Source organism: Coregonus lavaretus (genome assembly GCF_964263955.1).
Source record: "Coregonus lavaretus genome assembly, contig: HAP1_SCAFFOLD_641, whole genome shotgun sequence".
NCBI classification, from domain to species: Eukaryota; Metazoa; Chordata; class Actinopteri; order Salmoniformes; family Salmonidae; genus Coregonus; species Coregonus lavaretus.
In genome coordinates this window covers 45,536-117,624 of record NW_028166765.1, presented here as the reverse complement: position 1 = coordinate 117,624, position 72,089 = coordinate 45,536, and the positions used below count along the sequence as shown (strand labels likewise).

At 45.0% G+C, this 72,089-nt stretch overlaps 3 protein-coding genes across 3 annotated transcripts in view; 2 read left to right on the top strand and 1 right to left on the bottom strand.

Moving 5' to 3' along the window:
• The window catches only part of LOC311114334 (5-aminolevulinate synthase, non-specific, mitochondrial-like), a 12,206-nt gene extending 11,394 nt beyond the window's left edge, over positions 1 to 812 (bottom strand). Inside the window, exon 1 of the mRNA XM_084189599.1 lies at positions 659 to 812. The gene's annotated coding sequence lies outside the window, so the exon portion shown is untranslated. The remainder of the gene's footprint in view (positions 1 to 658) is intronic.
• Positions 813 to 29,534: 28,722 nt separating this feature from the next.
• On the top strand, positions 29,535 to 59,909 carry LOC311114336 (protein shisa-5-like). The gene is made up of 5 exons (XM_084189601.1): positions 29,535 to 29,867; positions 32,735 to 32,882; positions 50,011 to 50,135; positions 58,219 to 58,428; positions 59,594 to 59,909. Exons 1-5 carry the CDS (start codon positions 29,810 to 29,812, stop codon positions 59,815 to 59,817), a joined length of 765 nt encoding a protein of 254 aa, XP_084045727.1. The 5' UTR covers positions 29,535 to 29,809; the 3' UTR covers positions 59,818 to 59,909.
• Positions 59,910 to 70,692: 10,783 nt separating this feature from the next.
• The window catches only part of LOC311114335 (inositol-pentakisphosphate 2-kinase-like), a 25,400-nt gene continuing 24,003 nt past the window's right edge, over positions 70,693 to 72,089 (top strand). Inside the window, exons 1-3 of the mRNA XM_084189600.1 lie at positions 70,693 to 70,908; positions 71,364 to 71,423; positions 71,886 to 71,981. Of these exons, the coding sequence (XP_084045726.1) occupies positions 70,756 to 70,908; positions 71,364 to 71,423; positions 71,886 to 71,981 (309 nt within the window). The 5' untranslated portion in view covers positions 70,693 to 70,755. The remainder of the gene's footprint in view (positions 70,909 to 71,363; positions 71,424 to 71,885; positions 71,982 to 72,089) is intronic.

Below are 72,089 nucleotides of genomic sequence, written 5' to 3'. Positions count from 1 at the left end.
ATGTAAAAACTACCGAATGAGCCCCAAAACGTGCTGATTGATTTATTGACTTTAATGATAGTGAAATCGTGAAAATGAGTTTGTCCTGGCTACTTCCAGTCCATACGGGATTTTTAATCAAGGCAAAAAAAACATTTTACATTTAAAAGGTCTTTTACAAACTAGTTACATTACTGTTTAATCTGACAGGCCAAATTAAGTCACAAGAGCTGAAAATACCGTTAGTCATAAATCAATTCAAGACAACAACGTTCAATATATCGACGTTTTAGTAACTACGCTTACATGACCAATGTCATATCTTCCCTAATGACACATGTTAGCTAAGTTAACTAGCGAGTTAAGCATGGTCCGTGCTAATCGGGATCCTTGGGACCGCACCGAAGGATCCCAGATAGCACTGACCAGCTAGTCATTAGCCCCGGTTAGCCCTCGCCTGACGACTGAACTGAATTCTTCCGCTGCTCTATACAGTAGTTCACTAAATACTTCATTGCGGTTAAGAAACTAACATCCGTGGGCGTAGCATAACGTTAACATTTGGCCGGAGCAAAGCTTCTGGGTAGCCATACAATGTTAGTCCCAGTACTGGCATACTGGGCTCGCTAGATAACCAAACCTGATAAATTAAGGACGAATGGCGATCTCGTTTGCTTACCTCGCTCCGTGTGCTTCGGGTCACCCTCTCACGAATAGATAAGTTAAAAGATAGCTTGGCTTGGAAAGAGCTCAGCGCTGTTAGAGTGTAAATATAACGCTAATAGCGCTACTTTTGCAAGACGATGTTTCGTTATCCTGCACTGAGGACGAACGAAAGGACGAGGATATGCAACCGGCTTATAAAATCCAATGAGAATCTCAAGTCTCGCGAGAGGGTGAGTGTGTACGTCATAGCACCCAACCCAGACGGGTCCACCCCAGTCCTGGCTACCTACCTACTAGTTACCATAGCCACAAAGTCATAAACCCTGCCCATTTCATCAATTTCGCTTCTTAAAATGTGATTTTAAACCCAACCTCAACCACATTGCTAACCTTAAATTATGACCAAAAAGCTAATTTTAGTTTATGATTTTTTTTACGATATAGCCAATTTAGATTTTGTGGCTGTGGTGACTAGTGGAAACCGCAGTCCCCTCTTTGCCCCCAGAGAATGTTCCATTATTTCAAAGTCAACATGTATTACTCACTCATATCCTCTTATTTACATTTAAGTCATTTAGCAGACGCTCTTATACAGAGCGACTTACAGTTAACGAGTGCATACATTTTCATACTGGCCCCCCCGTGGGAATCAAACCCACAGCTCTGGCGTTGCAAGCGCCACGCTCTACCAACTGAGCTACAGGGGGCCCAATCCTTAGAGGGTAATTGTGCTTGCTAATTCTCCGCTATGAGAACGAGACTATAAACAATTAGCCTACGGTGTAGCTAAACATGTACAATAATTTATGAAGTCTGCATTTAGAGTTAGTGGTCGATTATATGTGTTTTTGTAATTGTTGTCTTGGGAAATATGTTGTATTGGTAATACAGTTCAAATTGAATTGACTACACACCATTTTGACCTTCCATTATGGGTCAAATTCAGAGACCGGTCAAATGTGTTACTGAAGATGTTGAAGTGCTGAAAGCTGACGCAAAGGCTGGACTATGATTTGTTGTCTGAGTGCTCCCTTTAGTGTCAGTGCTGCAATATAGCAACACTGCATCGTGTCCTTATTTTTATTTTACCAAATAAATTAGGTGAATGATATTCTGGATATGTGAGGCATCTTTCCATTCAACAATTTTCTGTAAATTATATCTGTAAATTGAAGCTTGCAGAGAATTTGTGTGTTGACCGTTAAGAATGTTTAAGTGCCCATTAAACAAGGGACAACACCGCAGTCAGCAGAACTGTCTTTGTTTTCAACCATTACATTTTTGTGAAATATTCAACAGCTATGCGCTCAGATCTACTACTTACAGATCGAATTAATGACAAGACCGCCGCTTACAGCTGCCACTTCTTCTCTGGATTTGTTTGATGGCGGCTGGCAACCAACTTTAAGGTGCATTACCGCCACCTACTGGACTGGAGTGTGAACCAGCGACAGGGAAGGTCTAAATCCTACCCAATATTCTCATCTACTTAAGGAAACTAAATAAATAATTAAATACTACATCCCCTGAAGATTTCCCCAGCAGTTCACTTAATCCTGGCACTTCAACCCCATCACTCCTCAAATCTAATAACAATCTCTCCCTTTCCCTCCCATATTTCTGGCACTGAAATAGAACATGTTCCACTGTCTCCATCTCCTCCTGACAATGATCACACCTCCCAGTCGGATGTTTCCCACCACTTTCAATCTACTATTGAGCCTTGTGTGTCCCAGTCTCAGCCATGACTACACTTTCCTCCCTTCTCTCTCGGCCTGATGACCTCCCCGTCTCCACCTTTTCCTTGGTTTTATCCAGGCGTCTTCCCTTTCCCTGCCTGTTCCACAACTCTTGCTATTTGTTTTTAACCACTGTTCTTATCAACCCCTTGGCTTCTGCTTTACTCATCGACAGTTCCATCTCAACATTAGGATTAGGGTTGAATGGCGGGAACCCATTTACTGAGATTTACCGGGATTTACCGCCCAAAACCACTCCCTTTTCCCGGGATAAATAACTGCAAGAAACCGTTAAATTTTAATAAATTATTTATAAGAACAGCATGGCGTGAAATGGAACTGTTAAATTATATGTGATGTCTAAATCTGCCTTCTCTACGGCCTCTGCATGATGAATGTCACGGTTTCGGCCGAGGCTGCTCCTCTTCCTTGTTCGGGCGGACTTCGGCGGTCGTCGTCTCCGGAGTACTAGCTGCCACCGTTCGATGTTTCTTGTTCTTTTGGTTTTGTCTGTTCATAACACCTGTCCCTTATTTGTGTCTTGATTGTTCCCCTTATTTAGTTTGTTTGTTTGGGTCAGGTGTTATGCGTGATTGTTTTTGTCAGCCTGCCTCTTCGAGTTTGTTCTCTCGTTGTGTTGTAATTACGAGAGCTCGCACTGTGTGCGCTTTTCCTTGTTTTTTCGCACTGTGTATTTCGTGCGTAATTGTTCGCGCCACCCGGTTGGGTTGGCGACTTATACTTGTGTTTGGACTTAGTAAAGTTCTGTTGACGTCCTCCTGGTTTCCTGCGCCTGATTCCTATCATCCACCTACACCAGTCTGACAGAATCACGCATCTCAATGGAATCAGCAGGAGCGACCGCGCCGACCGCCGATATGGACGAACGTCTTCGTGGTCAGGAGGACCGAATGAACCAGGTCTGTCACGCCCTGGAGAGGGTGATGAACACTCTACACCGATGGGAGACCAGCGGGGTGCCCACACCTCCAACCACCGACCCAGCTCCAGCGGTCAGCCCTCCGGTTTCATCTCCGGAACCCAGTGGGATTCGGCTCTCGCTCCCGAGGGCGTACGACGGCTCCACCGCCGGGTGTCAAGGGTTCCTGCTGCAGGTGGAGCTCTACCTCGCCACCGTACACCCGGCGCCCTCGGGACACGAGAGCGTCTCAGCCCTCATCTCCTGTCTCACCGGCAAGGCGTTGGAGTGGGCCAACGCCGAGTGGAGGAGAATGGACGCCGCAACCACGAACTATGCGGAGTTCTCCCGCCGCTTCCGTGCTGTATTCGACCATCCACCAGAAGGGAAGGCGGCGGGGGAACGTCTGTTCTACCTCCGACAGGGGATGAGGAGCGCACAGGACTTTGCCTTAGAGTTCCGGACCCTAGCGGCTGATGCAGGGTGGAATGAGCGGGCCCATATTGACCATTTCCGCTGCAGCCTCCGAGAGGACGTCCAGCGAGAGTTGGCGTGCAGGGACACGTCGTTAACTTTCGACCAACTGGTCGACATGGCCATCCGGCTGGATACCCTGCTCGCCACCCGTGGGCGTCCCGGAGGGGGGGGTTCGTCCATTCCACTCTCCAGCGCCTCCGAGCCGAGTCCTATGGAGCTCGGGGGTGCTGGCGCTAGGGAAAGGAGGAGGAGGAGCCCACGGGGACCCGGCCCTTGCACCAACTGTGGTCGTGGAGGGCACACTGCGGCTAGGTGCTGGGGCGGGTCCTCCAGGGGAGGAGATGGCAGGTCTAGCATTGGGGGGTCCCCCCAGGTGAGTAGGCGCCCTGCTTACCCAGAGCTTTCTGTCGTGCACCTAACCTTGCCTGTTTGTTTCCCACAGGTTGCACCTCGTTCCCAGCATAAGGCGCTGGTAGATTCAGGCGCAGCTGGGAATTTTATAGATCGCCAGTTCTGTTTAGAGTTAGGGATTCCCCTTCTTCCAGTGGATAAGCCTTTCCCCGTCCATGCCCTAGATAGCCGTCCGTTAGGGTCTGGGTTGATTAGGGAGGTCACAGCACCACTTCAGATGATGGCGCAGGAGGGTCATGAGGAGAGAATTCAGCTTTATCTGATTGACTCTCCTGCGTATCCGGTGGTGCTGGGTCTTCCCTGGTTGATGACTCATGACCCTATTATTGGGTGGCGAGAGAAAGCTCTTAAAGGGTGGTCTGCTCAATGTGAGGGGCGGTGTCTGGGTGTTTCCATAGGGGCGACCTCGGTGGAGAGTCCGAATCTAATGCCAGCACTGCAGATTCCTCCCGAGTATGAGGATTTGGCATTGGCGTTCAGTAAGACTAGGGCTGCGCAGCTGCCGCCTCATAGACGGGGGGATTGTGCGATAGATCTCCAGTCAGGCGCAGCTCTCCCGCGGAGCCATGTGTATCCCTTGTCTCAAGAGGAGAAGAAATCTATGGAGACATACATCTCTGAGTCTCTTAGACAGGGATACATACGGCCCTCCGTTTCACCCGTTTCCTCAAGTTTCTTTTTTGTGAAGAAGAAGGATGGAGGTCTGCGGCCGTGTATTGATTACCGCGGTCTCAATCAGATCACAGTGAAGTACAGCTATCCACTTCCTCTGATTGCGACTATGACGGAGTCACTGCACGGTGCGCAGTTCTTTACAAAATTGGATCTTAGGAGCGCATATAACTTGGTGCGCATCCGAAAGGGCGATGAATGGAAGACAGCGTTTAGCACGACTTCCGGGCACTACGAGTATCTAGTCATGCCATATGGGTTGATGAATGCTCCCTCAGTCTTCCAATCCTTCGTTGATGAGATTTTCCGGGACATGCAGGGACAGGGAGTGGTTGTGTACATCGACGACATTCTGGTGTATAGTCCTACCCGTGCTGAGCATGTAGCCCTGGTGCGCCGAGTATTGCGGAGGCTGTTGGAGCATGACCTATATGTCAAGGCAGAGAAATGTCTGTTTTTTCAGAAGTCGGTCTCCTTTCTGGGTTACCAGTTATCTGCGTCAGGGGTGAAGATGGAGGTAGACCGGGTGTCAGCTGTGCGTAATTGGCAGACCCCAACCACTGTGAAGGAGGTGCAACGGTTCTTGGGTTTTGCGAATTACTACCGGAGGTTTATCCGGGGTTTTGGACAGGTGGCAGCTCCCATAACGTCTCTGTTAAAGGGGGGTCCGGTGCGCTTGCGGTGGTCAGCTGAGGCGGACAGGGCATTTGGGAGACTGAAGGACCTGTTTACCTCGGCGCCGGTGTTGGCGCATCCGGATCCCTCTTTACCGTTCCAAGTAGAGGTGGACGCGTCAGAGGCCGGGATAGGGGCCGTTCTTTCCCAGCGTTCTGGTACTCCACCTAAACTCCGTCCCTGTGCGTTCTATTCTAAGAAGCTCAGTCCGGCGGAGCGGAATTATGACGTAGGAGACAGGGAGCTGTTAGCCGTGGTACAGGCCCTAAAGGTGTGGCGGCATTGGCTCGAGGGGGCTCAACACCCTTTCCTCATTCAAACTGACCATCGTAACCTGGAGTACATCCGGGCAGCTAGGAGACTGAATCCTCGCCAGGCTCGTTGGACTATGTTCCTGGCCCGGTTTGTGTTTAAGATCACATACATCCCGGGGTCCCAGAACGGGAAGGCAGATGCTCTGTCCCGGCGGTATGACGCAGAGGAGAGGTCAGTTGAGTCCACGCCCATACTACCGGAGTCTTGTCTGGTTGCTCCGGTGGTGTGGGAGGTTGATGGTGAGATCGAGCGGGCGTTACGCACCGACCCGAGTCCTCCTCAGTGTCCTGTGGGTCGGACGTACGTTCCGCTCGAGATACGCGATCGCCTCATTTGTTGGGCTCATACGTCCCCCTCCTCTGGCCATCCGGGTATCGGCCGGACAGTGCACTGCCTTAGCACGAAGTACTGGTGGCCAACGTTAGCTAGGGATGTGAGGATTTATGTCTCCTCCTGTTCGGTGTGTGCCCAGTGTAAGGCGCCCAGACATTTGCCCAGGGGTAAGTTACAACCCCTGCCTATTCCACAACGACCCTGGTCCCACCTCTCGGTGGATTTTGTTACCGACCTTCCCCCCTCACAGGGGAATACTACCATCCTGGTCGTTGTGGATAGGTTCTCGAAGGCCTGTCGTCTCCTTCCCATGCCGGGTCTACCCACTGCCCTACAGACCGCTGAGGCTCTGTTCACCCATGTCTTCCGGCATTACGGGGTACCCGAGGATATAGTGTCTGACCGAGGCCCCCAGTTCACCTCTAGAGTGTGGAGGGCATTTATGGAACGGTTGGGGGTGTCGGTAAGCCTTACCTCGGGTTACCACCCGGAGAGTAATGGGCAGGTTGAACGTGTCAACCAGGATGTGGGTAGGTTTCTGAGGTCATACTGTCAGGGCCGGCCGGAGGAGTGGGCGAGATATGTGCCCTGGGCCGAGATGGCACAGAACTCTCTTCGCCACTCCTCCACCCAACTAACCCCGTTTCAGTGTGTGTTGGGGTACCAGCCGGTGCTGGCACCATGGCATGAGAGCCAGATCGAGGCCCCCGCTGTGGATGAGTGGGTAAGGCGCTCGGAGGAGACGTGGGACGCTGCACACGTCCATCTGCAGCGTGCCATACGTCGACAGAAGACGAGCGCCGACCTACACCGCAGTGAGGGGCCAGTGTACGCACCTGGAGATCGAGTCTGGCTCTCAACCAGAAACCTGCCCCTCCGCCTGCCCTGCCGGAAGCTGGGTCGGCGGTTTGTGGGGCCGTTTAAAGTCCTGAGGAGATTGAACGAGGTGAGTTATAGGTTAGAACTACCTGTTGACTACAAAAATATTAACCCCTCGTTCCATGTGTCTCTCCTCAGGCCGGTGGTAGCTGGTCCACTCCAGGACTTTGAGATTGAGGAGACTCCTCCGCCCCCGTTGGACATCGAGGGGGCTCCGGCGTACACCGTGAGGTCCATCCTGGATTCTAGACGCCGGATGGGGGGTCTTCAATATCTCGTGGAGTGGGAGGGGTACGGTCCGGAGGAGCGGTGCTGGGTGCCAAGGAGGGACGTGTTAGACCAGTCCCTACTGACCGATTTCCATCGGGGTCATCCTGCGCGCCCTGCTCCGCGTCGTCCGGGTCGTCCTCGAGCTCCGGGTCGGCGCACGGCTGGAGCCGCGCGTCAAGGGGGGGGTACTGTCACGGTTTCGGCCGAGGCTGCTCCTCTTCCTTGTTCGGGCGGACTTCGGCGGTCGTCGTCTCCGGAGTACTAGCTGCCACCGTTCGATGTTTCTTGTTCTTTTGGTTTTGTCTGTTCATAACACCTGTCCCTTATTTGTGTCTTGATTGTTCCCCTTATTTAGTTTGTTTGTTTGGGTCAGGTGTTATGCGTGATTGTTTTTGTCAGCCTGCCTCTTCGAGTTTGTTCTCTCGTTGTGTTGTAATTACGAGAGCTCGCACTGTGTGCGCTTTTCCTTGTTTTTTCGCACTGTGTATTTCGTGCGTAATTGTTCGCGCCACCCGGTTGGGTTGGCGACTTATACTTGTGTTTGGACTTAGTAAAGTTCTGTTGACGTCCTCCTGGTTTCCTGCGCCTGATTCCTATCATCCACCTACACCAGTCTGACAATGAATCAACGTTCAGAGTGGGGACAGACCCATCTCAGTATGGAGTGCAGTTCACAATGCATGTAGACCTATCATCTCACCATGGTAACAATGCATGTAGACCTATCATCTCACCATGGTAACAATGCATGTAGACCTATCATCTCACCATGGTAACAATGCATGTAGACCTATCATCTCACCATGGTAACAATGCATGTAGACCTATCATCTCACCATGGTAACAATGCATGTAGACCTATCATCTCACCATGGTAACAATGCATGTAGACCTATCATCTCATCATGGTAACAATGCATGTAGACCTATCATCTCACCATGGTAACAATGCATGTAGACCTATCATCTCACCATGGTAACAATGCATGTAGACCTATCATCTCACCATGGTAACAATGCATGTAGACCTATCATCTCATCATGGTAACAATGCATGTAGACCTATCATCTCACCATGGTAACAATGCATGTAGACCTATCATCTCACCATGGTAACTTTGTTTCGTGTGACAGGTAGGTCTACATTGTCTGCAGCGTAGTCTATGCTGCAGTAATATAAAGACCGAATGAGTGTCTAATTTACCCCTCTCCATCTGGCTTTCCATCTAATTTACCCCTCTCCATCTGGCTTTCCATCTAATTTACCCCTCTCCATCTGGCTTTCCATCTAATTTACCCCTCTCCATCTGGCTTTCCATCTAATTTACCCCTCTCCATCTGGCTTTCCATCTAATTTACCCCTCTCCATCTGGCTTTCCATCTAATTTACCCCTCTCCATCTGGCTTTCCATCTAATTTACCCCTCTCCATCTGGCTTTCCATCTAATTTACCCCTCTCCATCTGGCTTTCCATCTAATTTACCCCTCTCCATCTGGCTTTCGGGGGTCACCTTGTTTTATAATTGTAAAGATTAGTTTTTTGTTTTATTGCAGCTGCAGAGTTTTAAAACAGCCTATCGCTTGAATATCGTTGCTTTAAATCAGTGCACGCGCGAGCACTCTCTCTCAGTCTTTCTCTGTCTCCATCAACTCCATTCAAATTGCATCCAAAATAGATAGTCCTGTTCTAGATTGATATATAGCCCTATATATATAGTTGTCCTAGCCCACCTCTTCCAGGTAATATATAGCCCTGTATATAGATCTCCTAGCCGTCCTCTTCCATACATTCAATGCAGTATTAGCCTTATATTGAGCTAATTCATGATGGGTTATGCACAGTGGCGACCCGTCATTCAGGGCAGGTGGGGCAGAGCCTGTTTTGAGCCCCAGCTGTTTAGCTAAAAAAATCTCTCTCTCTCTATATAGATATGATATAATGACAATGTGGCAGGACCTGAAGCGGGCGGTTCATGAGCCAGACACCCCCTCACTCAATTGGCCGAGTTCTGTAAGGAGGAGTGGTCTCTTTTCCAAGCTTAAAAGGATAAACATTAACACGCAACACACCATGGGCCAGAAAAGGTTGAATACATTGGCCATGCTGTCAATCCAGCATGACTTCTGCCGCGTTCAAAACAACTGGAAACTCGCAACTGGGAAATCTCAGACTTCAGTGAGTTCAAGGCAACTGGGAACACGGAAGAAAACGGTCATCCAACTCGGAATTCCAAGTCTGGAACTCAGGCCTGTTTCTAGAGCTCCAACCTGAAGATCACTGACGTCATGATTCAACCTTGTTTTTTTCTGAGTTCCCAGTTGTCTTGAAAGCACCATAAATCCAGAGAATGCCAGACTTTGATGACAAAGTTTGATGACAAACGTTTCCCACAAGAAGGACTGCTGCGCCACCTTCCTGTTCAAGTGAGAACAGCACAACAAGGTGAGTCCAAAAATGTATTGTATGCTGCGGCATAAATGATGTAATATGCCAGGGAGATATGTATCCTGAAGCTAAGAAAGTAAAACTAAGTGTATGTTGTGTAGTAAGCTGTTAGTAGCCCATGTGTCTCACCCTAATAATTTGGTCCTTTTCCCCCTCATAACGTTGCCAATTGTTCTGACTTGGTGGTGCACATGTAGCCTATAGCCTGTTTTAGAGAAATGCAATCATCGAATATTGTAAGAGATTTCATTGTCTGCTTATATGCCCCCTTTATTTATCCTACGGTTCTGACTTGGTGTACAGGGAGAACACTGTAAGAACGGCCCATGTTCTGAATTCTGTCGCTGTACATTTCAAAAGTTCTGAACAAATAGTTATATTGACTACGTCCGTCCCAGCTCGCTCATTAATGTCTTAATGGAAATTACGGATTGCCTCTTATCCGCTCGTCGTCCCCTTATGCCATAGTTTGTACATCTCAATTGTCAGTAGAAACCACATTTGTTTAAGCAAGTCAGCCATATCAGCTATGTTTTTTTTAAAGGCAGTAAATGAGGCTGAATGAACTGTTTCGCTGCCAGACAATGCTCCGCAGATAGCCAGGTGTAGCTGTGGTAAGGATTCACTCCATGGTGCTGAAAAGAAAGCTTCTGCTGTTGGGACAGCTTTATGGAGGCCCTAACAGTTTGTGGGCACCGTTTGTCACCGTTATAGAGCAATTCATGTATTGTTTAGTGTTGTGTTGTGTAGTGGCTTTGCTGACATGCATCTAAAAAAACTAAAAAATATGTGTTTGCCCCACCAAGATTTACATGCTAAAATCGCCACTGGTTATGCTTGCATATACAGTGGGGAGAACAAGTATTTGATACACTGCCGATCTTGCAGGTTTTCCTACTTACAAAGCATGTAGAGGTCTGTAATTTTTATCATAGGTACACTTCAACTGTGAGAGACGGAATCTAAAACAAAAATCCAAAAAATCACATTGTATGATTTTTAAGTAATTAATTTGCATTTTATTGCATGACATAAGTATTTGATCACCTACCAACCAGTAAGAATTCCGGCTCTCACAGACCTGTTAGTTTTTCTTTAAGAAGCCCTCCTGTTCTCCACTCATTACCTGTATTAACTGCACCTGTTTGAACTCGTTACCTGTATAAAAGACACCTGTCCACACACTCAATCAAACAGACTCCAACCTCTCCACAATGGCCAAGACCAGAGAGCCGTGTTAAGGACATCAGGGATAAAAGTGTAGACCTGCACAAGGCTGGGATGGGCTACAGGACAATAGGCAAGCAGCTTGGTGAGAAGGCAACAACTGTTGGCGCAATTATTAGAAAATGGAAGAAGTTCAAGATGACGGTCAATCAGCCTCGGTCTGGGGCTCCATGCAAGATCTCACCTCGTGGGGCATCAAATATCATGAGGAAGGTGAGGGATCAGCCCAGAACTACACGGCAGGACCTGGTCAATGACCTGAAGAGAGCTGGGACCACAGTCTCAAAGAAAACCATTAGTAACACACTACGCGGTCATGGATTAAAATCCTGCAGCGCACGCAAGGTCCCCCTGCTCAAGCCAGCGCATGTCCAGGCCCATCTGAAGTTTGCCAATGACCATCTGGATGATCCAGAGGAGGAATGGGAGAAGGTCATGTGGTCTGATGAGACAAAAATAGAGCTTTTTGGTCTAAACTCCACTCGCCGTGTTTGGAGGAAGAAGACGGATGAGTACAACCCCAAGAACACCATCCCAACCGTGAAGCATGGAGGTGGAAACATCATTCTTTGGGGATGCTTTTCTGCAAAGGGGACAGGACGACTGCACCGTATTGAGGGGAGGATGGATGGGGCCATGTATCACGAGATCTTGGCCAACAACCTCCTTCCCTCAGTAAGAGCATTGAAGATGGGTCGTGGCTGGGTCTTCCAGCATGACAACGACCCGAAACACACAGCCAGGGCAACTAAGGAGTGGCTCCGTAAGAAGCATCTCAAGGTCCTGGAGTGGCCTAGCCAGTCTCCAGACCTGAACCCAATAGAAAATCTTTGGAGGGAGCTGAAAGTCCGTATTGCCCAGCGACAGCCCCGAAACCTGAAGGATCTGGAGAAGGTCTGTATGGAGGAGTGGGCCAAAATCCCTGCTGCAGTGTGTGCAAACCTGGTCAAGACCTACAGGAAACGTATGATCTCTGTAATTGCAAACAAAGGTTTCTGTACCAAATATTGCAACAGACCAATGGACTATTGGAAGAGGGACGCAAGCTCTTTTTTGCTGAATGTTAAACACAGCAGCCAATAGAACTCAGGGGTAGTTTGAAAGAAGAGCGAACGCGCAATGGCAGTATGCTATAGCAGTTATTTATTCAGACCCATAACCAACCATTCAACCTTTGTGAATAGAAGTGAAAGCCTTCTGCATCTAATTCTAGTCCTGTATTATTCAAGGATGTCATTAGAATGATGAAGATCGGGACAACAAAACTTATTTCATTTAACTGTTGAAAGTGAGAATGAAGCAACAATAGAGAGATAAAGAAGAGATATTCAGACCCCTTGACTTTTTCCACTTTGTTACATTACAGCCTTATTCTAAAATGGATTAATAAAAAAAATGTCCTCATCAATTTACACAAATACCCCATAATGACCCAATACCCCATAATGACCCAATACCCCATAATGACCCAATACCCCATAATGACAAAGCGAAAACAGGATTTTAGATTTTTTTGCAAATGTATAAAACAACTAAATCTGAAACACCTTATTTACAGTATTCAGACCTTTTGCTATGAGACTCGACATTGAGCTCAGGTGCATCCTGTTTTCATTGATCATCCTTGAGATGTTTCTACAACTTGATTGGAGTCCACCTGTGGTAGATTCAATTGATTGGACATGATTTGGAAAGGCACACACCTGTCTATATAAGGTCCCACAGTTGACAGTGCATGTCAGAGCAAAAACCAAGCCATGAGGTTGAAGGAATTGTCCGTAGAGCTCTGAGACAGGATTTTGTCGAGGCACAGATCTGGGGAAGGGTACCAAAATATTTCTGCAGCATTGAAGGTCCTCAAGAACACAGTGGCCTCCATCATTCTTAAATGGAAGAAGTTTGGAACCACCAAGACTCTTCCTAGAGCTGGCAGCCCGGCCAAACTGAGCAATCGGGGGAGAAGGGCCTTGGTCAGGGAAGTGACCAAGAACCTGATGGTCACTCTGACAGAGCTCCTGAGTTCCTCTGTGGAGATGGGAGAACCTTCCAGAAGGACAACCACCTCTGCAGCACTCCACCAATCAAGCCTTTATGGTAGAGTGACCAGACGGAAGTCACTCCTCAGTAAAAGACACATGACAGCCCGCTTGGAGTTTGCCAAAAGGCACCTAAAGGACTCTCAGACCATAAGAAACAAGATTCTCTGGTCTGATGAAACCAAGATTGAACTCTTTGGCCTGAATGCCCAGCGTCACGTCTGGAGGAAACCTGGCACCATCCCCATGGTGAAGCATGGTGGTGGCAGCATCATGCTGTGAGGATGTTTTCAGTGGCAGGGACTGGGAGACTAGTCAGGATTGAGGGAAAGATGAACGGAGCAAAGTACAGCGAGATCCTTGATGAAAACCTGCTCCAGAGCGCTCAGGACCTCAGACCAGGGTGAAGGTTCGCCTTCCAACAGGACAACGACCCTAAGCACACAGCCAAGACAACGCAGGAGTGGCTGCAGGACAAGTTTCTGAATGTTCTTGGGTGGCCCAGCCAGAGCCCGGACTTGAACCTGATGGAACATCTCTGGAGAGACCTGAAAATAGCTGTGCAGCGACACTCCCCATCCAACCTGACAGAGCTTGAGAGGATCTGCGGAGAAGAATGGGAGAAACTCTCCAAAAACAGGTGTGCCAAGCTTGTAGCGTCATACCCAAGAAGAGGCTGTAATCGCTGCCAAAGGTGCTTCAACAAAGTACTGAGTAAAGGGTCTGAATACTTATGTAAATGTAATATTTCTGTTTTTTTATTTGTATAAACTTGGAATATTTTCTAAAAACATGTTTTTGCTTTGTCATTATGGGGTATTGTGTGTAGATTGATGAGGAGGGGGGGGGGGGGGGGGGGGGGGGCGGGAATAATTTAATAAATTTTAGAATAAGGCTGTAATGTAACAAAATGTGGAAAAGGTCTGAATACTTTCCGAATGCAGTAGTAGTGCAATACTACTAATTATACAAATAGGCCCTATGATTTTTCAAAATTAAAATCTAATTCGCTAGCCTATACTTGTAACTTTGTAGGCAACATGTGTTGCACCAGAATCCCATGTTCTCTCTGCTTTATCATGGTTTGAACGAGGTGCGTAATTCCAGTCCATATAATACAGTATAATACAATACAGTACAGTAATACAGTTCACACTCAAAAAGATTAGCCTACTGGAGCTAGTTTCATTTATTTACCCAAGAGAGCACATAGCTAGCTACATCTGTGGGTTTTTATATATCTAGCTACATCTATGGGCTTTATATAGCTAGCTACATCTATGGGCTTTATATAGCTAGCTACATCTATGGGCTTTTATATAGCTAGCTACATCTATGGGCTTTATATAGCTAGCTACATCTGTGGGTTTTTATATATCTAGCTACATCTATGGGCTTTATATAGCTAGCTACATCTATGGGCTTTATATAGCTAGCTACATCTATGGGCTTTTATATAGCTAGCTACATCTATGGGCTTTATATAGCTAGCTACATCTATGGGCTTTTATATAGCTAGCTACATCTATGGGCTTTATATAGCTAGCTACATCTATGGGCTTTATATAGCTAGCTACATCTATGGGCTTTATATAGCTAGCTACATCTATGGGCTTTATATAGCTAGCTACATCTATGGACTTTATATAGCTAGCTACATCTATGGGCTTTATATAGCTAGCTACATCTATGGGCTTTATATAGCTGACTACATCTATGGGCTTTATATAGCTAGCTACATCTGTGGGTTTTTATATAGCTAGCTACATCTATGGGCTTTATATAGCTAGCTACATCTATGGGCTTTATATAGCTAGCTACATCTATGGGCTTTATATAGCTTGCTACATCTATGGGCTTTATATAGATTGCTACATCTATGGGCTTTATATAGCTAGCTACATCTATGGGCTTTATATAGCTAGCTACATCTATGGGCTTTATATAGCTAGCTACATCTATGGGCTTTATATAGCTAGCTACATCTATGGACTTTATATAGCTAGCTACATCTATGGGCTTTATATAGCTAGCTACATCTATGGGCTTTTATATAGCTAGCTACATCTATGGGCTTTATATAGCTAGCTACATCTATGGGCTTTATATAGCTAGCTACATCTATGGACTTTTATTATTTTCTGTCGTGCATAATGTGCCTATATCATATAAACTCAGCAAACAAAGAAATGTCCCTTTTCAGGACCCTGTCTTTCAAAGATAATTTGTAAAAATCCAAATAACTTCACAGATTTTCATTGTAAAGGGTTTAAACACTGTTTCCAATGCTTCTTCAATGAACCATAAACAATTAATGAACATGCACCTGTGGAACGGTAGTTAAGACACAAACAGCTTACAGACGGTAGACAATTAATGTCACAGTTATGAAAACTTAGGACACTAAAGAGGCCTTTCTACTGACTCTGAAAAAAACCAAAAGAAAGATGCCCAGGGTCCCTGCTCTTCTGCGTGAACATGCCTTAGGCATGCTGCAAGGAGGCATGAGGATTGCAGATGTGGCCAGGGCAATAAATTGCAATGTCCGTACTGTGAGACGCCTAAGACAGCCCTACAGGGAGACAGGACGGACAGCTGATCGTCCTCGCAGTGGCAGACCATGTGTAACAACACCTGCACAGGATTGGTACATCCAAACATCACACCTGCGGGACAGGTACAGGATGGCAACAACAACTGCCTGAGTTACACCAGGAATGCACAATCCCTCCATCAGTGCTCAGACTGTCCGCAATAGGCTGAGAGAGGCTGGACTGAGGGCTTGTAGGCCTGTTGTAAGGCAGGTCCTCACCAGACATCACCGGCAACAACATCGCCTATGGGCACAAACCCACCGTCGCTGGACCAGACAGGACTGGCAAAAAGTGCTCTTCACTGACGAGTCGCGGTTTTGTCCCACCAGGGGTGATAGTCGGATTCGCGTTTATCGTCGAAGGAATGAGCGTTACACCGAGGCCTGTACTCTGGAGCGGGATCGATTTGGAGGTGGAGGGTCCGTCATGGTCTGGGGCGGTGTGTCACAGCATCATCGGACTGAGCTTGTTGTCATTGCAGGCAATCTCAACGCTGTGTGTTACAGGGAAGACATCCTCCTCCCTCATGTGGTACCCTTCCTGCAGGCTCATCCTGACATGACCCTCCAGCATGACAATGCCACCAGCCATACTGCTCGTTCTGTGCGTGATTTCCTGCAAGACAGGAATGTCAGTGTTCTGCCATGGCCAGCGAAGAGGCCGGATCTCAATCCCATTGAACACGTCTGGGACCTGTTGGATCGGAGGGTGAGGGCTAGGGCCATTCCCCCCAGAAATGTCCGGGAACTTGCAGGTGCCTTGGTGGAAGAGTGGGGTTACATTTCACAGCAAGAACTGGCAAATCTGGTGCAGTCCATGAGGAGGAGATGCACTGCAGTACTTAATGCAGCTGGTGGCCACACCAGATACTGACTGTTACTTTAGATTTTGACCCCCCCTTTGTTCAGGGACACATTATTCCATTTCTGTTAGTCACATGTCTGTGGAACTTGTTCAGTTTATATGTCTCAGTTGTTGAATCTTGTTATGTTCATACAAATATTTACACACGTTAAGTTTGCTGAAAATAAACACAGTTGACAGTGAGAGGACATTTCTTTTTTTGCTGAGTTTATGTATTGGATAATGGCAGAATCATTTGGGCTTTTTTGGGCTCATTAAATATCGTTAATTTAGGGCTCATAAAATACATTTAATATATGGCTCATCAGGCTCAGGTAGCATCAGGTTAGAATTTTCATGCTGATCAAAGCTCTAATCAAATCCAGACATTTATATGCTTTTTAATAACGCTTCCGATTTTGGCGGGAAATACCGGGTTACCCGGGAGAAAAGTGATTTATTCTCGGGATGGAACATTTGTAAAATACCGGGAAAATATTAAACCCTAATTAGGATGTTCCAGAGCTTGCTTGGCGATAACATCCACCTCCTCATTCCCCTCTACTCCAACATGAGCTGGCACCCAGAGGAACTTCACAAATACCGAGGAACTTCACCCAGCGCTTAATTAGAGCCGGGATCCTGCCGTAACAGGATCTGGCACCTCTCCGTTTGGACTGTTTCCTTCCGGAACATATTTGACCAGATCCGGTACCTATCATGGCATAAAAAATATATATAAACATTCCAATAAAATATGTTACAAACAAAGAGACAAAGTTCATTTGAGTTAATTATCGAGTTAATTATTGAGTTAATTATCGAGTTACCTCTTAATTACCCCCCCCCCCACCAAAAAAAAAACGTTATGTGTAAAAGTCGATTTTAAGCCCGGACCTGATATTCTAAGGGTTGATTCGTGTTGGGCCAACCCGGGTTTATGGTTTGTGCAATATTGTAAGCTATCTTTGAGACCAACGCGTGGCCGTCGCTGTGTGAGAAGCACGTCTGTATCTCTCACACAACTAGATTCACGTTCTATGATCTCTCTTCCCCCTCTCTGCTCTGATAGACATGAGCCTGCAACTCTCCTCTCTCTGCTCTGATAGACATGAGCCTGCAACTCTCCTCTCTCTGCTCTGACAGACATGAGCCTGCAGCTCTCCTCTCCAGCGTTGCGCTTCATCATCTATGTCCTTATAGAATCATAGCCGCGCGAAGGCTTCCGGAGAAGCTGCAGCACCCCTGGTAAATTAAAATACATTTGCCAAAGTTATACAATTACTGCTGTTTTTTCAGAAATAATTTAAATAATTAACAATAGCCTACTAGACCACGACAAGGCCTATAATTTAGCCACAGAGGATCAATAGCTTTTATTTTATTTGAATAGCCTAGCTGTGGATGTAGCTTAATAACCAGTCATAGTCTACCGTCGGTAACGCGCGGCAAATCTGTCAGAAAACAAACAGCATGCAGACAACAGGCCTTTCACAATATGTCTAATATAATAGGGGGAAAACACACGTTGGAAAGCAAATGGCTCCAGTTAAAAAGAGAAGACTCTAATCTGTCTGCTGTAGACTTCCAAAATATTGTTTTCAGTGGCGGCTGGTGAAAAATATTCTCGGTGGGGCTGTGCCATACTTTTTTTTTCCTGTAACCATCGCGATATATTTTAACACAAACTGCAGGACAGCAGTGCTCAGTGAAACATTCAGTAATTATTTAATGCCAATATTAAAAAGTTGAGGCATTCTTACACAAAAACATATTACACAAACCCAAGCCTTTCATTTGCATTTAAAGTGAACTTTTCACCATTGGTAGTAAACAGGCAACGCAACAGGCATGCTGTCAGAACAGAGTGGAAAGTGGACAATAACATGAAATTATTATAAAGTTTATAGGAAATCTTACACTGTATAAAAGGATGTATAATATAGAAATGGATATCAAGTGGATGAACTCAAACCTTTGACTGGAAGAATAGCATACAGTATTTTATGATCATACTAAATGTGACTAATTGTTAATGTGCTCCAGAACTGCAACAATTAATTGATACAAAACAACATATATACAGTAATATTAGCAAAGACACTATTAAGACTTTCTAGAGTACCATATATAACTGGATTTTTTATGCTAAGGTCAACTATATACAAAGAAACATGCGGCCAGAGCTGCTCTGTGTGTGTGTGTCTGTCATCTTATATGTACAGGAATTTTGCCCGTCTGTCCTTCTGAGTGGCAAACCTCTCAATGACCCTTTGATTAAAGTCAGGAATGTCCCTGACAAGTTTCTTCTCCATGGAGAGCATGGCCAGAGCGTTCAGGCGATCCTGTGTCATGCTGTTTCTCAGGAAGGTCTTGATCCTTTTCAGTGTAGAGAAGCACCTTTCTGACTCAGCAGTTGTCATGGGTGTGGTGATGAGGATCTTGAGGAGGCTGGCAGTCTCTGTGAAAGTGCTCTGAAGGTTGTTCTCCATGAAGAACTGGTACAGGGGCACTGCACCACTACAAGCCTTGAACTCACTGTTCTCATAGATGAGGGACAGTTCGGTTTTGAGCTTGGCCTTGTTCAACATGGGGTACGCCTCCACGGTTGTTTCAAGCGCTGTATCGGGGAACTTCACACTGTGTTGTGGGAACAACTCTCCGTGCAAAAGTGTTGCGCTGATGAGGTGCTGGGTGAAGGAGAACCTCTCTTTGGCATGACTCAGGATGGTATCACATACCTGTAAAAGATACATCATCAGCTTTAATTTGCAATTAAGCTATTTTGATGCAAGTGATCCTGACTGACACATGCCTATGTCCAACTCAAGTATATGATTACCAAGGTGCTGATTGTTCAGGGTTTTGGCTACATACTACCAGGCCTGAAAAAAGTTCTAGGGGGAAACACTGACAATTACATCACAACTTACCTCTATAGCCAACCTCTGTTGTTCTCCTGGTCCCAGCATCCTCCGTCGCTTGATGGGCTGTTGCTGCTCGTCAGATGCGCTGTCCCCACACAAAGAGGGAATTGAGGCCCTGGGTCCAAAAAATAAAGTTTAATTTGATAACTTGCAATCAGACTTCTTAACTCACTGTAATTCCCCCTCAACACACAACCAGTGACTTTTATATATATATATATATATATATATATATATATATATAGACAGACAGACAGATAGTGTGTATATACACACAAACTATGTCTAGTAACTGCTTTTAACCTGTGATGTACATAATTAACTGATGTTATTACGTTTTAAAGCTTTTTTCTATTACATTTGTGAGAGGGATGCAACATCATTTTGTTCTGCTGTGCACTTAGCAATAAAGTTAATCTTCAATAACAACTAGGCCTCTTCTAGAAATTGACCTGGTGGACACCTGAATAATTATTACAAACTGTGTAGTACTTTCCTGCATTATTATCAACGTCTGATTGTGTCTTCTCTTTCCTTTTAAAATACTAAAACAAATATAATTGTGACGGCTCTATGATAATCACTCACTTTGATGACCAGACACATTTAGGCTTTTAAACTGTTGTAAGTGAACTATTCATCTTTCTAACAACATCTTTATCAGCCAATAGTAAATATAGTTATTTACCTGATTGTTAGCATTCTGTCTGTGAACCTCTGGACAAGTGCTTTAATGAAGACAGGGTCGATGTTCCTCTTCTGCAGCTGGCTGAAAAGCATGTCCACATTTGGCATGATCTTGTGGAACAGTGCCAGGAAAAAACAGAAAGCCTCGTCTTCGAGCATCCTCACAAAGCCCCCCGCCTCTCTGACAGTCGGGGCATCAAAGTTCCCAGAGTCTCTGATGGTCTGGAAACACGTTAGGAGGTCATCCCTGTACTCGTACACAGTGTTTACAGCGCGACTGTGGAAGTTCCACCGTGTTGTAGAGGCTCTGGGGAGTCTATGCGCAACCACTTCGTCAAGCACGGTGGTTCGCTTGGGAGACCTGGAGAAGAAAGCAGAAAATCCTGCAAGGTCGGAAAAGAAAGTGCCGATCCTGGGGATGCGTGAAGTAGCCTGCTGCATGATGAGGTTCAGCTGATGTGCATAGCAGTGGACGTAGTGCGCATTTTCGTACACATCCACTATTTTACGCTGCACTCCGCCGGTGGCTCCCCTCATCACACTTGCTCCGTCGTAAGCCTGGGCAATAAGTTTGGCCTTTTGTCCATGTGAGAGTATGGTGCTGAGCCTCTCCAGCAGCGCTGTAGCGATGGTGTCGGCGGTTGCGTTCTCGATCAAAATGAACTCGAAAAAACGCTCTTGGACGTTACTTTTAGCATCGATGTAGCGTATCACAAGCACCAACTGGCAGTGGGTGGAAACGTCAGTCGTCTCGTCAGCTTGAATGGCGATAAAATCAGCACTCTTTACTTCCTCCAGGATGTAATCCTTAAGCACTGACAGCATACAGTCCAACAGCTCGTTCTGTATCGTCTTTGACGTGCCCTTAAAAACGGTAGCTGTCTTCAGGTGCTCCTCCAGCACACTGTCGAGGGAGGCAACAAAATCCACTAAGCCCCGGAAAATGCCGGGGTTGTCCGAGGAGTCAGTCTCCTCGTGCCCATGCAAGGCCAACTCAAAAGCCCCACAGAACTTCACACAATCGATAATTTTGGATAGAATGTGCATGTTTTTATCCACCTCCTCATTGTGTTTCCTCACCGCAATCCTGTGGCCGTCATCCAGCTGCGTAGCAATGTTCACCCTTCCTAATACAGCTAGCTTTACAGAGTTGTCCATGTGTGCCCTGGTGTTCTCATGTTTCTTTACCTTCTCTGACAGGTGCTTCATATCCCTCACTCCGGTACCTGTCCATGCTGAATCTGACCCCGTCGTTTTAAAAAGCAAGCACGGAAAGCAAAATAAAGCATTAGCATCAGTGCACCCAGCTAGCCAAGCCTTCCTGGTGTACCAGCTACGGGAGAAGCCGCGCATATACTGCTTCCCTTTCTCGCTAGCCTGCTGTCTGATTGAGAGGTCAGGTTGATCTGGGCCCAGCTCTTTCACCCGAACTTTCTCTGACAAAGTTCTCCTCTCAAACGGATCTTGGAGGAGAGATTTCACCGAGTTAGGGTTGGGTCTTGGAGGAGTAACGTTTGCGCTCGCCATTGTCGTCTAGTAAAAATGGCGCCACTGGAGCCCGGTCCTTATTTTATCAGGGGCGAGCTTGGGGCGATAAAATAATCGCCCTCCTTGGATTCGATTTAAGATCGCTGATTGGCTACATTTTATGTCATACATTCATATCTTAAATTAGCAATTGGCTTAACTGCTACGTAGACCCGCCTCCTCGGGGCACTTTCTGTATCGCCCAGAGCTGACGAGGCGTTTGACAGGCAGAGGAAAGGTTGCGAATATGATTTTCTATCATATCTTACACATATTACTGTGTGCATTCCATATTTCAAACACACAAATATTGACATACTGATATTTTTATTATTATTATTATTATTATTTTTATTTATTTTTTATTTTATTTTTTAAAATAATTTTATTTAAGGGGGCGGCGCCCTAGCGCCCTCTATCGGCCAGCCGCCACTGATTGTTTTACAAAGTAAAACAAGAGAGAGAGAGGGTTTTGGCACGAGCGCCACCTGCCATCACCAAGGAGTGAGTCAGTGAAACTGGAAAGCATTTTTAGGACTATAATTTCCGCCTCATATTGTGTCTCCACACACCTGGGCCTAGGCTACTGATGGATTCAAGACGAGGTCGTTTTTATTGATCTCAGTTTGTCTCAGTTTGTCAGTGTCCAAGTAGCCTGTCATTACGATCATTTGTGCCGTATTAAAAAAGATTCTGCCAAAGTCTCCAGTTGTGTAAAATGGCATGAAATGCGTTTATAAAAGGCCACATTTTTCCCGGACCCTAGACTACTAAAATATGTTACCCATGTGTGCAACTTCTGTAAGTGCCTCTACTCAACTGCTCTAGGCCGCTACGCAAATGTGATGATATGAATGCAATTATTATTTTTTCTCATTCGTTCCGGTACCTCAGACCTCCCCAGGCACCACATGATTTACAAATGAAGCACTGCAAATACCCCCATCTGTCTCACCCTATACAAGCACTGCAAAACCTCATACAATACATCCTGTCTGCTCTGAGACACCCATGAATGTAAACTCATCAGTGCTGCCCAGGAGTCAGAGCAGATGACCACCCTGTCTGGCCACACCTCCTCCACCCACTCTGCAGCCAATAGTACGGCCAAACAACTCCGTAAACAGATACATTATCCCTTGCTTATTTTGTCACTGACACCTTAAACTCAGGAACACTAAAAGCTGTACCTGTATATATCATGTTCAACGCCATTCTATCTGCCCCCCCACTCCATTCTTGACAGGCAACGCATCACATTCAGTATTTTCTTTCCTTTGACAACTACTCTGTTAATATGCTCCGCCCCCATGTCATTCGACTGTCAAACCCCCCCCTCCAGATTCCTTCCAAACCCTCCCACCCTCTCCAGATTCCTTCCAAACCCTCCCACCCTCTCCAGATACCTTCCAAACCCTCCCACCCTCTCCAGATTCCTTCCATACAACTTCAAGTATATTTCCTCCCCAACCTTCCTTCTAGAACAAAACACAGTCTGTGTTTTCTCAACTGAAAACTTGAAGCCCCACCTGAGGAAACACTGCTCAACTTCTCTGATTGGTTATTGAACTCTCCTGGCTGTATGGGTAATATTTATCCCTCTCTTCCTCCCAGTGCCCCATCATCTGCAAACAATGACCTCCCAATATCAGATCTCACCTTGGAGAATACATCGCCAATCATAATGGAGAACAACAAAGGACTAATGACACTTCCCTGGGGGGTACCATTATCTACCACATAGCTTTCTGACATAGAGCTCCCAACCTTCACTTGTATTGATCGACCCCAAAATTAAATCCTTTATTCAGTTAAAAACCCTTCCTCCAACCCCCATGATATCCAGCTTGATAAGTAGGCCTTCCTTCCATATAAAATCATAATCCTTCTCTACATCGAAGGAAACGGCTACCACCAGCTCCTTATATGCCTGTGCCTTCCGTAGGACTGACTCTAGGCACAGTACAGGATCCATCGTTCCCCTGCCTTTCCTGAACCCACTTTGATCTGGTACAGCTGCCACTGACAAGAGGGGACACTGAAATACTCTATTTAATTGCTGATTACCTAGCAGAGGTAAAGACATTCCCCCTCCAACACAAATTGCCCTGCCCCTAATCCTAGATTGGCAGTGCTATCTGGGATACTTGGGAGGTCCCTACCCCCCATTGAAGTTGAAATGTAAAATGGTTAGGTAAGGGTAGGGGTAAGGTTAGGGCTAGGGTTTAGGGTTAGGGCTAGGGTAAGGGTAAGGACGTCCCAAGGATCCCAGATAGCACGGACCAATCCTAGATGGCCCTGTTCTGCGTTCAAGACAAATCGGAACTCGGAAACTCAAACATTCTGGATGACCCACTTGGAAAGTATCAGAATCAACCAATAGAATCAACCAATAGTACGCAAAAAACGTACACACATTTTTACTCTGAGGTTCTGAGTTTCCGAGTTGTCTTGAAAGCGCCACTAGCTAGCAAAACACAGTACTTATTTTTATTTTATTTTTATTTCACCTTTATTTAACCAGGTAAACCAGTTGAGAACAAGTTCTCATTTACAACTGCGACCTGGCCAAGATAAAGCAAAGCAGTGCGATAAAAACAACAACACAGAGTTACATATGGGGTAAAACAAAACAAAGTCAAAAATACAACAGAAATACATATAATATACAGTGTGCAAATTTAGCAAGTTATGGAGGTAAGGCAATAAAATAGGCTATAGTGCAAAATAATTACAATTAGTATTAACACTGGAATGATAGATGTGCAAGAGATGATGTGCAAATAGAGATACTGGGGTACAAATGAGCAAAATAAATAACAATATAGGGATGAGGTAGTTGGGCGGGCTAATTTCAGATGGGCTGTGTACAGGTGCAGTGATCGGTAAGGTGCTCTGACAACTGATGCTTAAAGTTAGTGAGGGAGATAAGTGTCTCCAGCTTCAGAGATTTTTGCAATTTGTTCCAGTCATTGGCAGCAGAGAACTGGAAGGAATGGCGGCCAAAGGAGGTGTTGGCTTTGGGGATGACCAGTGAGATGCTGCATTCATAACCAAGTGGGAAGATGGTAATTACCCGTTGTGAAGTCGTAAATACCAGTTGGGTGCATTCACGAGTTGGGTGCATTCACGTTTTGAACTGGGAAATACCATTAAACATGGAGGTCATTAAAGGCTTGTGATTGTTTTGCACTTTTTTGCCCATAAAAAGTATATCAAGAGCTGCTTTCACTTTCTAAATCAAAAGGAAGATGACCAGAATCAATTTTGTATCAACAAAGTTTCGACTTGCTATCTCGTTGTAGAAAGACGATCCCGAGTTTCCCACTTGGAAAGTATTAGAATTAACCAATAGGATGCTACGCAAATAACTTGCGTTCATTTTAACTCTTGACGTTTAGAGTTTCCGATAGCACATAATAACAGCGTTGCTGTCATTTTTGCTGACAAATGACGTCAGAGAGGTGCAAGTGGGAAACAGTTGTGACTAGACGGAGTACAGCTACAGACAAGTGATTTTTCATAGCGGGTTAGGAGAGCATTTTAGCTAACCCTTTTCCTAACCTTAACCTAATTCTTCTAACTTGCTACGTTAATGCTCCTAACCTGCTGCAGAGTTCTCCTAACCTGCTACGAAAAAGTAACTTCCATTTGTAGCTGTATACCATTTTAGTCAAAACCTGAAACTCGGACCACAAGGATGACAGATGAAGGTCCCACTAGTAATTACCAGTTGGAGGGGCATTCAAGTGGATTTTTCCAGTCATATGCTGGTATTTTATGAAATTACGAGATGTTGTGAATGCAGCATTAGACAATGCCTGACAAATGGATACTTATCTAGAAGTCCTCTAGCTATATGTGAAGGACACATTTTTTATTTCAATATTATGATACACAGTGTGTTATCTATTTATAGCGTTTTCGGACCATAAAATATATATATATATATATATATATATTGATCTTCAATTGATTGATTAATTTGTTGACCTGTCACCTTTCCCTTTATGCAAATTCTTAACAGAACCATGTGGGCAGCGTGCAGCTGAGGAGACTCAGGCCCGTGATCATACCAATCTGTCAATCTGAGATAGACGAACGTGGAAATAATCTGTTGGGTTTAGTGATGGGAAACCGATGCTTTCTGAAGCATTTGGGGCTTTCACCAAATTGAGCTGAAAAACGGTTAATTACCTGGAGCTTTTAATACAATGCACATTGGTGACATCTGCTGGTCAGCATTGAAAAGCAGCAGTTGATGTTCATATATTAGTTTATTCCGCAACATATCAAACCTCCGTTGGGCAGTGGTTAGTCGCGAGTCTTAGCCTATTAATAGTTAGTTACAGGTTGGCACCTTCCATTATGCTTCTCTTTCTTGCTGTGAAACCTTTTTTTTTTTTTTTTTTGCTGTCAAAAACGGTGAATATTTGGCATAGAAGGATAGAAGCTTATACTGTACAAAAAAGACCCGAATTGTTTGAATAACAATGTGCAGAAAGTGTGGCGCCACAAATATTTTCTAAATAACATGCCTCCGCCTGGATTCAACCCCATTCCCTGCCGCCTGTGAGTGTTCTGGTCCCCGACTCTAGATGCTGAACTACCATTCAGGTGAGGCGACGCTACATGAAAACATACTTATCTACATTGTTAAGTACGGTGCCAAGTTAGGGAGAGGTCGGTGTTTGAAAGCAATTTGGAATCGAAGAAAGCACCGGAACCACGGCAAGATTAGCGGGATCTCCCACGTGATCAAAGGAAGCGTCTGACGTCGTTGATCACGTTGAAACCGAGAGGAAGAGGTGAAGAGAGATGCTCAACTCACGTAGCAACTCGGCGGAAAATCTGTCTCCCAGCAGGTGGCGTTTTTTTTTTTTTTTTCGCCCACCAAGCAAGGAGTTTTTGTAAGGCGGTCGAATTTGGTCAACAACAAAAAATGTATTGCTTATTGTGGTTTATTTAATTGAATATAAGTTACGTAATGCTTAGGTTGTTATGACTGTACTGATATAAATAGGACACGTGACATCACCGTTATATCGGAGTTGTCTCCAGATGGCAATTCGTGGTATGAGGCTTGAATACAGGTGGTTGATGTCAACAACCCTCATCGAATATTCCAAAAAAATATTAAAGAAAGGAAAAGGCGGGGTCTCAATCTCAAACTGAGATTGGCTGTAGGAAGAGTTTGAGATACTACTGGTCTGAAGAAGAAGTGAGCAGGGGGATGTGACAAAAGTCTGACATAAAGAGACAATAGTGTTGCTTTGCAGGAAAAGGGAAAAAGGGAGAAACTGGAATATATTGTAATGACCGGGCTGTGTCGTAAAGGAAAAAGAGACGGACACCAGGTGTGCAGGGCAGAACACAGGTTTATTCCTAAACTGGGCTATTGTTCAGGCCACAGCCCACGCCACTAAATTCTGAACGTACACAAATACACAGTGTAAAGTTAAGGGGCAGATCAGGGTCCCGAATAGAAGAGAGGAGACAGTAACCCCTATTTATGCATTTCAAAACCCCACGAGATTACCCATCATACCCCTGCAACCTTTCCATCTGTCCTGGCATATTTAACCCCTGCTAGCACCCATGAGAACGATAACACACCCACGAACACAGAACACAGTACCGGGTCGTTACAGTATGGAGTGGGGGATTGGACAAACCGTCTGGTGAAGGAGAAGATGGCGGACAAGGGAAACGGAAACATTAGAGGCTGCTGCTGCCTGTTGACATCACTGGAACACTAGTCACTCTAATAATGTTTACATATCTTGCACTACTCATCTCATATGTATATACTGCATTCTATTCTATAATATTCTACTGTATCTTAGTCCATGCCGCTCTGTCATTGCTTGTCCATATATGTATATTTTCTTAAATTCCATTCCTTACTAGTTTTGTGTGTATTGGGTATATGTTGTGAAATTGTTAGATATTACTTGTTAGATATTACTGCACTGTCGGAGCTAGAAGCACAAGCATTTCGCTACACCCGCTATAACATCTGCTAAACACATGTATGTGACAAATAACATTTTATTTGAAGAAAAGTTAAATATGCCCTGAGTGAATATGGAATGGAGGATTGCGCAGAACTTCTGGAAGAGCTAGAGAAGGAAATTGAACATGACAAGAGTGAGGGTGAATCAATTGCGGTGGCAGGTGTAGTGACGACAGCCGAGAATGAGTTGAGTGTAGAGGGAAGCGGGGTGGTGAGGAAGGTTGGCGACAAGTGTTAAAAAGAGGGATACGTGCTCTAGTAGCTCAGAGATGGAACCTGACGGGAGCGTGGATGAAGTACCCTCAGTGAGGACTGCAGGGAGCGTGGATGAAGTACCCTCAGTGAGGACTGCAGGGAGCGTGGATGAAGTACCCTCAGTGAGGACTGCAGGGAGCGTGGATGAAGTACCCTCAGTGAGGACTGCAGGGAGCGTGGATGAAGTACCCTCAGTGAGGACTGCAGGGAGCGTGGATGAAGTACCCTCAGTGAGGACTGCAGAGAGCGTGGATGAAGTACCCTCAGTGAGGACTGCAGAGTTCAGGCCTCGCTCTGAGGATGTAAAGGATGATTCTGGCCCAGTGGTGGAGATTGTGGATCCTTGCAGTTTGGCTGACGAGTGGACGACAGTGATAAAGGAAAAGGGTTAAAGTTGTTATAGTATAGGTTTCTGGTTGGAGTAAGGTTCACTAACAATTATGCTTTTATGGGGATCTGTTTGAAGTATCAAAGGATGGTAAGGGATGCATTGGGAAAGGTGGAGTCGGTCAGAGTGACCAATAGTGGTTTTGTTTTGATTTCTTGTGTGTGGAAAGAGCACAAGGAAAAGGCATTAAGGATCGACAAACTATTGACTTATGAAGTGGAGAGTTTAGATTTTTGCAGCAGAGCACAGTTAAAAGGTGTTGCGTTGGATGTGGAGGCCTCGTGGTTTACGGGGAGCGTACCAGGAGTAGTTTGAGCGCGCCGGCTGAACTGTTTGGGGGGGGGGGGATAAGAAAGCCTGTCAGTATTATTGATGTTTGACGAAGACTATCTCCCTTCACATGTGAAGATGGGATACGTTAGATATGCGGTGAGAGCTTTTATGTCCAAGCCGTTGTTTTGCCGGAATTGCAAAAGGTTTGGACAAGTGTTTCCCCACGGGGGGCCAGTATGAAAACATGTATGCACTCACTAACTGTAAGTCGCTCTGGATAAGAGCGTCTGCTAAATGACTAAAATGTAAAATGTAAGTGTGCGCAGAAGGAATGTTGTTGAAGGATCTGAGGGTGTACGATGTTGTAATTGTGATGGCAACCACGATCCCAATTCACCGGAGTTCCCGGTTAGGGTAAAGGAGTATGAAGTGGCAAGGGTCAGGGCTGTACAGCAGGTCTCCTACACGGAGGCACGTGAAATAGCTGAAGGAGCGAGGGGAGCTGAAGATATGGCTGTGAATGCTCTGCAGACTGTGGAGATTCAGTGTTGTTCAACAGTTGAGGGAAACTGATTGTGAAGAAGGTGATTTTTATGGTGGTTGTCGCGCGTATAATTAATTGTACTGCACAAACAAACAAAAAGTCAAAGAAACGTGACATTATAGTATCTGCGGCTGAAAGGTTTTTGGGTTTTACAGGAATTCACTGCCGAAACATTGCAAAGAATACTGTCCGAAGATGCTCTTCCTTCTCAGGCCCCACCAGAGCCTGTAGGGATGGGCGTTGGCAGTTGAATCGGAATAATGAGTACATTGAGTTTTGTTTTTGTTTATTTTTATTTAGTTCAATATTTGGACTGAAATACAGCCAAAACAGTAGGTGGCGGCATGCACCGATATCATTTGTTTGCGGACCACCATAATATCAAGGAAGAAGACCCCGTACTGTAGGTTGCGGAAATACACCAATAGGTGTAGTCTTACATAGAACTTTAAAGAAGAGGAATCGGCGAGAGCTGGACAGTTTGCGGTGCCGCTTTGTGGACAACGACTCCCATTGTTAGGGCGGAGAGACAAGTATCTTGTCAGTATATCCATAACCTTCGTTTGAAACGCGCATCATTATGCTGTGAATACTGACTGCATCGGAGCTCCGGTATCAATATCCCATCACCAGTTGGGTTAGCCTTTTGGTAGGGAAATAGAAAGTAACTATCGCACTGGTGGTCGTGCTAGAATCTGAATTCACGGAGCCATGGCGTCAAGTCTTGTTGCTGTCATTTTGTGTTGGACTCTGATCCCGTTCGTGACAGGTGAGTTTGGCAATTTGGAAATCTACAACGAACAAACATTTTTGTTTAGCTTTATATCAGTCTGTGATATTGTTCGATTTTTTTTTCAGAGCTAGACAAGCTTGCTAAGTGAAAGAACATTATTATATTCCGTTTGCATTGCTCAATGTCTGAGGTGTGGCGAGTCTGTCTGTCTAACATGCTAACGTCAGTTAGCTAATGTCTGTTGCTAGCTACATTTTTTATGACTAGTTAAGCCATAATTTATGGCATGACTTTGCCTTTGAACTCTAACATGTTTGAACTAAAGCGCTTTTCAGACGTCCAGTGGAATATCGCCGAAGTACCCGGCCAAACGCAGCCGTTGTCTTAAAGCGGATAGTGGCTTCACACACGACTCAAAAGACGCTCGATGGTCAATCTGACGTCTACATTGGGCCGTGCAACATTACGGTGATATGGCCTCTGCTGAAGTCAGGGCGGTCATACTCCGCCGAACAGCGCAGAGCTGCTGTGAAGGAAGTTGTCTTCTTCTTCAGTGGGGTTTATCGGCAGGTTGGCATCCAACGTTAGGGTGCATTACAGGAAGTTGTCTTCTTCTTCTTCAGTTGGGTTTATCGGCAGGTTGGCATCCAACGTTAGGGTGCATTACAGGAAGTTGTCTTCTTCTTCTTCTTCTTCAATGGGGTTTATCGGCAGGTTGGCATCCAACGTTAGGGTGCATTACAGGAAGTTGTCTTCTTCTTCTTCAGTTGGGTTTATCGGCAGGTTGGCATCCAACGTTAGGGTGCATTACAGGAAGTTGTCAAGGAAGTGAGTTTGTGTTTATACAGGACCTCCCGCTTTCACCTACCGTGAACCAATCATGTCAATACGGAGCTATACATAGTCCTGATGGTGCAGAGATGGCAGGAGCAACTGGAATAGAGATAATAAGGGAAGGCATTTATTTCAAGTACAGAGGAAAGTCGGGGAGGACGGCAGGAAGGGACAGAAGAGAGGAGGCTATTTTTAAAAGATGAAGGGTGGGACACAGCCAGTTGAATAAGACATTAAATGTGGTAGGAAAGCGTGATTACTGTCAGGAAACAGAGACCGTGGAGCATGTATTGCTAGTGTGGGCAGTACATTTTTACATTTTAGTCATTTAGCAGACGCTCTTATCCAGAGCAACTTACAGTCAGTGAGTGCATACATTTTTCATACTGGCCCCCCGTGGGAATCGAACCCACAACCCTGGCGTTGCAAGCGCCATGCTCTACCAACTGAGCTACGGGAGGCCCAGTATCAGAGTGAAAGCGAGAGGATGAGATCTAGTATGAGGGAGAAGGGGATACAGGAAGTTAGTTTAAAGAGTATATTGAGTAGAACGTCATTAGATATAGTCTCAAATATTTTGTTATATTTTTTAAGAGAAACTGGGTTGGCAGGTAGGATTTAGTTTCTCCCTGTCTCTGGCCCACACTCCAGTACAGGAGGTGGCGGTAATGCACCATAACGTTGGATGCCAACCGCCGATAAATCCCACTGAAGAAGAAGAAGGTGCCTCAACCACATTTTCAGATCAAGCATAAATAGGCTCTCACAAGGGGACAGCCCAGTCTATGCGACGGCCGCCGGTGACTGTAGCAACGAAATAAACAAACATTATCGAAGTGCAAAAAAATCTACGCTGTAACACATGCAACAAAAATTATTAATCAAAAAATGGATTAGAAAACAATTATTTTTTATGTAAAACGTGACTCTGTAAACTGCTAGTGTTAGCCAGCTAGCTAGCTACATAGAGCGGTCATGTCAGCTGGTCCTGCTGTTGGTACGTGTTGATGTATCACCACATGGGCTACATTTTTTACTGTGATTGGTCAACAAACACAGCACTGCTTGCTTCCATTGGCCGAGCACCGCTCCGCCTGGATAGAAACATTTCACCACGCAGACCACATGACCTTCTCCCATTCCTCCTCTGGATCATACAGATGGTCATTGGCAAACTTCAGACGGGCCTGGACATGCGCTGGCTTGAGCAGGGGGACCTTGCATGCGCTGCATGATTTTAATCCATGACGGCGTAGTGTGTTACTAATGGTTTTCTTTGAGACTGTGGTCCCAGCTCTCTTCAGGTCATTGACCAGTCCTGCCGTGTAGTTCTGGGCTGATCCCTCACCTTCCTCATGATCATTGATGCCACACGAGGTGAGATCTTGCATGGAGCCCCAGACCGAGGGTGATTGACCGTCATCTTGAACTTCTTCCATTTTCTAATAATTGCGCCAACAGTTGTTGCCTTCTCACCAAGCTGCTTGCCTATTGTCCTGTAGCCCATCCCAGCCTTGTGCAGGTCTACAATTTTATCCCTGATGTCCTTACACAGCTCTCTGGTCTTGGCCATTGTGGCGAGGTTGGAGTCGGTTTGATTGAGTGTGTGGACAGGTGTCTTTTATACAGGTAACGAGTTCAAACAGGTGCAGTTAATACAGGTAATGAGTGGAGAACAGGAGGGCTTCTTAAACAAAAACTAACAGGTCTGTGAGAGCTGGAATTCTTACTGGTTGGTAGGTGATCAAATACTTATTTAATGCAATAAAATGCAAATTAATTACTTAAAAATCATACAATGTGATTTTCTGGATTTTCTGGTCTCTCACAGTTGAAGTGTACCTATGATAAAAATGACAGACCTCTACATGCTTTGTAAGTAGGAAAACCTGCAAAATCGGCAGTGTATCAAATACTTGTTCTCCCCACTGTATGTGTTTCTATACCTGTAGATATTGTTGTTGCTGTTGTCTTTGCTGTCGGTCTTTCGAACACAAGTCAGTACCATGAGTTTTCTACCCAGCTGTGTCCAACTCCGACCTATAATGTCTTTTTTCTTTTCTACCCAGCTGGAGAGGACTGTGAAGCCTACATAAATGCCTACGGCCGTTACAAATCCAATCTGGACTGCAGTTTGCTGTGGTGCTGTGGAACGTGTGAGAATAGATACTGCTGCGGCATCCAGTCTCTCCGGCTGAGTGACAGCTGCGTGTTCAGGTAGGAGGGAAAAAACGATGTCCCAAATCAAATGGAGGCTTGCGAAAGTATTCACCCCCCCTTGGCATTTTTCCTACAGTGGGGAAAAAAAGTATTTAGTCAGCCACCAATTGTGCAAGTTCTCCCACTTAAAAAGATGAGAGAGGCCTGTAATTTTCATCATAGGTACACGTCAACTATGACAGACAAAATGAGAAAAGAAAATCCAGAAAATCACATTGTAGGATTTTTAATGAATTTATTGGCATATGATGGTGGAAAATAAGTATTTGGTCAATAACAAAAGTTTCTCAATACTTTGTTATATACCCTTTGTTGGCAATGACACAGGTCAAACGTTTTCTGTAAGTCTTCACAAGGTTTTCACACACTGTTGCTGTTATTTTGGCCCATTCCTCCATGCAGATCTCCTCTAGAGCAGTGATGTTTTGGGGCTGTCGCTGGGCAACACAGACTTTCAACTCCCTCCAAAGATTTTCTATGGGGTTGAGATCTGGAGACTGGCTAGGCCACTCCAGGACCTTGAAATGCTTCTTACGAAGCCACTCCTTCGTTGCCCGGGCGGTGTGTTTGGGATCATTGTCATGCTGAAAGACCCAGCCACGTTTCATCTTCAATGCCCTTGCTGATGGAAGGAGGGTTTCACTCAAAATCTCACGATACATGGCCCCATTCATTCTTTCCTTTACACGGATCAGTCGTCCTGGTCCCTTTGCAGAAAAACAGCCCCAAAGCATGATGTTTCCAACCCCATGCTTCACAGTAGGTATGATGTTCTTTGGATGCAACTCAGCATTCTTTGTCCTCCAAACATGACGAGTTGAGTTTTTACCAAAAAGTTATATTTTGGTTTCATCTGACCATATGACATTCTCCCAATCCTCTTCTGGATCATCCAAATGCACTTCAGACGGGCCTGGACATGTACTGGCTTAAGCAGGGGGACACGTCTCGCACTGCAGGATTTGAGTCCCTGGCGGCGTAGTGTGTTACTGATGGTTGGCTTTGTTACTTTGGTCCCAGCTCTCTGCAGGTCATTCACTAGGTCCCCCCGTGTGGTTCTGGGATTTTTGCTCACCGTTCTTGTGATCATTTTGACCCCACGGGGTGAGATCTTGCGTGGAGCCCCAGATCGAGGGAGATTATCAGTGGTCTTGTATGTCTTCCATTTCCTAATAATTGCTCCCACAGTTGATTTCTTCAAACCAAGCTGCTTACCTATTGCAGATTCAGTCTTCCCAGCCTGGTGCAGGTCTACAATTTTGTTTTTGGTGTCCTTTGACAGCTCTTTGGTCTTGGCCATTGTAAAGTTTGGAGTGTGACTGTTTGAGGTTGTGGACAGGTGTCTTTTATACTGATAATAAGTTCAAACAGGTGCCATTAATACAGGTAACGAGTGGAGGACAGAGGATCCTCTTAAAGAAGAAGTTACAGGTCTGTGAGAGCCAGAAATCTTGCTTGTTTGTAGGTGACCAAATACTTATTTTCCACCATAATTTGCAAATAAATTCATTAAAAATCCTACAATGGGATTTTCTGGATTTTTTTTTCTCAATTTGTCTGTCATAGTTGACGTGTACCTATGATGAAAATTACAGGCCTCTCTCATCTTTTTAAGTGGGAGAACTTGCACAATTGGTGGCTGACTAAATACTTTTTTTCCCCACTGTATTTTGTGGCCTTACAACCTGGAATTAAAATTGCTTTTTTGGGAGTTTGTATAATTTGATTTACACAACATGCCTGCCACTTTGAAGCTGCAAAATATTTGTAATTGTGAAACAAACAAGAAATAAGACAAAAAAAAGTCAAGACTTTGTAGAGCCACCTTTTGCAGCAATTACAGCTGCAAGTCTCTTGGCACATCTAGCCACTGGGATTTTTGCCCATTCTTCAAGGCAAAACTGCTCCAGCTCCTTCAAGTTAATAATAATAATAATATGCCATTTAGCAGACGCTTTTATCCAAAGCGACTTACAGTCATGCGTGCATAAATTTTTTTGTGTATGGGGGGTCCCGGGGTTCGAACCCACTACCTTGGCGTTACAAGCGCCGTGCTCTATCAGCTGAGCTACAGAGGACCAGTTGAATGGGTTCCGCTGGTGTACAGCAATCTTTAAGTCATACCACAGATTCTCAATAGGATTGAGGTCTGGGCTTTGACTAGGCCATTCCAAGACATTTAAATGTTTCCCCTTAAACCACTCGAGTGTTGCTTTAGCAGTATGCTTAGGGTCATTTGTCCTGCTGGAAGGTGAACCTCCGTCCCAGTCTCAAATCTCTGGAAGGGGGGGCGCTGTTGGAAGCCAAGGATGTAGCACGCGTCTCCCTATCGCTCCTGAGTTAGTGACCAAATTTATATATTTAACTTTGCAAAATTGCATACATTTCTGTTTGCCCAGGCGTCTGAAGAGACCCATAAACAACTCAGTTCAAGTTTAATAAATTTAAATTCGTAATGACATCAACCCGGCCAAAAACAGAGTCTGCAAGAGCAGGCCGCAACAAGCCTGCAACTTCTCCCGACTCACCCCCGCCACCGAACGCTGCCAATGCCGGCCCCACGGAAACACTGACTGTGGAGATGCTGCAATCCGTGATAGGCACCCTCAAAACCGACATTTTCGGAAAAATTGACTGTCTCTCTACCAATCTCAGGTCAGAGATATCAACGATCAAAGACGAGCTTAAAAAATCTATCGAGAGTATACAGAATAAGCTCGACGCACATGGGGTGACTTTATCGGATTTGGAGCGAGGTGCTACAGACCACAGCACTCGCGTTAGCGAGCTAGAGGCTAACGTCGGCTCATTGACAACTAGGGTGGCATTCCTCGATAATAGATGCGAAGATATGGAAAGTAGAATGCGGAGGAACAACATTCGTCTACTGGGAATACCGGAGGGAGTGGAGGGCCCAAGGCCCACGGAGTACATGGCCCAGCTACTTCAGGAGCTGCTCGGGCTAGAGGAGAAGCCATTGCTAGACCGGGCTCACCGCACTCTGCGTAGCCGACCCAGGGATGGAGAACCCCCACGACCATTTGTCATCAGGGTGCATTTCTTTCACGTCCGCAACGACATACTGAGAAGATCGGGAGAAGCATCCCCTCTTCTACATAAGGGTAAAAGAGTCTCGATATTTGCGGACTGCACAACAGCTGTGGCTAAGAGGCGGGCTAGCTTTGGAGCTGTGAAACGCCAACTACACGCCTGCCCGGGCGTGAAGTTCGGCCTCATCTACCCTGCGGTTTTGAGACTGACTTTACCGGACGGCTCCATGCACAGATTCGAGGACCCGGCTATAGCGGCAGATTTCATCAACAAGAACGTGAAAGCGGCTGTTGTACCGCATGGTGTGTAACAAATGGTTGGCTGGCTGGTCTTCCTAGCAGGCTAGTTAGCAGGCCGAATGGGTGACTAACGAAGCCATCTTTGCTGGGTTCATCGACATATGAATGTCATTCTCTTTTTTATCTCTTTATTTCCAGCCCAGGTTTGCCGCCTCTAATGCCAATATCTGGGGGTCTGCATGGCTGTTTCAGTTTGATCATTTACCATCTGCGTCGAGGTTAAACCTCTCTTAATCGAGGATAGTTTTCCTTAGACTCTATTGGGGACCATTCTATCCATGTTTGGCTTACTCTAGTTAAATGGTCACTAATCTTAGGTAGCACAGAGTAAGAGTTATCATGCTTAGCTCTAAACTTTCTTCGTATTTAGGGTTTTGCTTGCATCTCATTTGGGGAGATGCTTCGGCAAGGGCGGGTGTGAGGGAAGGGTTTGTTCACTCTCTATTTGTATATAGTTTGTATATGTTTTTTGTGCCTCTTCGTTTGTCTTTGTTTTTTACATTTGCGCTTTTAGGTTCAACTAAGATCTTCAGTTTACATTGTACCTTGTCCTTTACACATCCTCTCTCTCTCTTAAGATATGACTCAGCCTAGTGTAGCCCATACTGCTGGAGGGAATGGCTTTAATTTTCTTACTTGGAACTGCAGGGGCATAAATAACCCAGTTAAACGTAGTAAGGTGCTACACCATCTTCATCATTTGAAAGCTCACATCATCTTTCTCCAAGAAACTCATCTGAAGGTATCACAACACTCAAGTCTTAGGTGCAGATGGGTGGGTCAGGTGTTCCATTCCTCATTTCAGAGTAAGGCGAGAGGGGTGGCTATTTTACTTCACAGATCGGTACCTTTTACATGTTCTAAGGTGATCGCAGATCCCCATGGTAGATATATAATTGTCAGTGGTAGGCTGCTCAATACAAAGGTTCTTCTTGTTAATATCTATGCTCCTAATTGGGACAATGGTGATTTTTTCAAATCGGTTTTCTCTACACTCCCAGATATGTCCACCCATATGTTGATTTTAGGAGGTGACTTTAACTGTTGGTTAGACCCACAATTGGATCGATCCTCCACTAAACCTACCACCTTATCAACCTCAGCTAGAGTTGTTCGAACCTTTATGTCTGAATTCGCAGTCTCAGATCCTTGGAGAATGGTTAATCCAGCTGGGAAAGCATACTCTTTTTTTCTCATCGGTTCACCACACTTTTACGCGCATAGACTACTTCCTTGTTGATGACCGGCTCCTCCACTCCATATCTTCATGTTCATATAACCCAATTGTTGTATCTGACCACGCCCCTGTTACTATGGAAGTAGCTTTTCAAAATGTTGACAATCAGCGACCGCCTTGGCGACTAAAAACTCAACTGCTCAGTAATGAACACTTTGTCAATTTTGTCTTGAGTCAAATCGACTTTTTCATGATTACAAATAGAACCCCAAACATCTCTGCGTCTACTCTCTGGGAAACTTTGAAAGCTTATATCAGAGGTGAAATTATCTCCTACACCGCACATGAGAACAAATTGAAAAGGAATAGGTTATCTATGCTAACACGCTGTATTGCCCAATTAGATGACATTTATGCCGTTTCACCATCCCCGGATATTTATAAGGAACGTTTAACTCTGCAAGCAGAATTTGACACACTATTAACAGACCAGGTTACTGAAATGCTTGTCAAGTCTAGGAGCACTTACTATGAACAAGGAGATAAAGCCAGTAAATTATTAGCTCACAAGTTACGTCAACAATCATCATCATCTCAGATTACAAAAATTCGTACATCATCTGGGATATCATTAGATCCTGGGGGGATCAATGAGGAGTTCAAGAGAATTTACCAGTCTCTATATACCTCTGAAAGTAAAGCGGATACACTGGAATTGGATGATTTCTTCCACTCACTATCTGTGCCTTCGGTCGGCCGGGATTTGGTTAAAAAATTAGAGCAGCCGATCACTGTTGAAGAACTGTCTAACGCTGTCAAATCCCTTCAATCTGGGAGAAGCCCAGGGCCTGATGGCTACCCGACAGAGTTTTATAAAAAGTTTATCACCAAAATAGCCCCTATTCTAATTGAAATGTACAATGATGCATTTGTAAATGGTGCTCTCCCACATACTCTCACTCAAGCAACCATTTGTGTTATTCTTAAAAAAAACAAAGACCCTCTTGACTGTGCATCATACCGTCCAATTAGCCTGCTAAATGTGGACTATAAAATTCTAGCCAAAATTCTGGCAACGCGGCTAGAAACAGTCCTCCCATCAATTATCTCTCCGGATCAAACAGGATTTATAAAAAATAGACACTCATTCTTCAATCTCCGAAGATTATTTAATATTATATACAATCCTTCTGTCGACAATACCTCTGAAGCAATTATATCCCTGGACGCGGAGAAAGCGTTTGATCGGGTGGAATGGAAATACCTTTTTTACACTCTAAATAAATTTGGCTTTGGCTCCAAATTCATGACCTGGATAAAACTTCTGTACTCATCCCCCCAAGCCTCTGTCAGGACTAATAACACTCAATCAGATCGCTTCCCTTTGCAAAGATCGACACGTCAGGGTTGCCCTTTAAGTCCCTTACTGTTTGCCCTCGCCATAGAGCCACTTGCAATAGCACTTCGCTCCAACCCCCTCATCAAAGGCATAGTCAGATACGGGCACGAACACAAACTGTCTTTATATGCAGATGATTTATTAATATACACATCCAACCTTTCTGTCTCTGTCCCTGCTGCCCTTGCCACTTTCGCATCCTTCGGTCACTTATCAGGGTATAAACTAAATCTCAGTAAAAGTGAATTGATGCCACTTAACATGGCTGCAAAAAAATCCCCTTTACATAACTTGCCATTTAAAATAGCTCACAGTAGTTTTATTTATCTCGGGGTACATGTCACAATTAGGTTTGAAAACCTTTTTCAAGCCAACTTTGCTCCTCTCTTAACCCGTACTAAGGACGATTTGGAACGGTGGTCTTTGCTACACCTCTCCTTAGTTGCTAGAATTAACTCTATTAAAATGAATACTCTCCCTAAATTCTTATACCTCTATCAGTGCCTTCCAATATTTCTACCCAATACATTTTTCAAAAAGATCGACGGCCTAATTCTACCCTTTATATGGGACAAAAAGCCTCCTAGGATGCGAAAACAGCTCTTGCAGAGGCCCAAACCAGACGGCGGTCTAGCTCTACCAGATTTCAGACTCTATTATTGGGCCGCTAACCTTAGGATCATTCAGTACTGGTTGCAGAGCAGAGTGATATTCCCACCCCCAACTTGGCTGGAGATGGAGGCTGCCTCGTCTACACCGGCATCATTGTCTTCCCTCGCTCACTCCTCTATTACAGGCCCTTACTCCTCCTTCACCAATAATATATGTGTCAAAACAACATTGAAGATCTGGAATCAATTTAGGCGCCACTTTGGGTTTCAAACAACCTCTTCCTTGGCTCCGGTAGCCTCAAACCCAGCTTTTCCCCCATCTATGATTGATGGTGCTTTCTCAACATGGTCTAATCTCGGTATTAAAAGATTCAGAGATCTGTATACTAACAATACATTTAGTACGTTTCAACAATTATCAGCTAAATTTAGTCTCCCCAGACATCATTTTTTTAGGTTCTTACAAGTCCGGAGTTATGTCCGCAGCATAGATCCAGGATTCCCCAACCTTTCTGGTGGAACACAGTTCGACACATTTCTCACCCCACTTCCTAATCAGAAAGGCACATTGTCAATAATCTATAGTCAAATTTGCTCACTACAAGCCATCTCATTAAACAATATCAAATCCTCTTGGGAGGAGGAACTGGGTGAGGAAATATCTGATGAACTATGGGAAGGGGCACTCAAAAGGGTACATAGCTCTTCTATTTGCGCTCGACACGGCCTCATCCAATGCAAACTCATTCATAGGGCCCACTGGACCAAAGCAAGACTATCAAAAATTTACAAGGATGTGAACCCTAATTGTGTTCGATGTAACCAGTCCCCTGCTAATCATGTGCACATGTTTTGGTGCTGCCCATCTCTTGTTGGTTTCTGGAAAGACATCTTTAACACACTCTCAGAATTAAGCGGCACACAGATCGAGCCAGACCCTCTCATTGCATTATTTGGAGTTTCCTTACCCACAATACAATTGACCAAAATGAATAAGGATGTAATTGCCTTTGTCACGTTGTTAGCGAGACGATTAATTTTACTTAGATGGAAATCCTCTGCAGCCCCTTCTCATGCTCTTTGGATTAAATCTATTTTGAATTGCATAAAGTTGGAGAAAATAAAACAGACACTCAATGGGTCTGTAGACAAATTCTATGCAAAGTGGGCTCCCTTCTTTTCTTATGTTAAAAGAATACATTTCCCTGCAGTTCCAGAGTGATGTATATTTATATATTGGTGATGTAAGAAGCCTGGTATGTGCATATACGACATCTCGGATGTTAAGGACGGTAATAACTGTGCTAGCTGACCTATAACAACTGGATCAAAACAGATATTTTTCCTTTTTTTTTTTTTTTTTTTTTTTTTGTGTTTTATCTTATTTATATATTTAATGTCTATTTTTTCTTTCATGTCTGTCTCTCTATGTTTTGCTGTATCGTTGTCTTCAAATTGTTGTTCCATATTCATACCAAATAACTTTCAAGTGCAATTATTTACTAAATGCTGGTACTGAAAATTCAATAAACAAAGTATATAAAAAAAATAAAAAAAAATAAAAAAAAATCTCTGGAAGACTGAAACAGGTTTCCCTCAAGAATTTCCCTGGATTTAGCGCCATCCAACATTCCTTCAATTCTGACCAGTTTCCCAGTCTCTGCCGATGGAAAAACATCCCCACAGCATGATGCCGCCACCATGCTTCATGGTGTTCTCAGGGTGATGATAGGTGTTGGGTTTGCGCCAGACATAGCATTTTCCTTGATGGCCAAAAAGCTAAATTTTAGTCTCATCTGACCAGAGTACCTTCTTCCATATGTTTGGGGAGTCTCCCACATGCCTTTTGGCGAACACCAAACGTGTTTGCTTATTTTTTTCTTTAAGCAATGGCTTTTTTCTGGCCTCTCTTCCGAAAAAGCCCAGCTCTGTGGAATGTACGGCTTAATGTGGGCCTATGGACAGACTCTCCTATTTCCACTGTGGAGCTTTGCAGCTCCTTTAGGGTTATCTTTGGTCTCTTTGTTGCCTCTGATTAATGCCCTCCTTGCCTGGTCCGTGAGTTTTGGTAGGCGGCCCTCTCTTGGCAGGTTTGTTGTGGTGCCATATTCTTTCCATTTTTTAATAATGGATTTAATGGTGCTCCGTGGGATGTTCAAAGTTTCGGATATTTTTTTATAACCCAACCCTGATCTGTACTTCTCCACAACTTTGTCCCTGACCTGTTTGGAGAGCTCCTTGGTCTTCATGGTGCCGCTTGCTTGGTGGTGCCCTTTGCTTAGTGGTGTTGCAGACTCTGGGGCCTTTCAGAACAGGTGTATGTATATATACTGAGATCATGTGACACTTAGATTGCACACAGGTGGACTTTATTTAACTAATTATGTGACTTCTGAAGGTAATTGGTTGCACCAGATCTTATTTAGGGGCTTCATAGCAAAAGGGGGTGAATACATATGCACGCACCACTTTTTCCGTGATTTATTTTTTTAGAATTGTTTTTCATTTCACTTCACCAATTTGGACTATTTTGTGTATGTCCATTACATGAAATCCAAATTAAAATCCATTTAAATTACAGGTTGTAATGCAACAAAATAGGAAAAACGCCAAGGGGTGGGGTGAATACTTTCGCCAGGCACTGTATGCCCCACAGGGCTCTGGTTGAAAGTAGTGCCCTACAGAGGGAATAGGGTGCCATTGGGGACTCAAAGATAAGTTCAGTGGACTGTGATTGTGTGATTACTAACCTTGTCTGAGACCTGAGCTGAAACCCCCGAGCCACCAACACAACAGCCTGGTTGGGTTAGACCAGGGGTGTCAAACTCATTTTAGCTCAGGGGCCACATGGAGGAAAATCTATTCCCAAGTGGGCCGGACTGGAAAAATCATGGTGTATATATAACTTAAAAACAACTACTTCAGATTGTTTTCTTTGTTTTAATACGATCAACATACAACATAAAGCTGGAGCCTGAGGACAGTGTGTCCAAAATAGTACAAGCACAACATCACTATTAATCATAAAACACCTCAAGTTATTTGAAAGTTCTGAGGACAAAGAACACACAAACACACAATGCCTCAGTGATTCACAGAAGTATATCACAGATCACAGAACTATATCAGGGTGTCATTTCTCAGGCAGAAATGTAGATAAAAATAATGAAATCCTGTTCCCCAAACAAGTGCAAGAACCACAGAGTCAAGAATAGGTTAAATATACAAATAAAAAAAATCAATTAAAAACAATAGCATATCAACATAAAAACGTATAAACATAAATCTGAAAGCGTTGCTCAAACTCCCGTAACAGTCCCGTTATTTTATCTTTGAACCGCTTCATGTCTGCCACATGTTGGGTCGCGCACACATTTTTCAGACAGGGGAAGTGAGCTGCATCACCACCGGCAAGTTGCGTCTCCCACAATGACAGCTTCAACTTGAAAGAACGTATGCTGTCATAATACTGCGTGACAACTTTGTTGCGCCCTTGCAGCTGTTTGTTCAAGTTATTCAGGTGCTCTGTAACATCCACCATAAATGCAAGGTCCTGCATCCATTCTGCGGAATGAAATTCTAACACTGGTTTGCCCTTTTCTTCCATGAACTGTTCAATTTCTTCTCGTAAATCAAAGAAACGCCTCAGCACAGCACCTCGGCTTAACCATCTTACCTCAGTGTGGTATGGCAGGCCATAGATGTGGTCTTTCTCTCTGAGAAGGCTGTCAAATTGACGGTGATTCAGGCTTCTGGATCGGATTAACAGTTTGGATGACCACCTTCATGACGTTATCCGTCTTTAATGACTTGCAACACAAAGCCTCCTGGTGCAAAATACAGTGAAAAGTCAAAAAATCACGTCCTCCATTTGCAGATTGCACTTTCTCTCTGAACTTAGTCACAACGCCTGCTTTTTTCCCGATCATTGAGGGCGCACCATCTGTAGCCAGGCTGACAGCGCGGGACCAGTCCACTCCGACCCTGTCCAGCGCGCCGACGAGTGCGGTAAAAATATCAGCTGCTGTCGTTGTATCTGTCATCGGCACGAACTCCTCGGTGACAGTCAATGTGTCATCAACTCCGCGGATGAAAATGGCCAGTTGTGCAACATCTGTAATGTCCGTGCTTTCATCAATTGCAACCGAAAACGCAATAAATGACTTTACTTTTTGCTTCAACTGGCTGTCCAAATCCACTGAAAGATCGGAAATCCTGTCTGCAACTGTGTTTCTTGTCAGGCTGATATTTGCAAAAGCCTGCCGCTTTTCAGGGCACACAATCTCCGCTGCCTTCATCATGCATGTTTTTACAAATTCACCCTCACTAAATGGTTTTGAAGCCACTGCGATTTCATTAGCAATGAGGTAGCTAGCTTTCACTGCAGCGTCACTGATGTCTCGGCTGTGAGTAAACACAGACTGCTGTTTCTTCAGACCCGCCAACAGTTCATTCACCTTCTCTCATCTCCGCTGTCCTTGAAAGTTGTCATATTTGTCGGCATGAAGACTCACATAGTGGCGACGAAGGTTATATTCTTTCAGCACTGCAACATGCTCTGAACACACCAAACATACAGCTTTCCCATTCAATTCCGTGAAAAAATAGGATGACCATTTTTCTTGGAACACTCTGCACTCTGCGTCCAATTTTCTCTTTTTTGACAGAGACATATTGGGGCAATGAGGGTGCCAAAGCACATAATGTTAAAAGTAGAAGCCGTAATAAATATCGCGGGCAAAACAAAGTAGCTCATTGGCTGCACGTGCTTGACCTACTTGCTCTGCCCCGGTATAAACAGTTTGCTTTCTTAACACAATTGCTATTGCGCCATCCAGTGGACGCAATTGGAACAGCAGTTTATTTTATTGAAAAATTGCAGCTCATTTTTATACTTTACAAAATTATTATTATTATTATATTTTTTTTTTTATCATCTCGCGGGCCGGATTAAACCCGTTTGCGGGCCTGATCCGGCCCGCTGGCCGGACGTTTGACACCCCTGTGTTAGACATTTTGTTGTGGTGTCAACCTCAACAACAGCCCCTCATTAGACATTTTGTTGTGGTGTCAACCTCAACAACAGCCCCTCATTAGACATTCTGTTGTGGTGTCAACCTCAACAATAGCCCCTCATTAGACATTCTGTTATGGTGTCAACCTCAACAACAGCCCAGCACAATTATACAAGTTCAGTTCAGATCAGTGCAGCAATGAAACGTCCTTGCAGGACATGTAGGCTCTGTCAAAACCTCAGTAGAAAATAAACCACACGTAGACCACCCTCATCAACCCCACAGATGACCCTGGGACTGAACAGCTCCCTCTGCAACTGGATCCTGGACTTCCTGACGGGCCGCCCCCAGGTGGTGAGGGTAGGCAACAACACCTCTGCCACGCTGACTGTTAACACAGGGGCCCCACAGGTGTGTGCTTAGTCCCCTCCTGTACTCCCTGTTCACCCACGACTTCATCCACATTGATGGGGCTGCAGTGGAGCAGGTATAGAGCTTCAAGTTCGACATACAAGACCCCATAATGACTAAGCAAAAAAAACGTTTTTTAGAAATGTTAGCAAAAAACGGAAATATCACATTACAGTGGGGTAAAAAGTATTTAGTCAGCCACCAATTGTGCAAGTTCTCCCATTTCAAAAGATGAGAGAGGCCTGTAATTTTCATCATAGGTACACGTCAACTATGACAGACAAAATGAGAATTTTTTTCTCCAGAAAATCACATTGTACGATTTTCTATGAATTTATTTGCAAATTATGGTGGAAAATAAGTATTTGGTCAATAACAAAAGTTTCTCAATACTTTGTTATATACCCTTTGTTGGCAATGACACAGGTCAAACGTTTTCTGTAAGTCTTCACAAGGTTTTCACAAGGTATTTTGGCCCATTCCTCCATGCAGATCTCCTCTAGAGCAGTGATGTTTTGGGGCTGTCGCTGGGCAACACGGACTTTCAACTCCCTCCAAAGATTTTCTATGGGGTTGAGATCTGGAGACTGGCTAGGCCACTCCAGGACCTTGAAATGCTTCTTACGAAGCCACTCCTTCGTTGCTGGGGCGGTGTGTTTGGGATCATTGTCATGCTGAAAGACCCAGCCACGTTTCAACTTCAATGCCCTTGCTGATGGAAGGAGGTTTTCACTCAAAATCTCACGATACATGGCCCCATTTATTATTTTCCTTTACACGGATCAGTCATCCTGGTCCCTTTGCAGAAAAACAGCCCCAAAGCATGATGTTTCCACCCCCATGCTTCACAGTAGGTATGGTGTTCTTTGGATGCAACTCAGCATTCTTTGTCCTCCAAACACGACGAGTTGACTTTTTACCAAAAAGTTATATTTTGGTTTCATCTGACCATATGACATTCTCCCAATCCTCTTCTGGATCATCCAAATGCACTCTAGCAAACTTCAGACGGGCCTGGACATGTACTGGCTTAAGCAGGGGGACACGTCTGGCACTGCAGGATTTGAGTCCCTGGCGGCGTAGTGTGTTACTGATGGTAGGCTTTGTTACTTTGGTCCCAGCTCTCTGCAGGTCATTCACTAGGTCCCCCTGTGTGGTTCTGGGATTTTTGCTCACCGTTCTTGTGATCATTTTGACCCCACGGGGTGAGATCTTGCGTGGAGCCCCAGATCGAGGGAGATTATCAGTGGTCTTGTATGTCTTCCATTTCCTAATAATTGCTCCCACAGTTGATTTCTTCAAACCAAGCTGCTTACCTATTGCAGATTCAGTCTTCCCAGCCTGGTGCAGGTCTACAATTTTGTTTCTGGTGTCCTTTGACAGCTCTTTGGTCTTGGCCATAGTGGAGTTTGGAGTGTGACTGTTTGAGGTTGTGGACAGGTGTCTTTTATACTGATAACAAGTTCAAACAGGTGCCATTAATACAGGAACGAGTGGAGGACAGAGGAGCCTCTTAAAAAAGAAGTTACAGGTTTGTGAGAGCCAGAAATCTTGCTTGTTTGTAGGTGACCAAATACTTATTTTCCACCATAATTTGCAAATAAATTCATTAAAAATCCTACAATGTGATTTTCTGGATTTTTCTTTCTCAATTTGTCTGTCATAGTTGACGTGTACATATGATGAAAATTACAGGCCTCTCTCATCTTTTTAAGTGGGAGAACTTGCACAATTGGTGGCTGACTAAATACTTTTTTTCCCCACTGTATGTTCTGCATTTTTGATACAAAGATCTACTGTACTAGTTGTTCAGACTCTGTACATAAGTATTAGTGAGTACTCTGAAGCACCTTTGGCAGTGATTACAGCCTTGAGTCTTCTTGGGTGTGACGCTACAAACTTGGCACACCTGTATTTGGGAAGTTTCTCCCATTTCTTCTCTGCAGATCCTCTCAAGCTCTGTCAGGTTGGATGGGGAGCGTCGCTGCACAGCTATTTTCAGGTCTCTCCAGAGATGTTAGATCGGGTTCAAGTCCGGGCTCTGGCTGGGCCGCTCAAGGACGTTCAGAGACTTGTCCCGAAGCAACTCCTGCATTGTCTTGGCTGTTTGCTTAGGGTCGTTGTCCTGTTGGAAGGTGAACTTTTGCCCCCAGTCTGAGGTCCTGAGCGTTCTGGAGCAGGTTTTCATCAAGGATCTCTCTGTACTTTGCTCCATTAATCTTTCCCTCGATCCTGACTAGTCTCCCAGTCCCTGCTGCTGAAAAACATCCCCACAGCATGATGCTGCCACCACCATCTTTCACCGTAGGGATGATGCCAGGTTTCCTCCAGACGTGACGCTTGGCATTCAGGCCAAAGACTTCAATATTGGTTTCATCAGACCAGAGAATTTTGTTTCTCATGGTCTGAGAGTCTTTAGGTGCCTTTTGGCAAACTCCAAGTGGGCTGTCATGTGTCTTTTACTGAGGAGTGGCTTCCGTCTGGCCACTCTACCATAAAGGCCTGATTGGTGGAGTGCTGCAGAGATTGTTGTCCTTCTGGAAGGTTCTTCCATCTCCACAGATGAACTCTGGACAATTCCTTCGACCTCATTGCTTGGTGTCAACTGTGGGACCTTATATAGACAGGTGTCTGCCTTTTTCTAAATCACTTCCTCCCAGTTGCCCACTGCACTGAGGCTAGGAAACACTATCACCACTGATAAATCTACAATAATCGAGAATTTCAACAAGCATTTTGCTACAGCTGGCCATGCTTTCCATCTGGCTACCACTACCCCGGCCACCAACTCTGCACCCTCCGCTGAAACTTGCCCATGCCCCCCCCCCGCTTCTCCTTCACACAAATTCAGACAGCAGAGTTGGTGGCCCGGGTAGTGGTAGCCAGATGGAAAGCATGGCCAGCTGTAGCAAAATGCTTGTTGAAATTCTCGAGCTGCAAAATCTGGACCCCTACAAATCAGCTGGGCTAGACAATCTGGACCCTTTCTTTCTAAAACTAGCCGCCGAAATTGTCGCAACCCCTATTACTAGTCTGTTCAACCTCTCTTTCATAACGTCTGAGATCCCCAGAGATTGGAAAGCTGCCGCGGTCATCCCCCTCTTCAAAGGGGGTGACACTCTAGATCCAAACTGCTACAGACCTATATCCATCCTGCCCTGCCTTTCGAAAGTATTTGAAAGCCAAGTTAACAAACAGATCACCGACCATTTCGAATACCACCGTACCTTCTCCGCTATGCAATCCGGTTTCCGAGCTGGTCATGGGTGCACTTCAGCCACGCTCAAGGTCCTAAACGATATTATAACCGCGATTGATAATAGACAGTACTGTGCAGCCGTCTTCATCGACCTGGCCAAGGCTTTCGACTCTGTCAATCACCGCATTCTTATTGGCAGACTAAATAGCCTTGGTTTCTCAAATGACTGCCTCGCCTGGTTCACCAACTACTTCTCAGATAGAGTTCAGTGTGTCAAATCGGAGGGCCTGTTGTCTGGACCTATGGCAGTCTCTATGGGGGTGCCACAGGGTTCAATTCTCGGGCCGACTCTATTCTCTGTGTATATCAATAATGTCGCTCTTGCTGCTGGTGACTCTCAGATCCACCTCTACGCAGACGACACCATTTTGTATACATCTGGCCCTTCATTGGACACTGTGTTAACAAACCTCCAAACGAGCTTCAATGCCATACAACACTCCTTCAGTAGCCTCCAACTGCTCTTAAACACTAGTAAAACTAAATGCATGCTTTTCAATCGAACGCTGCTGGCACCCCCCCACCCGACTAGAATCACCACTCTTGACGGGTCTGACCTAGAGTATGTGGACAACTACAAATACCTAGGTGTCTGGTTAGACTGTAAACTCTCCTTCCAGACTCACATAAAGAATCTCCAATCCAAAGTTAAATCTAGAATCGGCTTCCTATTTCGCAACAAAGCCTCCTTCACTCATGCTGCCAAACATGCCCTCGTAAAACGGACTATCCTACCGATCCTTGACTTCGGCGATGTCATTTACAAAATAGCCTCCAACACTCTATTCAGCAAATTGGATGTAGTCTATCACAGTGCCATCCGTTTTGTCTCCAAAGCCCCATACGCTACCCACCACTGTGACCTGTACGCTCTTGTTGGCTGGTCCTCACTACATGTTCGTCGTCAAACCCACTGGCTCCAGGCCATCTATAAATCACTGCTAGGCAAATCCCCGCCTTATCTTAGCTCATTGGTCACCATAGCAGCACCCACCCGTAGTCTGCGCTCCAGCAGGTATATCTCACTGGTCATTCCCAAAGCCAACACCTCCTTTGGCCGCCATTCCTTCCAGTTCTCTGCTGCCAATGACTGGAACGAATTGCAAAAATCTCTGAAGCTGGAGACTCTTATCTCCCTCACTAACTTTAAGCATCAGTTGTCAGAGCACCTTACCGATCACTGCACCTGTACACAGCCCATCTGAAATTAGCCCACCCAACTACCTCATCCCTATATTGTTATTTATTTTGCTATTTTGCACCCCAGTATCTCTATTTGCACATAATCTCTTGCACATCTATCATTCCAGTGTTAATACTATTGTAATTATTTTGCACTATAGCCTATTTATTGCCTTACCTCCATAACTTGCTACATTTGCACACACTGTATATATATTTTCTGTTGTATTTTTGACTTTATGTTTTTTACCCCATATGTAACTCTGTGTTGTTTTTATCGCACTGCTTTGCTTTATCTTGGCCAGGTCGCAGTTGTAAATGAGAACTTGTTCTCAACTGGCTTACCTGGTTAAATAAAGGTGAAATAAAAAAATTAAAAATTAAAATTTGAATTTACCACAGGTGGACTCCAAGTTGTAGAAACATCTCAAGGATGATCAATGGAAACAGGATGCACCTGAGCTAAATTTTGAGTCTCATAGCAAAGGGTCTGAATTCTTATGTAAATAAGGTATTTCTGTTTTTGTTTTTGTTTTTTTGTGTTAAAATTTCAAACATTTTCGCTTTGACATTATGGGGTATTGTGTGTAGATTGATGAATAACATTTTGTATTTAATCCATTTTTGAATAAGGCTGTAACGTAACAAAATCTGGAAAAAAGTAAGGGGTTTGAATACTTTCCGAATACACTGACTGATGTTATGTCTCACTCTATTCCAGTGAAAGTATGAACACGTTGACCATCTCGTCATTGGTCGCAGCAGCTGTCATCATCATGATCAGTTTCATCTGTTGCTGCGTGTGTCCCTGCTGCTGCTTGTACAAAATGTGCCGGAAGCCCAGACGTAAGTCTCCTTGACAACATGAATCCTAGCATGTTTACTCCAAGACTGATTTTTAGATTTAAAAAAGTGTAATTGCTACTGCAATTTATTTAAAACTTTTAAAATGTTAAACTTATGCTCGGCGTTACTCTGGACCCTGATCTCTCTTTTGACGAATATATCAAGAATATTTCAAGGGCAGCTTTTTTCCATCTTCGTAACATTGCAAAAATCGGAACTTTTTGTCCAAAAAATATGCAGAAAAACTAATCCATGCTTTTGTCACTTCTAGAATAGACTACTGCAATGCTCTACTCTCCGGCTACCCGGATAAAGTACTAAATAAACTTCAGTTAGTGCTAAACACGGCTGCTAGAATCTTGACTAGAAGCAAAAAAAATGTGATCATATTCCTCCAGTGCTAGCCTCTCTACACTGGCTTCCTGTTAAGGCTAGGGCTGATTTCAAGGTTTTACTGCTAACCTACAAAGCATTACATGGGCTTGCTCCTACCCATCTCTCCGATTTGGTTCTGCCGTACATACCTACACGTACGCTATGGTCACAAGACGCAGGCCTCCTTATTGTCCCCTCGGGCTCGTGTGGTGGAGGAGATCTTCCTGGGCTATACTCAGCCTTGTCTCAGGGTAGTAGGTTGGTGGTCTGTTGATATCCCTCTGGTGGTGTGGGGGCTGTGCTTTGGCAAAGTGGGTGGGGTTATATCCTGCCTGGTTGGCCCTGTCCAGGGGGTATCGTCGGACGGGGCCAGTGTCCCGTCCCCCCGTCCCCCCCCCCGTCTCAGCCTCCAGTATCTATAATGCAAAAGTCTATGTGCCGGGGGCTAGGGTCAGTCTGTATCGTCGGACAGGGTTTGTTTGTGTCCGTCCCCCGTCTCAGCCTCCACATAATTCTCCTGTCTTATCTGGTGTCCTGTGTGAACTTAAGTATGCTCCCTCTAATTGTCCCATCTCTCTCTCTCTCTCTCTCTGTCTCTCTCTATGAACGTTAGAACATCTTGAAGAACAATCTGGCCTTAATTGGCCTGTACTCTTATAATCTCCACCCGGCACAGCCAGAAGAGGACTGGCCACCCCTCAGAGCCTGGTTCCTCTCTAGGTTTCTTCCTAGGTTCCTGCCTTTCTAGGGAGTTGTTCCTAGCCACCGTGCTTCTACATCTGCATTACTAGCTGTTTGGGGTTTTAGGCTGGGTTTCTGTACAGCACTTTGTGACTGTATAAGCACATCCGCTGATGTGAAAAGGGCTTTATGAATAAATTAGATTTGATGATACAGGAAGTGGGTCGACCGCTCCCACGTTGATCCCGGCCGGCAGGCAGTGATGGGGCGTGTCCCAAATGGCACCCTATTTCGTTTGTAGTCCACTACCTTGGTCAAAACAAGTGCACTACATAGGGAGTAGTGCCATTGGGGAAGCAGTCAAACAGTGACAGGCCCAGCTCTCCCTGGACTGGGGCACGAGGGTTGATTTTGTAAGCCACTTCCTCCTTACAATGGAACAGAAACCTACTGGATGGAACCTAACCTTTTTAGAGGAACAGAACATATCTTCCTCTTTTTGAGTTCTGGAAAAGAGATCTCAAAATCATTTCTGTATTGCTAAACATGCAAAAAACACGGATTTATAGTTACATTTTCTGAACATTTCTGATTCATTCAACTGAATGATTAAACATGACATCACCATTTGTATAGTCTAAGAGTGTATTTATTTAACCTTTTTTTATTTTGGAACGCAAACACAAAGATTGGCGTAGGTACATTGGTAGTTAGAATGGTGTATGTACATTTGGGAACTGGCAGCATTGAGTAAGAGTGGAATGTTACCAGTTGTTTGGCAACATTTGTATAAATAAACACGCCCTATAAATGTGTGTAAGCCAGTGGTGTTATGGCACAGATATCCTTCTGAAAACTATCCTGCGCTGACTGGGGTTTCTCACCGCTCTTTCTGATCATCATGCTGTGTTGCTGCTGCCCACACACACACACACACACACACACACACACACACACACACACACACACACACACACACACACACACACACACACACACACACACACACACACACACACACACTGCTAGCTAGCTCCTGTCTCTGAGTATGACATGTATCTGTCAGACGACCCCTCAGCTTCCGCCTACACATTTTAGGATTTTACTCTCTGGTTAACACTGAGGTATTCAAAACACACTGGGACTCTTCTCATCGAACTAGCGAACCAAACAAAGGAGATGTGAACTGTCTGAGTGTAAAGGTCTGTGTAGTGGCTTCAAACAAATGGCTCTAATAGCCTGCTTTTCTGAAATGTTTCCTAAATGTTTTTTTTTCTAATATTTTTACTTTGCTCTCAACTACCCTGAGAGCAACCCAGGTATACCTTTACAGGGTACCCGATGCCAATATACCAGGGTACCCTACACCAATATACCAGGGTACCCTATGCCAATATACCAGGGTACCCGATGCCAATATACCAGGGTACCCGATACCAATATACCAGGGTACCCGATGCCAATATATCAGGGTACCCGATGCCAATATACCAGGGTACCCTATACCAATATACCAGGGTACCCGATACCAATATATCAGGGTACCCTATACCAATATACCAAGGTACCCGATGCCAATATACCAGGGTACCCGATGCCAATATACCAGGGTACCCGATGCCAATATACCAGGGAACCCGATGCCAATATACCAGGGTACCCGATGCCAATATACCAGGGTACCCGATGCCAATATACCAGGGTACCCTATACCAATATACCAGGGTACCCTATGCCAATATACCAGGGTACCCGATGCCAATATACCAGGGAACCCGATGCCAATATACCAGGGTACCCGATGCCAATATACCAGGGTACCCGATACCAATATACCAGGGTACCCGATGCCAATATACCAGGGTACCCGATGCCAATATACCAGGGAACCCGATGCCAATATACCAGGGTACCCGATGCCAATATACCAGGGTACCCGATGCCAATATACCAGGGTACCCTATACCAATATACCAGGGTACCCTATGCCAATATACCAGGGTACCCGATGCCAATATACCAGGGAACCCGATGCCAATATACCAGGGTACCCGATGCCAATATACCAGGGTACCCGATACCAATATACCAGGGTACCCGATGCCAATATACCAGGGAACCCGATGCCAATATACCAGGGTACCCTATACCAATATACCAGGGTACCCGATGCCAATATACCAGGGTACCCGATGCCAATATACCAGGGTACCCGATGCCAATATACCAGGGTACCCGATGCCAATATACCAGGGTACCCTATACCAATATACCAAGGTACCCGATGCCAATATACCAGGGTACCCGATACCAATATACCAGGGTACCCGATGCCAATATACCAGGGTACCCGATACCAATATACCAGGGAACCCGATGCCAATATACCAGCGTACCCGATGCCAATATACCAGGGTACCCGATACCAATATACCAGGGTACCCTATACCAATATACCAGGGTACCCGATGCCAATATACCAGGGTACCCGATGCCAATATACCAAGGTACCCGATGCCAATATACCAGGGTACCCGATGCCAATATACCAGGGTACCCGATGCCAATATACCAGGGTACCCGATGCCAATATACCAGGGTACCCGATGCCAATATACCAGGGTACCCGATGCCAAAATACCAGGGTACCCTATACCAATATACCAGGGTACTCGATACCAGGGTACCCGATACCAATATACCAAGGTACCCGATGCCAATATACCAGGGTACCCGATGCCAATATACCAGGGTACCCTATACCAATATACCAGGGTACCCGATGCCAATATACCAGGGTACCCGATGCCAAAATACCAGGGTACCCTATACCAATATACCAGGGTACTCGATACCAGGGTACCCGATACCAATATACCAGGGTACCCGATACCAATATACCAGGGTACCCGATGCCAATATACCAGGGTATCCGATGCCAATATACCAGGGTACCCTATGCCAATATACCAGGGAACCCGATGCCAATATACCAGGGTACCCGATACCAATATACCAGGGTACTCGATACCAGGGTACCCGATGCCAATATACCAGGGTACCCGATGCCAATATACCAGGGTACCCTATACCAATATACCAGGGTACCCGATACCAATATACCAGGGTACCCGATACCAATATACCAGGGTACCCGATGCCAATATACCAGGGTATCCGATGCCAATATACCAGGGTACCCTATGCCAATATACCAGGGAACCCGATGCCAATATACCAGGGTACCCGATACCAATATACCAGGGTACTCGATACCAGGGTACCCGATGCCAATATACCAGGGTACCCGATGCCAATATACCAGGGTACCCTATACCAATATACCAGGGTACCCGATGCCAATATACCAGGGTACCCGATACCAATATACCAGGGTACCCGATGCCAATATACCAGGGTACCCGATGCCAATATACCAGGGTACCCGATGCCAATATACCAGGGTAGGTACCCGATGCCAATATACCAGGGAACCCGATGCCAATATACCAGGGTACCCTATACCAATATACCAGGGTACCCGATGCCAATATACCAGGGTACCCGATGCCAATATACCAGGGTACCCGATGCCAATATACCAGGGTACCCGATGCCAATATACCAGGGTACCCGATGCCAATATACCAGGGTACCCTATACAACCGTTATGGAAACATGCCCAGCCCTACATGCATTTCCTGTATGTGATGTACAGTCGTGGTCAAAAGTTTTGAGAATGACAAAAATACTAATTTTCACAATGTCTGCTGCCTCAGTTTTGATGATGGCAATTTGCATATACAGTGATGGAAAAAAGTATTTGATCCCCTGCTGATTTTGTATGTTTGCCCACTGACAAAGACATGATCAGTCTATAATTTTAATGGTAGGTTTATTTGAACAGTGAAAGACAGAATAACAACAAAAATATCCAGAAAAACGCATGTCAAAAATGTTATAAATTGATTTGCATTATAATGAGGGAAATAAGTATTTGACCCCTCTGCAAAACATGACTTAGTACTTGGTGGCAAAACCCTTGTTGGCAATCACAGAGGTCAGACGTTTCTTGTAGTTGGCCACCAGGTTTGCACACATCTCAGGAGGGATTTTGTCCCACTCCTCTTTGCAGATCTTCTCCAAGTCATTAAGGTTTCGAGGCTGACGATTGGCAACTCGACCCTTCAGCTCCCTTCACAGATTTTCTATGGGATTAATGTCTGGAGACTGGCTAGGCCACTCCAGGACCTTAATGTGCTTCTTCTTGAGCCACTCCTTTGTTGCCTTGGCCGTGTGTTTTGGGTCATTGTCATGCTGGAATATCCATCCACGACCCATTTTCAATGCCCTGGCTGAGGGAAGGAGGTTCTCACCCAAGATTTGACGGTACATGGCCCCGTCCATCATCCCTTTGATGCGGTGAAGTTGTCCTGTCCCCTTAGCAGAAAAACACCCCCAAAGCATAATGTTTCCACCTCCATGTTTGACGGTGGGGATGGTGTTCTTGGGGTCATAGGCAGCATTCCTCCTCCTCCAAACACGGCGAGTTGAGTTGATGCCAAAGAGCTCCATTTTGGTCTCATCTGACCACAACACTTTTCACCCAGTTCTTCTCTGAATCATTCAGATGTTCATTGGCAAACTTCAGACGGCCCTGTATATGTGCTTTCTTGAGCAGGGGGACCTTGCGGGCGCTGCAGGATTTCAGTCCTTCACGACGTAGTGTGTTAACAATTGTTTTCTTGGTGACTATAGTCCCAGCTGCCTTGAGATCATTGACAAGATCCTCCCGTGTAGTTCTGGGCTGATTCCTCACCGTTCTCATGATCATTGCAACTCCACGAGGTGAGATCTTGCATGGAGCCCCAGGCCGAGGGAGATTGACAGTTATTTTGTGTTTCTTCCATTTGCGAATAATCGCACCAACTGTTGTCACCTTCTCACCAAGCTGCTTGGCGATGGTCTTGTAGCCCATTCCAGCCTTGTGTAGGTCTACAATCTTGTCCCTGACATCCTTGGAGAGCTCTTTGGTCTTGGCCATGGTGGAGAGTTTGGAATCTGATTGATTGATTGCTTCTGTGGACAGGTGTCTTTTATACAGGTAACAAACTGAAATTAGGAGCACTCCCTTTAAGAGTGTGATCCTAATCTCAGCTCGTTACCTGTATAAAAGACACATGGGAGCCAGAAATCTTTCTGATTGAGAGGGGGTCAAATACTTATTTCCCTCATTAAAATGCAAATCAATTTATAACATTCTTGACATGTTTTTCTGGATTTTTTTGTTGTTATTCTATCTCTCACTGTTCAAATAAACCTACAATTAAAATTATAGACTGATCATTTCTTTGTCAGTGGGCAAACGTACAAAATCAGCAGGGGATCAAATACTTTTTTCCCTCACTGTACTCCAGAATGTCATGAAGAGTGATCAGATGAATTGCATTTAATTGCAAAGTCCCTCTTTGCCATGAAAACGAACTTAATCCCAAATAAACATTTCCACTGCATTTCAGCCCTGCCACAAAAGGACCAGCTGCCATCATGTAAGTGATTCTCTCGTTAACACAGGTGAGAGTGTTGAAGAGGACAAGGCTGGAGATCACTCTGTCATGCTGATTGAGTTAGAATAACAGACTGGAAGCTTTAAAAGGAGGGTAGTGCTTGAAATCATTGTTCTTCCTCTGTTAACCATAGTTACCTGCAAGGAAACACATGCCGTCATCATTGCTTTGCACAAAAAGGGCTTCACAGGCAAGGATATTGCTGCTAGTAAGATTGCATCTAAATCAACCATTTATCGGATCATCAAGAACTTCAAGGAGAGAGGTTCAATTGTTGTGAAGAAGGCGTCAGGGCGCCCAAGAAAGTCCAGCAAGCGCCAGGATCGTCTCCTAAAGTTGATTCAGCTGCGGGATCAGGGCACCATCAGTGCAGAGCTTGCTCAGGAATGGCAGCAGGCAGGTGTGAGTGCATCTGCACGCACAGTGAGGCGAATACTTTTGGAGGATGGCCTGGTGTCAAGAAGGGCAGCAAAGAAGCCACTTCTCTCCAGGAAAAACATCAGGGATAGACTGATATTCTGCAAAAGGTACAGAGATTGGACTGCTGAGGACTGGGGTAAAGTCATTTTCTCTGATGAATCCCCTTTCCGATTGTTTGGGGCATCCAGAAAACACCTTGTCCGGAGAAGACAAGGTGAGAGCTACAATCAGTCCTGTGTCATGCCAACAGTAAAGCATCCTGAGACCATTCATTCATGTGTGGGGTTGCTTCTCAGCCAAGGGAGTGGGCTCACTCACATTTTTGCCTAAGAACACAGCCATGAATAAAGAATGGTACCAACACATCCTCCGAGAGCAACTTCTCCCAACCATCCAAGAACAGTTTGGTGACGACCAATGCCTTTTCCAGCATGATGGAGCACCTTGCCATAAGGCAAAAGTGATAACTAAGTGGCTCGGGGAAAAAAACATCGACATTTTGGGTCCATGGCCAGGAAACTCCCCAGACCTTAATGCCATTGAGAACTTGTTGTCGATCCTCAAGAGGCGGGTGGACAAACAAAAACCCACAAATTCTGACAAACTCCAAGCATTGATTATGCAAGAATGGGCTGCCGTCAGTCAGGATGTGGCCCAGAAGTTAATTGACAGCATGCCAGCGCGGATTGCAGAGGTCGTGAAAAAGAAGGGTCAACACTGCAAATATTGACTCTTTGCATAAACTTTATGTCATTGTCAATAAAAGCCTTTTGACACTTATGGAATGCTTGTAATTATACTTCAGTATACCATAGTAACATCTGACAAAAATATCTCATAACACTGAAGCAGCGAACTTTGTGAAGACCAACACTTGTGTCATTCTCTCAACTTTTTGACCACGACTGTATAGTGTGATGTGGTGAAAGCCCCAGCAACCTGAACAGATGTCTGTCTGTCAGAATAGGGAACTCTGTTTATTCATCGTATTTCTATCTGCATATTTCGTTTACCCCTGGTGTATATCTCTCCCCCCCCAGCGGTGATAGCCACGACCACCCACACCACGGTGGTGAATACCCAGTACCCCCAGCAGCCCGTCCAGCCCTACCAGGGGGCTCCCCAGTACCCAGCCTTCCAGCCCATGCCTGTCCAGCCCGGCTATGGAGGTGGCCAACCCGTACCCACAGCACCAGGCTACCAGGGACAGCCCTTCCAGCCAGGACCACCCCCTCCTTACCAAGAGACTGGTAAGTGTCAGAGTACACAGGACATGAGGAGAATCTGTTGTCATCAGAATCGTGTTCAGTGGGGCACACCGACGCAAAACGTTTTACAACAGAAAATGGCATGTTAGGATCATGATGGTTTAGATTAGATGTACTTCAGATAGTATTACTTAGTTATGTAGTAATGTATTACTTGTAGGTGGAAAGTGAAGCTTATTTGTAAGTGAAAAGATGAGAATCCTGACGGTTCCTGCCAAAGCATTTGCTCCTTATTTGACTACCTGAAAAAACACCTCTGGTGTGGTGTCAGTGGGTCTGGTCTGGTGTGGTGTCAGTGGGTCTGGTCTGGTCTGGTGTGGTGTCAGTGGGTCTGGTCTGGTCTGGTGTGGTGTCAGTGGGTCTGGTCTGGTGTGGTGTCAGTGGGTCTGGTCTGGTCTGGTGTGGTGTTAGTGTGTCTGGTCTGGTGTGGTGTTAGTGGGTCTGGTCTGGTGTGGTGTCAGTGGGTCTAGTCTGGTCTGGTGTGGTGTCAGTGGGTCTGGTCTGGTGTGGTGTCAGTGGGTCTGGTCTGGTCTGGTGTGGTGTTAGTGTGTCTGGTCTGGTGTGGTGTTAGTGGGTCTGGTCTAATGGTGAAAGCACAGCAATGCATGAAGATTCCTTATCTGCTACCAGTCTTCAGTGTGCAGTGCAAAACACAGTGTTGTCAGATAAACAAAATGTAATATTCTGACCAGACCAGACCCACTGACCCCACACCAGACCAGACCAGACCAGACCCACTGACCCCACACCAGACCAGACCAGACCCACTGACCCCACACCAGACCAGACCAGACCAGACCCACTGACCCCACACCAGACCAGACCAGACCCACTGACCCCACACCAGACCAGACCAGACCAGACCCACTGACCCCACACCAGACCAGACCAGACCAGACCCACTAACACCACACCAGACCAGACCAGACCCACTAACACCACACCAGTGGGTCTGGTGTGGGGTCAGTGGGTCTGGTCTGGTCTGGTGTCAGTGGGTCTGGTCTGGTGTGTTCTCAGTGGGTCTGGTCTGGTCTGGTGTGTTCTCAGTGGGTCGGGTCTGGTGTGTTGTCAGTGGGTCGGGTCTGGTCTGTGTTCTCAGTGGGTCTGGTGTGGTCTGTGTAATGTCCTCTCTCTCTCTCTCTACCAGGTCCAGCGTATCCTCCTGCTATTCCAGTGCCTTATAGTCAGGCTGGGTTCAGTCCAGGACAGCCATCCTACCCTCTCCAGCCTCCAGCCCAGTGTCAGCCAGCCTACCCTGGTGCACCACCCGCCCAGCCCGACTTCCTCTCTGCCCAGCCCAACTTCCTCTCTGCCCAGCCTGCCTACAACCCTGCCTTCGTGGAGCCCCAGCCTCCCAAGACTGGCTACTGAAGCAGCTCCACCTCTCCCATTCTCGCTCTCGTGGGCTAGAAACTGACTGACTGACTGAATGGGGGCCTAGAAACAGACTGACTGACTGGGGGGCTAGAAACTGACTGACTGACTGAATGGGGGCCTAGAAACAGACTGACTGACTGACTGGGGGGCTAGAAACAGACTGACTGACTGAATGGGGGGCTAGAAACAGACTGACTGACTGGGGGGCTAGAAACAGACTGACTGACTGGTGGGCTAGAAACAGACTGACTGACTGAATGGGGGGCTAGAAACAGACTGACTGACTGACTGACTGGGGGGCTAGAAACAGACTGACTGACTGGGGGGCTAGAAACAGACAGACTGACTGAATGGGGGGCTAGAAACAGACTGACTGACTGGGGGGCTAGAAACAGACTGACTGACTGGGGGGCTAGAAACAGACAGACTGACTGAATGGGGGGCTAGAAACAGACTGACTGACTGACTGACTGACTGGGGGGCTAGAAACAGACTGACTGACTGAATGGGGGGCTAGAAACAGACTGACTGACTGACTGGGGGGCTAGAAACAGACTGACTGACTGACTGGGGGGCTAGAAACAGACTGACTGACTGGGGGGCTAGAAACAGACAGACTGACTGAATGGGGGGCTAGAAACAGACTGACTGACTGACTGGGGGGCTAGAAACAGACTGACTGACTGAATGGGGGGCTAGAAACAGACTGACTGACTGACTGGGGGGCTAGAAACAGACTGACTGACTGGGGGGCTAGAAACAGACTGACTGACTGGGGGGCTAGAAACAGACTGACTGACTGAATGGGGGGCTAGAAACAGACTGACTGACTGGGGGGCTAGAAACAGACTGACTGACTGGGGGGCTAGAAACAGACTGACTGACTGAATGGGGGGCTAGAAACAGACTGACTGACTGACTGGGGGGCTAGAAACAGACTGACTGACTGAATGGGGGGCTAGAAACAGACTGACTGACTGACTGGGGGGCTAGAAACAGACTGACTGACTGACTGGGGGGCTAGAAACAGACTGACTGACTGACTGGGGGGCTAGAAACAGACTGACTGACTGACTGGGGGGCTAGAAACAGACTGACTGACTGACTGGGGGGCTAGAAACAGACTGACTGACTGACTGACTGGGGGGCTAGAAACAGACTGACTGACTGACTGACTGGGGGGCTAGAAACAGACTGACTGACTGACTGGGGGGCTAGAAACAGACTGACTGACTGAATGGGGGGCTAGAAACAGACTGACTGACTGGGGGGCTAGAAACAGACTGACTGACTGGGGGGCTAGAAACAGACTGACTGACTGGTGGGCTAGAAACAGACTGACTGACTGGGGGGCTAGAAACAGACTGACTGACTGACTGGGGGGCTAGAAACAGACTGACTGACTGGGGGGCTAGAAACAGACTGACTGACTGGGGGGCTAGAAACAGACTGACTGACTGGGGGGCTAGAAACAGACTGACTGACTGACTGGGGGGCTAGAAACAGACTGACTGACTGAATGGGGGGCTAGAAACAGACAGACTGACTGAATGGGGGGCTAGAAACAGACTGACTGACTGGGGGGCTAGAAACAGACTGACTGACTGACTGACTGGGGGGCTAGAAACAGACTGACTGACTGGGGGGCTAGAAACAGACTGACTGACTGACTGGGGGGCTAGAAACAGACTGACTGACTGACTGGGGGGCTAGAAACAGACTGACTGACTGACTGGGGGGCTAGAAACAGACTGACTGACTGAATGGGGGGCTAGAAACAGACAGACTGACTGGAGCCAAAGATACAGTCATGATCCGGTCAATTCACAAAGCTTATATAGAAATATGACTCCAACCTAATCTCAACTTATCAATATGACTCCACCCTGTTCTCACCTTATCAATATGACTCCAACCTGTTCTCACCTTATCAATATGACTCCAACCTGTTCTCGCCTTATCAATATGATTCCACCCTGTTCTCACCTTATCAATATGACTCCAACCTGTTCTCGCCTTATCAATATGATTCCACCCTGTTCTCACCTTATCAATATGACTCCAACCTGTTCTCGCCTTATCAATATGATTCCACCCTGTTCTCGCCTTATCAATATGATTCCAACATGTTCTCGCCTTATCAGCATGACTCCAACCTGTTCTCACCTTATCAACATGACTCCAACCTTTATAGAACTCACGTGGGATTTAACTGAACAATGGCTGTATCCCAAATTGCACCCTATTCCCTATACAGTGCACTAACCCTGGTCAAAAGTAGTGCACTACATAGGGAATAGGGTGCCATTTGGGATATATCCTGTGTGTTTACTTTGTGTTGGGGCCAGGAGTTTTTCTGGTATCTTCGTAACCTGCCCAGGAAACCTTGGGGTCTAGTGTATATTTAGGGCCTGGTCAAGTCTTGGGTTTCATCCCAAATGGCACCCCCTATTTCCTTATATAGTGCACTGCTTTTGACCAGGACCCAATGGTCAGGGCTCTGGTCCAAAGTGGTGCACTATATAGGGAATAGGGTGCCATTCTTTTTTGTTTTTCATGTTTAGGAAAAGCTCTGGGCCACTATGTTAACGGTAATCATGTTATTGGTGTTCATGTTGGAGCATGTTCCTTACAAACCACATGGAAGAAAACAACCTTGGTTTCTGTTTGCGAAGCGTTTTCTGATGAACACAACCCAGGAAAAGATAAAACATCTGTCATTCCCAAGAAGTGACTTTTTGACCAGCACCTTATTTCCCAGAGGCATCATGTTACAAACGCTCTGTTTTATACACTGTTATTGCTTCTTTTTCTAAACTAACGGTGAAAGCACAGCAATGCATGAAGATTCCTTATCTGCTACCAGTCTTCAGTGTGCAGTGCAAAACACAGTGTTGTCAGATAAACAAAAAGTAATATTCTGATTTTTTTTTTAAACAATGCATTTTGCACTATAGGTGAATGACTTAGATGACAGCCAAGAATGAAATGTCTGAATCATTCACACAGTTGTGAATTATGCGTAAATGTAGTTTCAGTGGTAAAACGTACGTCCTATTAAAAATGACACGTATCCTATCAAGTTCATAAAGCAGGTATAGAAACTGAATGCAAGAAACCGTTGCCTTTTTTTACCACAAATTCTTCACCCAACCAAATATGAGATTGTTGGTTTTTAATTAAAAAGACCAGTGTCCTTTTTCTATGTGTTTCCATGTAGGTTGTTTTTAGAGGTTAAATCAGTGTTGACCTTTTATGTCTGTGTCCCGAATGTCACCATATTCCCTACAAAGTGCACCATGTAGGGAATGTGGTATTCTTTATTTAACCAGGAAGGTCCCATTCAGACGGTCTCTTTTTCAAGAAGGCAGCAGGAGTCAGTATGAAGGCATCAAGAAACTTCGTTCAATCTTTACAACAACAACAAATATCTTCACTGAAATGTTTCAGTGTAGGAACAGGGCTAACCGTTTGGCACAATCCCTGTTTTTAAGAATGTTAAACGTCCACAATAATATGCCTTGTGGCTAACACTTGACACCCAGCATCATAACACGTTATTACATGGTCATAACTTGTCATAACCTTGTCATAATATGGCCGTAACACTGTCAAGACATATGAAGACCTGTTGGGACATATGAAGACCTGTTGTGACATATGAAGACCTGTTGGGACATATGAAGAACTGTCGGGACAGATGTTGCGTTATTTTATGGCTGGTTATGAAACCTACATAAGCGTCAAAACCCACAGAACCTACCACACAAGGCAAAGGATTCCATTACATCATGGCCTACTGGTCAACGTTATGTTTGTTATATTTAAAAAATATTGACCATATTTAAATGATCATTGTAATTGCATACACATTGATGTCAGACATACACCTAACCCGATGCTCTGTTGCTGGTTACTGGGATGAATGCAGGAGCAGATTTCAGGAGCCATTTGGGACACACATCATGTTTAGGAAAAATGGAGGGGTGGTGTCCAGAAAGGAACAGTCAGATAGAAATACGTTGTGTAGAACAGACATCTCGACGAATGAATCATCTCAGCTCCAATCGATTGCATTTCTATCTGCGTTCAGTATGTTGTTGCACTCCTTAACACGACCCTCTTGTTGCTGGAACTTGTTGCCCAGTGTTGTTTTTGGCTACATGCCGAATGGCACCCTATTCCTATAGAGCGGTAATAGTGCACTACTTTGCTCTGGTTAAAAGTAGTAGCATTATGTAGGGAAGGGTTTCCCTAACTCGGTCCTCGGGACCCCAAGGGGTGCATGTTTTGGTTTTTGCCCTGAGCTGATTCAAAGCTTGATTCGTAATTTATTATTTGAATCAGCTGTGTAGTGCTAGGGCAAAAACCAAAACGCGCATCCCTTGGGGTCCCCAGGACCGAGTTTGGGGAAACGCTGATGATGGGAATATGGTGACATTTGGAACATAGCTTTTGTCTGTTCACGTGACTTCAGGTTGTGAGCACCTTGTATCTTTGTAACCATCTCCTTGTTTTGACTATGAAATGAGTACATTCCATACTGTATGTAGTTTAAATGTTTTATCAGGAATAAATACCACTCTGCTACAAAGGCAAATAAAGACACTTTTTAAAACTCTGTCATGATGGTATTTATTTAGCCTGGTCCTAGATCTGTTTGTGTGTCACGAACGTTGAGAGACGGGTCGGACCAAGGTGCAGCGTGAAAAGCGTACATGTTTATTAACTAAATAAACATACAACAAAACAAGAAACAACGTAACGTGAAGTCCTCCGGCTATACACATACAAGCCTAAACGGAACAAGATCCCACAACAACGGTAGGCAACCAGGCTACCTAAGTATGATCCCCAATCAGAGACAACGAGCGACAGCTGTCTCTGATTGGGAATCACACCCGGCCAAACATAGAAATATCAACCTAGATCTACCACATAGAAATACACTAACATAGATCTCAACAGAAAACTCACACCCTGACCCAACCAACGAGAGTTCTCTCGATCAGGGCGTGACATGGCACAAACGGACTGGTGCTCAGGCTAGTATGAGAATTATTGTTTGCTCCAAGAGTTTTCTAGTCAGAACATATTGATGTTAATGTAACAATGTAATTTAATGGATTGGACACATTCAAGTAAAAACTCACTGAGACCTCAGAACAGTAGTCACAGGAAAACAACTGTTGAAAAATCACCTTTTTTTTTTTACATAATATTCCAACATCAAGAAAGGTTTCCTTTGTCAACATTCACAGAAAGTATAAAAATATATGATTCCCAAATGGGACCCTATTCCTCATTTAGGGCACCTTTAACCAGGGATCTGTAGTGCCCTAAATGGGGAATAAGGTAAAATTTGGGACGTAAACATTCGCTGTACATACAGTGGCTTCGGAAAGTATTCAGATCCCTTGACTTTATCCACATTTTGTTACGTTACAGCCTTACTCTAAAATGGATTAAATAGTTTTTTTCCCCTCATTAATCAACACACAATACCCCATAATGACAAAACAAAAACATAATTTTTTGTTTGTGCATAAGTATTCAGACCCTTTACTCAGTACTTTGGTGAAGCACCTTTGGCAGCGATTACAGCCTCCATTCTTCTTGGGTATGACGCTACAAGCTTGGCACACCTGTATTTGGGGAGTTTCTCCCATTCTTCTCTGCAGAACCTCTCAAGCTCTGTCAGGTTGGATGGGGAGCGTCACTGCACAGCTATTTTCAGGTCTCTCCAGAGATGTTCGATCGGGTTCAAGTCCGTGCTCTGGCTGGGCCACTCAAGAACCGAAGGCACTCCTGCGTTGTCTTGGCTAGTCTCCCAGTCCCTGCCGCTGAAAAGCATCCCCACAGCATGATGCTGCCACCACCATGCTTCACCGTAGGGATGGTGCCAGGTTTCCTCCAGACGTGACGCTTGGCATTCAGTTCAAAGAGTTCAATCTTGGTTTCATCAGACCAGAGAATTTTGTTTCTCATGGTCTGAGAGTCCTTTCGGTGCCTTTTGGCAAACTCCAAGCGGGCTGTAATGTGCCTTTTACTGAGGAGTGGCTTCTGTCTGGCCACTCTACCATAAAGGCCTGATTGGTGGAGACTGCAGAGATGGTTGTCTTTCTGGAAGGTTCTCCCATCTCCACAGAGGAACTCTGGAGCTCTCTCAGAGTGACCATCAGGTTCTTGGTCACCTCCCTGACCAAGGCCCTTCTCCCCCGATTGCTCAGTTTGGCCGAGTCTTGTTGGTTCCAAACTTCTTCCATTTAAGAATGATGGAGGCCACTGTGCTCTTGGGGACCTTCAATGCTGCAGAAATGTTTTGGTACCCTTCCCCAGATCTGTGCCTCGACATAATCCTGTCTCGGGGCTCTATGGACAATTCCTTCAACCTCATGGCTTGGTTTTTGCTCTGACATGCACTGTCAACTGTGGGACCCTCAGGGTTCAATAATTGGCCCACTATTGTTCTCACTTTATATAAACAACATTGGTGATGATGTCAGATATTGTAAATTCCATTTATATGCAGATGACCCAGTGATGTACTCTATTGCTCCAACAGCGGACCAAGCTTTAATGCAGTTGGAGTCTACTACAGGGGTCTCTTTTACAGCTTAAACTTGTTTTAAACGCTAAGAAAACAAATGTCATGTTTTCTTCTAGGTCTAAACTCTCAATTAGAAACACTTTTGAAATCACTAGCTTGGATGGTACTCAAATCAAACAGGTCTCTGCATATAAATACTTAGGGGTATGGTTAGATGATAGGCTTTCTTTTAAAAAACATGTTACTGAATTGGGAAAAAAGCTCAAATTCAAGATAGGGTTCCTTTACAGAAACAGGGCTTGTCTGTCCTCCGTAAATAGAAAACAAATTGTGCAGGCTACTTTTATGTCCGTTTTAGATTATGGTGATATTATCTATATGCATGCATCGGCAAACACATTAAAACCACTGGATGCTATTTACCATTGTGCACTCAGGTTTATCACGGGTGATAGTTACAAAACTCATCACTGTATCCTATATATGTGGGTTGGGCCTCTCTATCTGTGAGGTGAGAGCAACATGCTCTCTTGTTTATTTATAAAGCACTTCTTTTAAAACTACCTCCATATATATCATCATTAATTTCCACTAGATATACTCATTTTAAAACCAGATCACAGATGTGGATTACATTAGAGACTCCTGTGGTCTCCCCAGAGTTGGGTAGGACTGCCTTCAGTTCCTTTGCACCTTATTTATGGAACAAACTGCAGATCCAACTTAAGTTAGACACTCTGGTGTCCCTTGCCCATTTAAAAAATGTTATGGAGGATCAATATGATGTTGTTTGTGATTGTTTCTGTTGAATTGTGTTTTTGTTTTGTATGTTTGAAATGTTTTTGTCTGTATGTCTAAAACTGTACATGTCAACATGTTTACACAGGGCACAGCCGTACAAGAGATCCAGGTCTCAGTCTGTTTTTCCCTGTTAAAATAAAGATTTAAAAAAAAATATATATATATATAGACAGGTATGTGTCTTTTCCAAATCATGTCCAATCAATTGAATTTACCACAGATGGACTCCAATAAAGCACTGAGGCTAGGAAACACTACCACCACCGATAAATCTACAATAATCGAGAATTTCAACAAGCATTTAGCTATGGCTGGCCATGCTTTCCACCTGGCTACCACTACCCCGGCCACCAGCTCTGCACCCTCCGCTGCAACTTGCCCATGCCCCCCCCACCCACTTCTCCTTCACACAAATTCAGACAGCTGATGTTCTGAAAGAGCTGCAAAATCTGGACCCCTACAAATCATCTGGGCTAGACAATCTGGACCCTTTCTTTCTAAAAATAGCCACCGAAACTGTCGCAACCCCTATTACTAGCCTGTTCAACCTCTCTTTCGTAACGTCTGTGATCCCCAGAGATTAGAAAGCTGCCGCGGTCATCCCCCTCTTCAAAGTGGGTGACACTCTAGATCCAAACTGTTACAGACCTATGTCCATCCTGCCCTGCCTTTCGAAAGTTTTTGAAAGCCTAGTTAACAAACAGATCACCGACCATTTCGAATCACACCGTACATTCTCCGCTATGCAATCCGGTTTCCGAGCTGGTTATGGGTGCACCTCAGCCACGCTCAAGGTCCTAAACGATATTATAACCGCGATCGATAAAAGACAGTACTATGCAGCCGTCTTCATCGACCTGGCCACGGCTTTCGACTCTGTCAACCACCGCATTCTTATTGGCAGACTAAATAGCCTTAGTTTCTCAAATGACTGCCTCGCCTGGTTCACGAACTACTTCTCAGATAGAGTTAAATGTGTCAAATCGGAGGGCCTGTTGTCTGGACCTATGGCAGTCTCTATGGGGGTGCCACAGGGTTCAATTCTTGGGCCGACTCTTTTCTCCGTGTATATCAATGATGTCGCTCTTGCTGCTGGTGACTCTCAGATCCACCTCTACACAGACGACACCATTTTGTATACATCTGGCCCTTCATTGGACACTGTGTTAACAAACCTCCAAACGAGCTTCAATGCCATACAACACTCCTTCAGTAGCCTCCAACTGCTCTTAAACACTAGTAAAACTAAATGCATGCTCTTCAACCGAACGCTGCTTGCACCCGCCCACCCGACTAGAATCACTACTCTCGACGGGTCTGACCTAGAGTATGTGGACAACTACAAATACCTAGGTGTCTGGTTAGACTGTAAACTCTCCTTCCAGACTCACATTAAGAATCTCCAATCCAAAGTTAAATCTAGAATCGGTTTCCTATTTCGCAACAAAGCCTCCTTCACTCATGCTGCCAAACATGCCCTCGTTAAACTGACTATCCTACCGATCCTTGACTTTGGCGATGTCATTTACAAAATAGCCTCCAACACTCTACTCAGAAAATTGGATGTAGTCTATCACAGTGCCATCCGTTTTGTCTCCAAAGCCCCATATACTACCCACCACTGTGACCTGTACGCTCTTGTTGGCTGGTCCTCACTACATATTCCTCGCCAAACCCACTGGCTCCAGGTCATCTATAAATCACTGCTAGGCAAATCCCTGCCTTATCTTAGCTCATTGGTCACCATAGCAACACCCACCCGTAGTATGCGCTCCAGCAGGTATATCTCACTGGTCATCCCCAAAGCCAACACCTCCTTTGGCCGCCATTCCTTCCAGTTCTCTGCTGCCAATGACTGGAACAAATTGCAAAAATCTCTGAAGCTGGAGACACTTATCTCCCTCACTAACTTTAAGCATCAGTTGTCAGAGCACCTTACCGATCACTGCACCTGTACACAGCCCATCTGAAATTAGCCCGCCCAACTACTTCATCCCTATATTGTTATTTATTTTGCTCATTTGTACCCCAGTATCTCTATTTGCACATCATCTCTTGCACATCTATCATTCCAGTGTTAATACTAATTGTAATTATTTTGCACTATAGCCTATTTATTGCCTTACCTCCATAACTTGCTACATTTGCACACACTGTGCATATATTTTTCTGTTGTATTTTTGACTTTATGTTTTGTTTTACCCCATATGTAACTCTGTGTTGTTGTTTTATCGCACTGCTTTGCTTTATCTTGGCCAGGTCGCAGTTGTAAATGAGAACTTGTTCTCAACTGGCTTACCTGGTTAAATAAAGGTGAAATAAAAAAAACAAAAATAAAATAAAAAAATATTAAACTAATTGGGACACTAATTTTCATTACAGATAACATCAAACAAAAAACGTGGGTACACTTTCAGTTATTGTGAAAACTTTCATCACCTTTCAATGCCTTAGCTTTGAAATGTAAATGTTTATACATATTCAGATTGAGTTATCTTTCTAAAATGTGTATAGTATGCCAAGTTATTTAGCTACGTGTATTTACCAGCATGGAGAAAGTCAAGAGGAAGCAGTGGAGTGAGGTGGACATGTTCCATGCCATGGAGGACTGCGGGGCAGGGACGGCTATCCGCCAGGCTGATCTCCGCATGTGTAGTTCCCGCCGTAAAGCATGGAGGAGGAGCTGTGATGGTGTGGGGGGGCTTTGCTGGTGACACTGTCTGTGATTTATTTAGAATGCAAGGCACACTTAACCAGCATGGCTACCTCAGCATTCTTCAGTGATACACCATCCCATCTGATTTGGGCTTAGTGGGACTATCATTTGTTTTTCAACAGGACAATGACCCAACACAACTCCCGGCTGTGTAAGGGCTATTTCACCAAGAAGGAGAGTGATGGAGTGCTGCATCAGATGACCTGGCCTCCACAATCCCCCAACCTCAACCCAATTGAGATGGCTTGGGATGAGTCGGACGGCAGAGTGAAGGAAAAGCAGCCAACAAGTGTTCAGCATATGTGGGAACTCCTTCAAGACTGTTGGAAAAGCATTCCAGGTGAAGCTGGTTGAGAGAATGCCAAGAGTGTGCAAAGCTGTCATCAAGGCAAAGGGTGGCTATTTGAAGAATCTCAAATATAAAATATATTTTGATTTGTTTAACACTTTTTTGGTTACTACATGATTCCATATGTGTTATTTCATTACATTTACATTTGAGTCATTTAGCAGACGCTCTTATCCAGAGCGACTTACAGTTAGTGAGGGCATACATTTTCATAGTTTTGATGTCTTCGCTATTATTCTACAATGTAGAAAATAGTACAAATAAAGAAAAACCCTTGAATGAGTAGGTGTGTCCAAACTTTTGACTGGTACTGTATATTTTTTTATTGTTTTTATTGTTTATTTTTCCCGGTTCCCCTTTCCATTTTGGGTCACAAAGTGTTAATGTACATATTGGATACCAACCGCCATGTGGGCGGGATATCCTCCAGGAAGAGGTAGTAGCAGCAGCAAGCCGTCAGTGGAAGCAGTGTCTTTGGTGTCAGGAGCTGAAGTTACTCTTAAAGCATCGGAACTTATGGTGTGTTGGCTTTGGAAAGCTGCCGGAGTTGATACAGAGATACATTTGCGTACAACACACAGTTGTGTTATGGAACTGGATAAAATGGACGAGAACGACTGGAAATACCACGGGGAGGGCAACAAAAGCCTAGTGGTTTCTCATGTTCAGGTGAGCTAGTTAGCTACAGTAGCTAAAATATTGGTAGCATATGCAGCTAGCTATCTAACATTAGTAAGCTGAGAGTTAATAGCTAGCTGGCCAAGTTGTCTGGCGCCGTCCATGTCTTGTAACAGTGGAAAGTAAAAATATTGTTTGCTTTAGTTGCTACAAGATTGTTTTCCTAGAAGTCATCTAATTCTTGTGGTACTTTTCCACACCAGTTGCTAGCTGACAAGCTAACTAATTAACGTTAGAGTCATAGTTAACGTTAACTAAACTTAGCTGCATGTCTTTGATGCCTTGGAAGTCAAACGAGCTAGCTAGCTATCTAACCTTGCTGCGTTATCACGTGGGTTTCAGCAAATAACTTTTACTCCACCGTATTTTTATATTTAGATACCTTTTATAAAAGGATTCCCAATGTTGTTGTATCTAACAACTCTCTCCTCTTCTCTCCTATTCAGCACGCCAGAGTCCTTCGGCTCCTGAAGTATTCTACAGAAGATGCCGAAAACTCGCATAAGGTTAGAAAATCCTATCCAGCAAAATATGTCCCATTAGTAAAGTTAGTTCATAAACATTCCAACCGTAACTTGCCAGATCTTGCTTGGTAACAAATGTACTACCATATTGACATGTCTAGGATTGGTTTATTCTGGGAACCGTTTAGTGTCTTGTTATGGTTAATCAACAACACAATCCAACTCCTTGTGAAAAGGTATTTGGGGTACGTTTTGGGTTGGTCGCTAATGGTTACGGTTTGTATTGGGGAAGGGGAAGCAGATCCAACATCTGTCCCTTACTTGTGTTAAAAAGCCCCTAAAAGGTCCAGCTTGGGGTTAATGGCTTTCATTGACTGCTTTTGTCAACCAAGCAAGTGAAGGCACAAACACAAGTATGCATCATGCATAGCTATGAAAATGAGCACACTCAGGATTGTCACAGCAACCTCATTTCTCTCGACCATCTGTTTTCTTCTCTTCCAGACAACAGAACAAGCTTTCCACCACATACAGAACATAGTTGACTATAGTCAAAATGTCATGAAGCCACTGCTGGGGGAGAAATTCGTCCACAACGGCGTAAGATATACTTCTTCTGTGCTAACCATATTGTTGCAAACAGCATGGTGCCTTTCCCCCCACATGTTAAATGTCTCATGTCATGTTATGCCATTAGCGTGGTAGCTG

What these genes read in the sequence shown, in the direction of transcription:
- LOC311114336 (XM_084189601.1), top strand. Translation starts at nt 29,810, where the DNA reads ATGGCGTCAAGTCTTGTTGCTGTCATTTTGTGTTGGACTCTGATCCCG. An exon ending in TCTGATCCCGTTCGTGACAG is followed by an intron (nt 29,868 to 32,734) that starts GTGAGTTTGGCA and finishes TTTTCTACCCAG; the next exon opens with CTGGAGAGGACTGTGAAGCC. An exon ending in CCCTCCTTACCAAGAGACTG is followed by an intron (nt 58,429 to 59,593) that starts GTAAGTGTCAGA and finishes TCTCTCTACCAG; the next exon opens with GTCCAGCGTATCCTCCTGCT.